This window comes from Balaenoptera borealis (genome assembly GCF_965194805.1).
Source record: "Balaenoptera borealis genome assembly, chromosome: 2".
NCBI classification, from domain to species: Eukaryota; Metazoa; Chordata; class Mammalia; order Artiodactyla; family Balaenopteridae; genus Balaenoptera; species Balaenoptera borealis.
Window position 1 is genome coordinate 130,041,852 of NC_138867.1, and position 60,948 is coordinate 130,102,799.

General features: G+C 40.6%; 1 long non-coding RNA gene across 1 annotated transcript; it reads left to right on the plus strand.

Moving 5' to 3' along the window:
* The first annotated feature begins 34,570 nt into the window (after nucleotides 1-34,570).
* Nucleotides 34,571-55,628, plus strand: LOC309622899. The gene is made up of 2 exons (XR_014241203.1): nucleotides 34,571-37,579; nucleotides 37,615-55,628. It is a non-coding gene; the product is annotated as an uncharacterized lncRNA (long non-coding RNA).
* Nucleotides 55,629-60,948: the final 5,320 nt, after the last annotated feature.

Consider the following 60,948-nt stretch of genomic DNA (forward strand, 5'->3'; position numbering starts at 1 on the left):
AACCTAGATTTGGAATATTCTCTCACGGAATTTGCTTAGGAGACTTCTGAACCATATCCTTCATTCCTCAAGGCTCCCAAGGGTGTTATGGTTACAGGGGACTGTGGTAAGTAGAAAGCAGGTGTCATTTTGCCCCGATGCAGAACATTATTAGCAAACTGAGCTAGAGTACCCAGCCGGAGTCTGAGATCTAAAGGGAACTTTTACTTCCTCCTCTTCCAGACCTGACTCTTGAGATCACTCTATCTGCATGGGTCAGGAGAATGAGGTGATAGACCTCGTCCTGAGCACTTACAATAGTACTTGGCATGAAGAAGGCAGACAATCAGTACATAACGGTTGATTGAGTGAGGAACTAAAAATAGGAAAGAAGAGAGAGACAGAGATCAAGAGACCTGGGCTGAAGACAGATCAAGTCTGTCCTCTTGTCAGACTGATGAGAACCACTCATTCTTTTCTCTTAGACCGTCTCTAATTCCAGACTTTCCTTTGTAAGTGACTGATTTTCAGCATATTACACACAAGGCATGTTCCTTCCACCCGCAGTGGTTGCAGTGGGACTGCTTACTCTCGGCTTCTTCTGGAAACCAGGCTTAAGAACTGTGCTGATGATTTTACTAAATGACACCACCTACTTGCAAATCCTGTTAGCTTGTCATGTACAGCTAAAGCTTCTATGTCCTTTAAGATGAGAGGGTAATTGGGCAGAAGCCACAGAAAGACAGAATTCCATTCAAATATAAAGAAGTGATTTTTAAGATAAAGTAGGTGGTCCTTGGGGTAGTGAGTTCCCCCTTACAGGAAGTATTTAATCAGAGGCTGGATGACTACTTGGTGAGAATGTTATATGGGAGATTCAAGCACTGAAAGGGAGTTAAACTGAACTCTAATGTCTTTTCTAAATGTGGGAGTCTATGTTTCTTAGTTTCTTACATACTGTTCTCATGATAAGTATATAAGGGGATATCATTCAAACTCATGGCTTAGACTTCTTCCTTAAGTTTGATACAAGGATGGGAAGAATGAAGAAACCTTTCATGGCCAGCAAGCCATCTAATATGGTCAAAAATGGGGTAAGGGAATTTTAGACCATCAATTTCAGCTCACAGTCCCAGTTGATGTATACTTTTTCTTATTGATGTCAACTTTCCAGTGGAAACCCTCTCTTTGTCTTAATGACCCCTTCATTGATGACCTATCATCAGTAAGATGGACTTTCTTCACGTTAGACTGAAAGGTTCACAGTAGCAGATTCCATGTCTGTTTGATATATGGGTGCATGTTCCTAGCACGGGGCTTGGCATGTGGTAGATAGATAATGAGTTGACTGAATCAACATATTGGTTGATTGAATACTAAATTTCTCCATTTAAGTCACAGTGTACTGAATATATGAATTCAAGGACAGATATCCTCAGACCAATACCAGAGATAAGAGAAATACATCTCACTGCATTTTAGTCCTTGACTAGAACATCAGCTTCATTTTAAGACTGCTTGAGGGCTAAGTTTTTTTTTTAACATCTTTATTGGAGTATAATTGCTTTACAATGGTGTGTTAGTTTCTGCTGTATAACAAAGTGAATCAGCTATACATATACATATATCCCCCTATCTCCTCCCTCTTGCGTCTCCCTCCCACCCTCCCTATTCCACCCTTCTAGGTGGTGGCAAAGCACAAAACTGATCTCCCTGTGCTATGCGGCTGCTTCCCACTAGCTATTTTACATTTGGTAGTGTATATATGTCCATGCCACTCTCGCACTTCGTCCCAGCTTACCCTTCCCCCTCCCCATGTCCTCAAGTCCATTCTCTACGTCTGTGTCTTTATTTCTGTCCTGCCCCTATGTTCTTCATAAACACGTTTTTTTTTTAGATTCCATATATATGTGTTAGCATATGGTATTTGTTTTTCTCTTTCTGACTTACTTCACTCTGTATGACAGACTCTAGGTCCATCCACCTCACTACAAATAACTCAGTTTCGTTTCTTTTTATGGCTGAGTAATATTCCGTTGTATACATGTGTCACATCTGCTTTATCCATTCATCTCTCTGATGGACACTTAGGTTGCTTCCATGTCCTGGCTATTGTAAATAGAGCTGCAATGAATATTGTGGTACATGACTCTTTTTCAATTATGGTTTTCTCAGGGTATATGCCCAGTATTGGGATTGTTGGGTCATATGGTAGTTCTATTTTTAGTTTTTTAAGGAACCTCTGTACTATTCTCCAGAGTGGCTGTATCAATTTACATTCCCACCAACAGTGCAAGAGGGTTCCCTTTTCTCCACACCCTCTCCAGCATTTATTTTTGTAGATTTTTTGATGATGGCCATTCTGACTGGTGTGAGGTGATACCTCACTGTAGTTTTGATTTGCATTTATCTAATGAATAGTGATGTTGAGCATCCTTTCATGTGTTTGTTGGCAATCTGTATATCTTCTTTGGAGAAATGTCTATTTAGGTCTTCTGCCTATTTCTGGATTGGGTTGTTTGTTTTTTTGATATTGAGCTGCATGAGCTGCTTGTATATTTTGGAGATTAATCCTTTGTCAGTTGCTTCATTTGCAAATATTTTCTCTCATTCTGAGGGTTGTCTTTTCGTCTTGTTTATGGTGTCCTTTGCTGTGCAAAAGCTTTTAAGTTTCATTAGGTCCCATTTGTTTATTTTTCTTTTTATTTCTATTTCTCTAGGAGGTGGGTCAAAAAGGATCTTGCTGTGATTTATGTCACAGAGTGTTCTGCCTATGTTTTCCTCTAAGAGTTTGATAGTGTCCAGTCTTACATTTAGGTCTCTAATCCATTTTGAGTTTATTTCTGTGTATGGTGTTAGGGAGTTCTCAAATTTCATTCTTTTACATGTAGCTGTCCAGTTTTCCCAGCACCAATTATAGAAGAGGCTGTCTTTTCTCCATTGTATATTCTTGCCTCCTTTATCAAAAATAAGGTGACCATATGTGTGTGGGTTTATCTCTGGGCTTTCTATCCTGTTCCATTGATCTATATTTCTGTTTTTGTGCCAGTACCATACTGTCTTGATTACTGTAGCTTTGTAGTATAGTCTGAAGTCTGGGAGCCTGATTCCTCCAGCTCCGTTTTTCTTTCTCAAGCTTGCTTTGGCTATTCAGGGTCTTTTGTGTTTCCATACAAATTGTGAAATTTTTTGATCCACTTCTGTGAAAAATGCCATTAGTAGTTTGATAGGGATTGCATTGAATCTGTAGATTGCTTTGGGTAGTATAGTCATTTTCACAATGTTGATTCTTCCAATCCAACAGCATGGTATATCTCTCCATCTATTTGTATCATCTTTAATTTCTTTCATCAGTGTCTTATAGTTTTCTGCATACAGGTCTTTTGTCTCCTTTGGAAGGTTTTTTCCTAGGTATTTTATTCTTTTTGTTGCAATGGTAAATGGGAGTGTTTCCTTAATTTCCCCTTCAGATTTTTCATCATTAGTGTATAGGAATGCAAGAGATTTCTGTGCATTAATTTTGTATCCTGCTACTTTACCAAATTCATTGATTAGCTCTTGTAGTTTTCTGGTAACTTCTTTAGGATTCTCTAAGTATAGCATCATGTCATCTACAAACAGTGACAGCTTTACTTCTTCTTTTCCGATTTGGATTCTTTTTATTTCTTTTTCTCTTCTGATTGCTGTGGCTAAAACTTCCAAAACTATTTTGAATAATAGTGGTGAGAGTGGACAACCTTTTCTTGTTCCTGATCTTAGAGGAAATGGTTTCAGTTTTTCACCATTGAGGACAATGTTGGCTGTGGGTTTGTCATATATGGCCTTTATTATGTTGAGGTAAGTTCCCTCTATGCCTACTTTCTGGAGGCTTTTTATCATAAATGAGTGTTGAATTTTGTTGGAAGCTTTTTCTGCATCTATTGAGATGATCATATGGTTTTTTCTCCTTCAATTTGTTAATATGGTTTATAACATTGATTGATTTGCATATATTGAAGAATCCTTGCATTCCTGGGATAAACCCCACTTGATCATGGTGTATGATCCTTTTAATGTGCTGTTGGATTCTGTTTGCTAGTATTTTGTTGAGGATTTTTGCATCTATGTTCATCAATGATATTGGCCTATAGTTTTCTTTCTTTGTGACATCTTTGTCTGGTTTTGGTATCAGGGTGATGGTGGCCTTGTTGAATGAGTTTTGGAGTGTTCCAACTTCTGCTATATTTTGGAAGAGTTTGAGATGGATAGGTGTTAGCTCTTCTCTAAATGTTTGATAGAATTTGCCTGTGAAGACATCTGGTCCTGGCTTTTGTTTGTTGGAAGATTTTTAATCACAGTCTCAATTTCCGTGCTTGTGATTGGTCTGTTTATATTTACTATTTCTTCCTGGTTCAGTCTCGGAAGATTGTGCTTTTCTAGTAATTTGTCCATTTCTTCCAGGTTGTCCATTATATTGGCATATAGTTGCTTGTAGTAATCTTTCATGATCCTTTGTATTTCTGCAGTGTCAGTTGTTACTTATTCTTTTTCATTTCTAATTCTATTGATTTGAGTCTTCTCCCTTTTTTTCTTGATGAGTCTGGCTAATGGTTTATCAATTTTATTTATCTACTCAAAGAACCAGCTTTTAGTTTTATTGATCTTTGCTATTGTTTCCTTCATTTCTTTTTCATTTATTTCTGATCTGATCTTTATGATTTCTTTCCTTCTGCTAACTTTGGGGTTTCTTTGTTCTTCTTTCTCTAACTGCTTTAGGTGTAAGGTTAGCTTGTTTATTTGAGATGTTTCTTGTTTTTTTAGGTAGGAATGCATTGCTATAAACTTCCCTCTTAGAACTTCTTTTGGTGCATCCCATAGGTTTTGGGCCATTGTGTTTTCATTGCCATTTGTTTCTAGGTATTTTTTTATTTCCTCTTTGATTTCTTCAGTGACCTCTTGGTTATTTAATAGCGTATTGTTTAGCCTCCATGTGTTTGTATTTTTTACAGTTTTTTTCCTGTGATTGATATCTAGTCTCATAGTGTTGTGGTCAGAAAAGATATTTGGTAAGATTTCAGTTTTCTTAAATTTACCAAGGCTTGATTTGTGACCCATGATATGGTCTCTCCTGGAGAATGTTCCATGAGCACTTGAGAAAAAAGTGTATTCTGTTGTTTTTGGATGGAATTTTCTATAGATATCCATTAAGTCCAACTTGTTTAATGTGTCATTTAAAGCTTGTGTTTCCTTATTTATTTTCATTTTGGATAATCTGTCCATTGGTGAAAGTGGGGTGTTAAAATCCCCTACTGTTATTGTGCTACTGTTGATTTCCCGTTTTATGGCTGTTAACATTTGCCTTATGTGTTGAGGTGCTCCTATGTGGGGTGCATAAATATTTACAATTGTTTTATCTTCTTCTTGGATTAATCCCTTGATCGTTATGTAGTGTCCTTCTTTGTTTCTTGTAATAGTCTTTATTTGAAACTCTATTTTTTCTGAGATGAGTATTACTACTCTAGCTTCCTTTTGACTTCCATTTGCATGGAATATCTTTTTCCATCCCCTTACTTTCAATCTGTAAGTGTCCCTAGGTCTGATGTGAGTCTCTTGTAGACAGCATAAATGGGTCTTGCTTTTGTATCCATTCAGCCACTCTATGTCTTTTGGTTGGAGCATTTAATCCATTCACGTTTAAGGTAATTATCGATATGTATGTTCCTATTACCATTTTCTTAATTGCTTTGGGTTTGTTATTGTAGGTCTTTTCCTTGTCTTGTGTTTCCTGTCTAGAGAAGTTCCTTTAGCACTTGTTGTAAAGCTGGTTTGGTGTTGCTGAATTCTCTTAACTTTTGCCTGTCTGTAAAATTTTAATTTCTCCGTTGAATCTGAATGAGATCCTTGCTGGGTAGAGTAATCTTGTTGTAGGTTTTTCCGTTTCATCACTTTAAATATGTCTTGCCACTCCCTTCTGGCTTGCATAGTTTCTGCTGAAAGATCAACTGTTTACCTTTTGGGGTTTCACTTGTATATTATTTGTTGCTTTTCCCTTGCTGCTTTTAGTAGTTTTTCTTTGTATTTAATTTTTGATAGTTTGATTAATATGTGTCTTGACGTGTTTCTCCTTGGATTTATCCTGTATTGGGCTCTTTGTGCTTCCTGCACTTGATTGACTATTTACTTTCCCATGTTAGGGAAGTTTTGAACTATAATCTCTTCAGATTTTTTCTCAGACCCTTTTTTCTTCTTTTCTTCTGGGACCCCTATAATTCGAAGGTTGGTGCATTTAATGTTGTCCCAGAGGTCTCTGAGACTGTCCTCAATTCTTTTCATTCTTTTTTCTGCTCTGTGGTAGTTTTTTTCCACTGTTTTATCTTCCAGGTCACTTCTCTGTTCTTCTGCTTCACTTATTCTGCAATTGATTCCTTCTAGAGAATTTTAAATTTCATTTATTGTGTTGTTCATCATTATTTTTTTGCTGTTTAGTTCTTCTAGGTCCTTGTTAAACATTTCTTGTATTTTCTCCATTCTATTTCCAAGATTTTGGATCACCTTTACTGTCATTACTCTGATTTCTTTTTCAGGTAAACTGTGCATTTCCTTTTCATTTGTTTGGTCTGTTGGGTTTTTACCCTGCTCCTTCATCTGCTGCATATTTCTCTGTTTTCCCATTTTGTTTATCTTACTGTGTTTGGGGTCTCCTTTTCACAGGCTGCTGGTTTATATTTCCCATTATTTTTGGTGTCTGCTCCCAGTGGGTGAGTTTGGCTCAGTGGCTTTTGTAGGCTTCCTGGTGGAGGGTACTGATGCCTGTGTTCTGGTGGATGAGACTGGATTTTGTCCTACTGGTGGGCAAGCCCGCCTCTAGTGGTGTGTTTTGGAGTGTTTGTGAACTTAGTATAACTTTAAGCAGCCTCTCTGCTAATGGGTGGGGTTGTGTTCCCGTCTTGCTAGTTGTTTGTCATGGGGCATCCAGCACTGGAGCTTGCTGGCCGTTGGGTGGAGCTGGGTCTTAGTGTTGAGACGAAGATCTCTGGGAGAGCTCTCGACGATTGATATTACATGGGGCTGGGAGGTTTCTGGTGGTCCAATGTCCTGGACTCAACCGTCCCACCTCAGAGGCTTAAGCCTGATACCTGGCTGGAGCACCAAGACCCTGCCAGCCACACAGCTCAGAAGAAAATGAAGAAAGTAAAAACAAACAAACAAACAAAACCCACAAAAACAAACAAACAAAAAACCAAAAAAACGAACAGACAGAATCCTAGGACAAAGGGTAAAAGCAAACCTATACAGGCAAAATCACACCAAGAAGCATACACATACACGCTCACCCAAGAGAAAAAGGAGAGAGAAAATATATATATATAAAAGGAAGAAAGCAACCAAACAATAAACAAATCCACCAATGATAATAAGCACTAAATACTAAACTTTGATAAACATAGTTTATGTTTCTGGTTATGTTTTCTGTTTTCTGATAAACATAGAACCAGAAGCAAATTAGGTACAGAAAGTGAACCTCAAGTCTACAGTTGCTCCGAACATCCACTGCCTCAATTTTGGGAACATTCATTGTCTATTCATGTATTCTTCAGATGCAGGGTTTATCAAGTTGATGGTGGGGATTTAATCCGCTGCTCCTGAGGTTGCACGGAGAAATTTCCCTTTCTCTTCTTTGTTCGCACAGCTCCTGGGGCTCAGATTTCATTTTGGCCCCACTTCTGTGTGTAGGTGGCCCTCAGGAGTCTGTTCCCTGCCCAGAGAGGAGGGGGTTAAAGCAGCAGCTGATTAGGAGTCTCTTGCTCATTCAGGCCAGGGAGAAGGAGGGGTGCAGTAGTCATGATTGGAATTTGGGGCGAGCCTGAGGCGCAGAGGCCAATGTGACGTTGCAACAGCCTGAGACGCTCCATGTGTTCTCCCGGGGAAGTTGTCCCTGGATCAGGGGACCCTGGCAGTGGCGGGCTGCACTGGCTCCTGGGGGGGGGTGTGGATAGTGACCTGTGCTCACACACAGGGTTATTGGTGGCAGCGGTAGCAGCCTTAGTGGTTCATGCCCATCTCTGGGGTCCGAGCTGATAGCTGCAGCTCACACCTGTCTCTGGAGCTCACTTAGGTGGTGCTCTGCCTTCTGTGGGCACACTGGGAAGGAATCCCCTCTCCTTGCACACCCCGAAACAAAGGTCTCTTGCCTCTCTGGCAGGTCCAGACTTTTTCCCTGACTCCCTCCTGGCTAGTTGTGGCACACTAGCCCCTCTCAGGCTTCTTCACGCAGCCAGCTGCAGTTCTCTCCCTCCTGTCTGACCTCCGAAGCCTGAGCCTCAGCTCCCATTCCCCACCCGCCCTGGTGGGTGAGCAGACAAGCCTCTCAGGCTGGTGAGTGCTGGTCCGCCCTGATCCTCTGTGTGGGAATCTCCCTGCTTTGCCCTCTGCACCCCTGTTGCTTTGCTCTCCTTTGTGGCTCTGAAGCTTCCCCCCTTCCACCCCGTGTCCCTGCCAGTGAAGGGGCTTCCTAGTGTGTGGAAACTTTTCCTCCTTCACAACTCCCTCCCCGAGGTGCAGCTCCCATCCCTATTCTTTTGTCTCTGTTTTTTCTTTTTTTCTTTTGCCCTACCCAGGTACATGGGGGGTTTCTTGCCTTTTGGGAAGTCTGAGGTCTTCTGCCAGCGTTCAGTAGGTGCTCTGTAGAAGTTGTTCCACATGTAGATGTATTTTTGATGTATTTATGGGGAGGAAGGTGATCTCTACATCTCACTCCTCTGCCATCTTGAAGGTCTCTCCAGATTCACTTTCTGGAGATTTATCTTGTTCCTTTGTTTGAAACATCTTTGCCTGATTATTCATTTTCTTTAACTCTCTGTGTTGGTGTATGTACATTAGACAATGTGGGCACCTCTCACATTCTTCACTGTCTGTTTACAGGAGAAGAGCCCCACCAATCAGCCCAGCTAGAGGTTCTCGGAATCTCTAGAAACTCTTTCCCTCCCCAGGAAGAAGCAGATAGCTGTGGTCTTTATGGGCTCAGTTGGGGGTAGGGGGGACTATGGCATCTACTAGCCCAATCCTCTGCCTCTTTTCTCCCTTAGAAGACTAAACTGTGTTAGACCCATCAGAGCTCCAGGACTGATAAGACATTTGCTAGTTCTTGGGCAGTCTTGAAGGAGTTGGGGTGCTGATGTATAGATCAACTCTTTCCCTCCCCAGGAGGAAGATGAGAGCTGGGATTTTTCATCCACTCTGTGCTGAGTGGGGGTGAGGTGAAAGAAGGGAATAAATGGCATCTACCAGCCCAAACTGCATCCTTTGTTCTCCCCCAGGCAGCTAAACTGTGCCTGTCAGAGCTCTAAAACTGCTAAGCCACACGCCAGTCCTCTGGGGAAGCTTCCTTGCAAAATTTGGAGTGCTGGACACATAAACCAATCACTTCCCTCTCCTGGGTAAAGCTGGGAGCTCAGGGGTCTCTTCCTGATTGTATGTCACTGTGCTGGGAGCAGGGTCTTCAGCAAGAGAAAGTTCTGAATTTTTTCTCCTGGGCTTGGTGAGTCTGGCTTCACATTCTCCCAGGGTGCAGAAGCCTTTCAATTAGTTTCTGATTTCTCACAAAGGGATTTATCCATGAATTGTTGCTGAATTGGTATGTTTGTGGTAATAGGGGGAGGAGGGCTTCCCACTCCACCATTTTATTGATGTCACTCTCTACCTGCCTGTTCTTCTTGCTACCTCGGGCTCCTACTCCCCTAACTAGTTGCGATCCTTCTCCTCTAAGTTTATACTCCACTCACATACACACTATGATCACAGCGCACAATACACTGTAGTTTCTGACTTACTTATTGGTATCCCCAATCAGACTGTGAACTTATTAGAAACAGAGACAATGCTTACTTAATTTCTTCTTCCATGCCTGATGTTCAACCACAAAGAAGCCACTAAATAAATGCTTATTTAATGAGCAGTAAGGGGACTTCCCCGGCAGTCCAGTGATTAAGATATCACCTTCCAATGCAGGGGCTGTGGGTTTGATCCCTGGTCGGGGAGCTAGTATCCCACATGCCTCATGGCCAAAAAACAAAACATAAAACAGAAGCAGTATTGTAACAAATTCAATAAAGACTTTAAAAATGGTCCACATCAAAAAAAAACTTTAAAAAAATGAGCAGTAAGTCTTAAATATAATTTTCAAAAGCAGAATGGTGAATTATTTGTTTTAACTAATGGCAAAGAGGGGAGTTTTAGACTTAGAATCAGATACCTAGGGTCCCATTCCAGCCTACCACCAAACAGTGATATATGGTTGTGTAACTCACTTAGCTTCATTTAATCTCACTTTCCTCATCTCTAAAGTTGGAGATAATACAGAGTACCTTCTGAGGAAGATCACATAAAATAAATAATATGAAAGGGGCTATATAAGTGTAAGGAATTGTCATTAATTTTTCATCATTTGAAGGTTAGAATGTTATCTAAATATTCTGTATAGGGTAAAGGAGTTGTGAACACTGTTCACATTCTCTTCAAATTTTCTACACCTTGGTATTGTTCAAAGCCACCTCTATGACTTTTGTGTTCTAGAATTAAAGAATAGACAGGCTAAGTATCTTGGCAGAAAAATAGCCTCTGACATGCTGTTATTCTCCAGAAACCACAGTGGAGGAAAAGGTTCATTCATTCTATTAATCTTTATTGAGAAACTATATAGAATCAGACACTGATCTGGGTACATGAGGGATATGGAGAATGAATGGACATGAACTGTACGTTCAAAAAATTTCAGTCTTGGAAGGAGCTGATACACATCACTTTCTACTTTTCATTGTCAGTATTTATGCCTAAATCATAAAAGAGATATAGATCAAAGGCTAGAGAAGGGATCCTGGGAAGACTCCAGAGAGGAGATGACATTGGCCTTAAGATATGGACGTGATGTGGAAATACAGGGTGGGCAATGGGAATGAACCCCGACAAATTGCATCAACTCCACTTGTGCAATTTCAGGAGTAGGTCAAATTGACTTAAATGAAGGTAGTCAGAGAGGCGTATGGAAAACAAATAGGAATAGTAAATTGGATCTTTAAGGCTTAGACATGGGTAAAATAGATACAGTAGAGGGTATGGTCTTGTAGTTCTTAGTTGTTGGAATTTTCCTGTTTAGGAGAATGAGACTGGGAAACACCTGAGAGGGGAGCCTGATATTTGTGCTCCCAACTTTTGCTAGTGTCGTTCTGAACCCTTTTTATTTGACCTAACATTGTTTCATACTACCCATGGTTGAACTGCTGGATGAATTTAATAATACTTACCTTACTTCTCAGGGGTGTCATGGAGTATAAATGAATACATCCTAGGCAATGCATTAATTGGGTGTTTCAGGTAAAATGTGCTCAGTAAGTGAAAATGCTAATGCTGTTATGAGTTTCCCCTCTTCTCGGTCATCCTGGGAAGCAGATATGATGTTTACATAGCAATGCAAAACCATCTTCTTCAGCGCTCTACCCTTATGGGAGGATAAAAATATGCACAGTAATAGCAATCAAGCTTAGTTTGAAGCATTGAGATAGAGAGCCTGCCCACTGGATGGTTCCCTGGGGCAGGTCACTTGTAAACCCTCTTTTAATCTTCATCAACAGAGGAAAGAGTTCTTTAAAAGATCAGTATTAAAAGGTAGTAAAGTGTCTGTTCTTGCAGATTGACAACATCATGGACAAGCCTGTAGCACTGATTTTGTTTGTTTCTTGGTAGTTTACAGTTAACCACAGGAGACACAGCATCTTTTTATTTGACACTTATGTGGTCCTGCTAAAGTCTACCTACCTGGTTATTTTCCTGTGGAAGCTCTCCAGTCAAATACAGAGATATGAAACATTCATTTCCACCGGGAAAGACTGTTAGAATATAATTCTCCATGTGTTTCTTGCATTTCTGCCTGTCTTTTAAGTGAGAGACATCCACAGCTTTGTTCAGGACTACCTTTTCAAGGATGTTTGTATAACAAACAGCCTTGGAAAACAGAGATAGCATCTCCTTTGAGGGCAGAGAAAAGATTTCTTTCCTGACCAGGAAAATGAAGATAACATCTCACTCTGGGTCAAAGATTGGGCAGGTTTGCTAATACCCCCTTATGAAATTTGGAGGTTTCTTAAGTTTTGGGTTCCTCAGCTATATCATAAACACATTGTGTTGGCTGCATTCACCGGGGTCCATCTCTGTATTGCCCCATAGACTTGAGGGGTAAGGGAAACTGAGGCAAACATGAAGCTCATGCTGTCTACTGCACTTTGAGTAACAAAGTCTTTTGTCTCTGACCCAAGAGTCTCCTGTCTTCTGCCAGCATCTATGAAGTTGTGGCAGCCTCAATTATTATTTTACACGATCTCATACTCCTCCCAGTTCTTGATGACATATTTCTTATCCAAATAAAGAATTTAAAATGCTCTCACATCTATTTTCTTTCTTTTCTTTTTTTCTTATAACCACAGGAGCTATGTGCTGCCTTAAATCAGTGCCTTGTTACAGCACCTGGGAGAGGGAATGCAGTACCTCCTTACTACTTTCTTGCCTCTGGTCTCTCTCCACTCTTCATTCATATTCTCCACGGTTGCCAGATGAGAGTCCCTAAAGCACAGCTTTGATCACACCACTCCCTCACTCCACAGTAGCTAATGGCTCCCCATTGCCAGAATGAATTATAAACCCCTTAGACAAAATAAATGCTATCTAAAGTCAGGCTTCAGTGTCTGTCTCTGATCCTCAAGTTTCACTCTTCCTCCTCTTTTAGTGCTCCATCCTCTAACCAAGCCAACCACCCATGGCAATCCCAGTCTGCCATTTTCTGCTTCATATCTTTGTTCATATTTCTTTTGTCTGAAATACTCATTTTACTCTTCAGGCCTGCCCTCACAATTCTCTCTCTTTTTCATCCATGCTTAAATGCTAACTTCCTCAAAATGCCCTCTCATTTTCTACCCTGACCAAAACTATAATTTTCTCATGACACTTTTCTCAGTAGATTCTGTGTCGCAATCACCAGTATTTGTCTTATCTTGAGTTGAGGGCAAGATCCCATTGTCCTCTTCTTTGCATAACTTTGTCTTGTTTATTAGTGTCTTTTAAATAGACACTCAAAAAAGGTTCGTTGAATTATATCGAGTTCATAGATGACTCCATATATGGAGTCCAGACAGGTGAGGAGGTTTGTTTAAGGCCACATGGCAAGTAAGGGAGAAAATGCTTGGACCAGGATCTCTGTCTTCTGATTTTAAGCCCAGGGTGTTATGCTAGGAATGTTTCATTTCGTGGGAAGCCTGATTTTGGCATTCTATGCCTTAAGGAGTTGACAATTATGTATTCGAGGGAGAGATGGTAGATCAGACACTAAAATCTAATCAAGAATTTTGCTTCATAGCAAAACTATCATTTAGTTTTGATTATTTATTTTGGTTCTACTTATAAATTAACAAACGAAAACCAATGGTGGGGACATTAGGTATGGACAAGTGTTACAGGAGGAGTGGCTTTCCAAAGATCCCTGCAACCCAGCTCCAGAGGTGGCTGCTTCAGCCCAGCCCATCGCTGGTAGCCAGACTCTTGGAAAAGTCACACCCTTGACTCTGCCTTACCTGCCTATTGGGGAGCGGGATAAGGCAGCTGAAAAAAACTGCCCCGGGGCAAATCTGCTGGCATCCCAGGCCCTTTAGGAGCAGGGGAAGGAGGTTGATTTCATCATGTTGTTCTGCAGGAAGAGAGACGTATGGTCTTTCCTTGGACTGTGTCTTCCCTGGGAGATGAAGACTGCCTGACTTGTGGTCAGTCCTTCACTGTTGGGTGTCCCCAGTGGAGAGATGAACAGATAATTCTTCCAAGGTGTAACGTTCCTGACCATCAGCATCTTTTACAGTTGATTAAACAGCGAGCTGGTTCTCTGATGCTAACAGTCACTGGATGTTTGCCATAAGCCCATCCACAGACTGTTAGAATGGCAAGAAACCTTGGGGCTTGTCTAGCCCAACCTCCATCTTTACTAATAAAGAAACTGAGCCCCAGAGAGGTCTCTTGACTCTCGTATCTTCTCCATTCCCATCCCAAGGCCATAGTCTTCAAGGTAATCTTGAAAAGAGAAGGTGATATTGATTTGGGCCATCATGGATAGAGAAACACTACAAAAATACTCCAGGAATCCAGAGGGTGTGTGCTGTGGCTGGGCATGCCTCTTGCTAAGAGAAATGGACTGCATTCCCAGAAGAGAAAAGACAAAGACACAGATCTTAAAACAGAGGTAATTCATAGAACCTGTAACCCAGATAGGAGAGCATTTTCTAAAGAACAAATTACGGAGCATTTCTTGCTCTCTGCACAAAAAGCTGTAAAGGGGTGACAGGGTGAACATGAAGAACTGACTTTGCAGACTTATAAAAATTTCAGCACTACTCTGTGCTGTTTTAGCTTTACTAGGGAGAGTCGGGGAGATTTTGTCTGTGACCTGAATCACAATGGGAGCAGTGGAATGTCTGTCATTAAAATTTGAAGGTAGATAAACAATAAATATTTCCAGGGATAATTACTTAGAGCTGGGCAAAGTGTTGGAAGTTCCAGCTCCTGTTGGATCAGCACCATAGATCCGGAGGTATTTATCTAAAGCTTATCCCAATCATCTGAGCAGCAGAGGTAGGTGCGATTTGGCAGGCCCTCTTCACACGATTCTGTTTGAGAGGTTTAATAATAACAGCTTTAAAAAAACCTTTCCTAAGGAGACATTTATTATTTCTACAATGTCACCACTGGCAGAATCACTCTTCCCTACTCCCTTTGGCTGGCCCCTTCTACCCCATCAGTCCTCATTTACAAATGACTACAAAGTCAGCAAAGCCTGGTTTGCAAGATGAAGGTTTTTCCTGGAATTTGTTTTTTGGAAGATTCTGTATCCACTGGAAATTTTCAGCAACTGAACCAGGGTCATGCCTGTTTGTTCTTGAGTGTTTGAAATTGGAGTTGTGTTTATTAAATGCTCTTATATTCTTACCATATAGAAAAATATAGGAAAAAGAAAGATCTCTACCAACCAAGAGACTCTGAGTTCACACCCCACCTCTGCCATCATCATCTGGGGGTTTCACCTTGAGCAAGTCACTTTAAAACCCGAGTCTGAGCTTTGTCATCTACAAAATAAGAGGACAGATCAGATGATCATTAAGATATTTTCCGGTACTAAAATATACGCAGCCACTGCCAGAGCTGGAATGGATGTTAGTTGTTTTGCAGTTTACTTTGCAGATAGGGCAATGGATTGATTGGGACAGTCACCCTCCCTCTTTGGATATCAAGCTTATCAAAGTGAGAAGAAATCTACACAGGAGGTGGTTATATTACCACTCAGAACAATAAATTGTGCACTTTGTAGATGTGTGGTCCAGAAGCAAAATAGCATTTTAGGGTCAGACATTTCTGGAAGGCTCCATGAAAGAGAAATGAGACTTGCTAGGAGAAAGGGAAGGATGGTGGGGCTGGACAGCATCAGCAAAGGCACAGAGATGGGGATGTGGCAGGCTTGTGTGAGCCAGATGTACATCAAGGCAGTGTGTCCCAAAGAACAGGCTGTGTGTCCCTGCTGGTACTTCAACCATGGTTTTAAGTGGCACATCAACTGGGTCCTCAGTAATGTAGAAATGTGTTGTGAGAGTTGCTTTCTTTTCAATTCTCCTTTAATCCATCTGATCATGTCAGGGAGAAAGACTCATGTTTGTGCTAATATATTTTTAAGACCCTCAATAATTCCTTCCTACCTTTTTTTAAATTAAAGAAGAATCAAGCCTTAGGCTCAGAAACATCATCAAGCACCAGTGTCTCTTAAATTTAATAACTTTGTCTTGTTCTTCTTGTATTTATTTTGAAGTTTCTATTGATGGCAAACAATATAGTTTTTCCATTCATCTAGTGATGTTAAGCTTCCTTTTAAAATGATTTTAAATGGAAATGTTGTCGTTTTGAACTAAAATACTAAGTGAATAACAATGCAGGTGGTATAAGGGTCTAGCAAAATCCAGAATGTGACATGGGAGTGATGTCATTTGGGAAACCTCCGAGGTGCTTGTGAAAGAGCCTGGGCTCCTGGAACAAGTCAGGCCTGGGTTCTAACCCTGCCTCTGCTGTTTACTAGCTGTGTCACCTTGAGCCTGATCTTGAGGGTTACATGGAGGAAGAAGAATGAAGAAGGACGATGATGGCTCTCCAGGAAAGCATTTGCTGGGTTATCATGATGTGAACACAGCCTTCTTCATGCCTGTCCTTGCCATAAGCTCTGCCCCTTTGGAGACAGATTCTTTCCCATAGCCCATGGCCCACCCACCTTCAGGTCTGGGCTGTTTTTATTCCCATTTCCTTTAGTGCTGTTAGTCTTCAGTGAGCCCCCTGCATTCTATGGAGGGAAAGCTGTCTTAGCACGGGGGAAGGAACTTTGGACCTGAACCCGAGAGACCAAGCTTTGAACACGGGCTCTACCACTTACTGACTACTGACGTTTTGGAAAAAGCTATTTAGCCTCCCTAACTTTTAACGTTAATATTAATAAAATGGAGATGATTATATCACTACCCAGGATTACTGTGAGAATGGGTATCAGTGCACAGGACATTCCTGGCACACAGTGGGTCTTCAATAAATGGCTGTCACCTCTCCTCAGGCATATATCATGTAGAACCTATCAACATATCTCGTTGGAGTATTTGTCTATTTCATTAATACTATGATACCACAAGAGGTGCAAACTTCTCTATAGGCAGCTAAATGTCTCAGGAACAAACTGCAGACTGTTAAAAATGCTCAGCACGACTGGCCAAAAGGGCATTTCAACAAATAGTTCTGCAACCTAGTCTAGCAGATCCTTGATATTGTCATGATCTTGACTCTACAAATATCCTCTTCTGACTCCTGACCTATAGTAGAAAGAAAAAAACCTATAGAGACATCTAAATCTAAAGCTTTGTATTATGTGCTATACGTAGCAATCTCACTTTCTAGATAGATTGCATAGTCTCAGGTCTTTTTCAGTTACAAGTGATAGAAATGGAATGCAGTAAGATTAACGGAGACAGGGAACTTTTCAACCCATGTAAATTAAAAAGAGGAGATGACTGATTCATGTAACTGGAAAATCTGGGGATTTTTGGCTTCAGGCATGGCTAGATCCAGGTGCTCAATGATATTATGAGGACTGATGAGTAATGCTAAAGTGATCTTACCCTTGATCATCTAAGCGGAGTAAAAAAATGCTGCAGTATACATATGAGATATTAGAGCGTTGGCAACTCTTCTGTGATTGCCCACTGGGTGTCATCATCATTCCTAATGGATGGCATTGGCTGGACCCTCACCATGTCAAGAGCTAATGAAATGGACATGGTTAGAGATGTTAGATGGTTTATACTGTGAAGGAAAAGCTTAAAATCTAAAATCTCACAGAAATATCAAAATACCAAGGTGCATGCCCATGTTTATAAGAACCATAAAATGCTATGATATTAGGGCTCAAAATGCCAAAGGGAACCAAGATTTCTCCTTGATTTTATAGGAGATAAAATTGAGGCTCAGAGAAGCTAAGTGACTTTCCCAAAATTATACAGAAATTCAAAGATGTATCTGGACACTCAGATTTCCTGGGTCGCAGTTGAATATACTTTTTCTTCTATATTTTGCTACACTTCTGGGTGATTTAGCCTCCAGCTTGCTGAATCTGGCTGTCCCTCTCGTTTAAACTAAATGTATCTGCTAAGGACTTAGGCTCCTCTGAAAACTTCCAGCCTGGCCCCAAGTGGACACAAGCCAAGGCAAGACGTGAGGAGTCAGCTAAGTGGGGCTGTGCTGACAGGACAGGCCCAGGCACAGGGGGAGCTGTAGGGTGCAAGGCGCTCTCCAAGGTTCTGAGACTTCTGTCTTCTCCAAGCTAGAGGCTGTGTGAACTGGTTTGCTGAGATGGTCCTGGCTTATGCACATTGTGCTCGCTTAAAGTATTATTCTTCTTGCTTATACTCTCAAAAGTGTCCCCCATTAAATGGTAACCCTATAACAAGCCCATTTACTATGACTCTTGAACATCTGGACCCTGGCTCTGCTTTGCAAAACTCATAGTAGTCCAGACTCCCAGAGGTTTGCCTCTGTATCCTTTTTGACTCCCAGCATCAGGCTTTGGAAGTTGATCTTTCAGGGAGAACTTGTACATTCTTTTCAATTATAACTGAGGAAACTAAGGCTCAGAGACATTAAGTAACTTGCTCAAGATCATCGTTGATAAGGGATAGGCCTTCAATCATTCATTCAGTAATCTTTCTACTTGATCCTGCTGCCTGTGTTTGTACCTTGGACCTTGCTGACTTCTTCTGTCTAATCTTGGGCCTGCCTCATATTTTGCTGTTTTCCAGGTAGTGCCTGGAGAGGACCACCTGACTATGTGTCCATTGTTACTCTCGGTCAGCACTGTAATTCCTACATTTCTGGATCTCTGGCTACCTGATAACACATGGCTGCTATTTTGGAAGCAATGCCAGGAGACTCAGATATTCCAGTGGGTAATGCAGGGGCAAGGACATGCATTCAATTTACAGTGGAGTCACACCATGGGCGTGGTTAAGCTTAAAAGTCAACATGGAAGTAGAAAATTCTGTGTAATAAAAATTACCCTAGAAAATACTTTAAATTGTCTATAAAGTTCAAAATAATTCCATCTCTTCCTGTGTCTGACACAGCCAGCTTGTCCTTGAGCATTGGAACAGATGCCTATTTCTTTGGCTGAGCCTCAAGCAAAATGGTTGCCTTGTGTTTAGAAACCAATTAATACCAAAATAATACTGTGTCTTTAAGCAAAACAACCACAATCATCTTGCTAAATGCCCATGCTCAGAGAAGGATGCAGGGAGAGATGCTGCTTTGGGGACCAGCAGGTTAATGTCTCTCATCTCATGCTCACGCAGGGGCACGTTCTTGCTAAGCGGAATGGCAAGGACACCTCTCAAGTATTTCAGTTCTCTTTCTTTCTCTGCTGAATACATGCCAAGGAATTAATGTATATTAATTATGCATGTTACATAAATCTACTGTACAGGATAGGTAATATGAAAAATCAGAGCCATCCAGGAGCCCATAACACTTTTGATGTTTGAGGTTAAAGCCTGAGAAGATACCCACTACCCTCAAGGATCCTTCCTTAGCTCTGTGTGTACCGTACTGCTCTCTGCACTCTTTCTTTTCCTGTCTGTTTAGCTTATCTTTCTGTAGTGGACAGCAAACTCCTTGTGCTTGGAATTGTGTCCAAAGTACCTCTCTTCTCTCCATACATGTGTCATAATGCTGAACCCACAGTGCACATTCAATACATCCTTATACTATGATAGCCTTGTTGAAGGAATTGTGGTAAAGTGGATGGACAGTGGGCTTTAGATTCAGGAAGCCCTGGTTCCAGATGCCAGCCTCTCCACTCTTCTAGCTGTATGATCAACTCTCTAAGGTTTTATTTGTTCAGGTGAATAGATTAGATAACCATACCTAGTTTTAAAGTTCTGTGAGCACTTAGACATGCCGTGTCAGGATGCTTGGCATATGGTGGGGTTAAATAATTGGTGGACGCTCAGATTATTATTGCTAATTTTATTGGAAGAGCATGGTCTCTCCTGGTTTTCTCTTAGACAGTTTCTTAAGCATCTGAACTAGAACCCTGAGACTTTGTGATTCTGGTCGTCATTTTGTCACTTATTACTGTTAGTAACTAAAGCCTTAGGTCCCTCAGCGAACTCATTTGACTTCTTGGGGCCTCTGTTTCATCCCTTATCAACAAATGCTGATAATTATTCCTCTTTCTCCCTGCCCGGGTTTTTGTTAGATGTTTCACACATGAGAAAACACACATGCAAAAGTGTCTTACGAATGGGAAGATGTGGGTCCACGGAAAGGTCTGGGTTTGAGGTCCAGCACCCTGACCAGCCTGCTGAGAGACCTCCAGCAACTGAGCCTCTTTCCTCACCCCCACCCACCCCTGCAGGTTATTTTGAAACACAAAAGAGACGATGAATGTGAAAGTAGGTTATAACCTCTAAAATAGTATATTCATGTAAGGAACAATTATGTCATTATTAATAAAAACATTAAATGCTCTCAAATACCAGGGACATTAGCAACATCGTCCCTCAAAGGAAATATGACATCATGAAACTCACGGAACTGTTCAAAGATCCATTTGGGCTAATTTTGTCCTGGGAGGAGAGGGGGCTTTAGGAAGATCTCACTTTGGCTCCATTGAGTCTCTCTGGGTTAGGAGTGATGTTTTCATTTTTGTTTGGTTTTGTTTTCTGAGGAGTTGGCAGCAGGTCTAATTAATGCCATCAAAAGCCTGACATTTAATTAACTAAATCACATGTTGAGCCTAATGATAACATATTTTAGCACCCGGTGGGCGGTGATGGTCTCTTGGGCCATTTCTAAGGAGGCCTGTGATTTGATAAAGAGAAACCCTTCTCAGCTAAATCAGAGATCCCTGAGAGTAGGCAGAGAAGGCACAGCACTGGGCACATTCTCTTATCTCCTTGACCGGCTTGGAGAGACCCAGGAACAAAGAGGAGAAATGGCAGAGAGGAATGGGGCTGCTGAACGGCCTCTTTGTCTTTTAAAAGAGTTGGTTGGAAATCCAGAGGCATAGAGGAACAAACGTAAGTTTCTCAGTTGCCTATCCCATGGCCTGGTTATTCCAGTTCCCACTGACAAACGGAGCAGGGAAAACAAAGCAAGACAGACAAGGTCCTCGCAGGGGAGGATTGCCAAGTTAACAGTCCCTCCAAGCAGCCAAGTATGTGGACGTGGATGCCCTCTGCTGGACACCGGAGAATCTACAGTGTTGCCTACATGGGCGCTCACCCAGGGGCGAGGAGCCTTTCTGTCTGGAGTAGAACCTTTAGAGTAGAATTCTCAGGGTCTAATCAGTCACAGTAGAGCCCACCAAGCTGTCCCAAAGAAATAGATTTTTAGGTCATTCTATGTCTTTGTTTATGCACCTCTCTCTGATTGCTACCCTATTTCCATTATGTTCACCGAGACATTCATATCCCTTTAAACTCCACCATGCAGTCCTTTTTCTCTTTTGGCTCCTTTGAAATACATTTGGGTGAAATGACTTGTATGTGGCATCCCAAACTGCATCAAGCTGGGTCATCTGATTTAAACGCTAATTTTAGAGAAGAAGCAAAAAGAGGCTTGGAGAGGTGACCTGTCCAAAGTGACCCAGTGCATCAGTGACAAGACTGCCTGACTTCCATCTCATCCCCTTTTCCTTGATATGCTGTCTCCTACTCTGGACCTCAAGGTGTAGGGGGTGTTGGAGATTTCCACTTGCACAGAACCTCAGAGGAGGATAGCGTATCCTAGAGGTGAGGTCGTAGGCTCCTGAGACAGAGGTCCTGGGTTTGAATCCTTGCTTTACCTTGTGTTAGCTGTGTGACATCGGGTGGGGTACTTGACCTCTTTGTGCCTCAGTGTTTTCATCTAACAGAGTGGTTGTAAGGGTTGAATAATATAAAGCAGGCAAAGCACTCAGTACAGTGATTGGCACATAGCAGGTACTCAATAAATGATATTTATCATTACTTTTGCTAAGACTGCATGGTAGTATTGGTTGGAAGAGATTATCAGTGGTTTTATAAGAGAACTACTATTCCAGGTACCAAGGAATTGCCTAAATTGTTTTTTTACAAGCACCATGAAAACCTGCCTTCCTCCAAATGGAGGGACATTCTTGGCAGAGTTTTGGGAAAATATCTGTGTGACTGAGGTTCCTTGAAGGAACGGTGTTGTTGAGGATGAGACTGGAAAAGCTGGTTGATACTAAAATGTTGGTGGCCTTCAGTACCGGGAGCTTGGCTTTCTCCTGCAGTGGTGGGGAGACGTGGCTGATTCTGGAGTAGGGCAGTTCTCCATTTCTCTTGAATGACTTGTTTTTCCTGCTCCTCTGATGTGAGGGCTGTCACGAGCCCGAATGATGGCCTCCCCCATCACGTGTGCACGTGCACACGCCCAGGAACACACCTGCCACTGTGGGGTATTCAGTATTTCAATTAACTGGAGGTTGTCGTCAAGGAGGCTGGTGTCTCTGGCAGCCATGTCAGAATGAAGAACGAGCCGGGATGTCACGGTCGGCCGGTAGGGGGGCTTGTCAGTTCTAGATTGAAGGGCTGTTCCCTTGTATGGAAATCTCTAATGTGGGTGCAAAGATGCTGAGGATGCTGGCAGAGGGGAAGGAAAGGGGGCAAGATGCTGCTTGTAGACAGAGAGAGGAGAGAGCCCCCTTCCTGCAACTACTTTAGGACTCGTCCCCAGGAAAGGGGCAGACGGGCATTTTAGCAAAGTTTGCTTCTACCTTCTCACTTCACCTCCTGTTGCTGATTTCAGATGACTAGAGTCCACGCCTCTCTCCTTCGCTTGCTTAGGACTTTATTTACTGTATTTTGCCAATTCTTCTTTGCTGGGGTGAGCAGAGATGTGGCGGAGAGAAAGGAAACAGGGAGGATTCTGATGGATGGTTGCAAATGAAAGCTCCGGGGAATTTGGTCTTTGGTTGATGCAGTTCCTGTCACCTCCATCAGGGACTCAGTGGTATGTGTCCCTGGTGACCCTCTTGGTTAGAGGTGGCAAACTGGCAGTCCTGCAGGCTACTCGGTGGTGGTTTTGGCTTCCACCGGAGTGGATTTTTTTCAATATTGGAATGAGATGGCAAGATTTTAAAACTGAATTTTTTGATATAAAAATAGGGATTCTGGCTTCTCTTGAAAACCAGGCCATTTGGTGACACTGGTCTGCATTTACCCTTGGCAGCAACCTGTAAGTGATAGATAGACTCTGCCCTGCTCTAAATAGGGCAAGAATTCTTGAGTTCCCCACTGTCCCCACCTGGTCCCTTGACCCATTAACTTGACTGGCCTGGCCCTGTCAACATGAGTTTGTGAGCCCCGATTTGGGCTGACCTCCTTCGTTTTAAAAGTGAAAGCACTGAGGTTCAGAGAGGGACTGTGATTTACCCAAGGTCACACAGCCTGCCCTGTGAGCAGAGTAGGCTCCCTTTGCATGATATGATTTGAGGGGCGGTAGAAAAGATTGACTTTTTCCCCAACTCTCCTGTGAAAAATTGACCTCCCATCCTTGCCATCTGCTCCATAAAAGCCTGCAGTGGGTCCAGGAAAGAAATATTCGGCCATATTACATATCTGGCCTCCTTTTCGTCATACGCCATATCTTTCGCTGCTGCTACTTGCTTACACAGTCAGCCTCATTGTGCCTCTCAAGCTCAGGTAGACTGAACGGTATCACCTCTGGGAGCTGAGTAGTGGAGCCAGAGGCCTGGAATATTCAGCTGTAGCCCAAGCCAGAGTCTCCTCATCTGGCGAGGGAGGTCATAACCTCAGGAGCTTGTTGTGAAAATGAAAACAAAGTGTAGGATGTGCCCTGCATTGTAGTGGTCACACTAGCAAAAAATGGTAACTCAACATTAGCACTTATTATTCTAGACAGACTCAGAGCTGCAGGTGCCCCCAAGAGATCATATTGTCCAGCTGGCTCATTTTTACACTTAGAACCATAACATGTGCTCATGGTAAAATGAAAGGGTCAAGAAGAATGTAAACTACCATGTAAAAGGCTTTCTGTCTCTCATCACCTCCGTCTCAGTCTCATTTCCCCAGAGGCAAGCACTGTTAAGTTTCCTGTGTACCCTTCCAGAAATTTTATTTGCATATACATCATAAATAACTTGCCTTCTATATTTTGACACAAATGTAATCAGATGACTCATGCTGTTCTGATATCTGCATTTTTATTTAACAATATGTAGTAGATCTCTTTTCATGTGAGTGCATATGGATCTCTCTCTCTCTTTTTTTTTTTTTTTTTCTTTTCATTTTCAACGGCTGCTTTTTCACAGGGCAATTATACAATAGCTCATGGGTCAAGAAACATTCTGTAAAGAGCCAATATTTTAGGCTTTGTGGGTCATAGGGTCTCTGTACCATCTCCTCCTCCTCCTGATTCTTTTAACAATGCTTTAAAAACATAAGACCATTCTTAGCTCACAAGCCATACAAAAACAGGCTGTGGCCAGATTTGGTCCATGGCTGTAGTTCATTTACGCAGTCCCTTGGGTGGCCAGTTAGGTTGTTACTATCAACAAGGCTGCAATGGATATCTTTGTGTTGCATCTTTCTGTGTTTTTTGAGTTTATGTGGAGGATAAATTCATAACCATGAAATCTCTGGGATGTACTTTTGAGTCATGACAGATAATGTCCCAGCCTCCTCATTTTAAAGATAGTTCAAGAAATCCAGTGAAGAGTCCAGAGTCCCCCAGCTTGTCAATGGCAGAAGATGGACTTGAAATTACTTTCCCAGCACTTAACCAGGGTGCTTTCCACCATAGTGCTGGCTCCATCCCTGGCTGAGGACTCACATGGAACTTGTTTGGGACATGGAGTTGGAAAGACCCAAGTTCCCTCAAGCCACAGAGCAAGGTTACAGCAACTAGGAGCCTGAGCGCTCTCAGATCCCTTCTCCTTTCTGCCTCTTATTTCTGCTTTTTATAGGCATACTCATTCCTGCTTTAGATCCACTGTTTTCCATGATCAGGGGCTGTGATCACAGCTGTGCCGTGATGACCGCCAGCAGCTCCAAAGTCAGTTTGTAGCATTTCCATGGCCAAAAGGAAAGAGGCATGTATCACAAAGAGGGCTTTGGGCTGCAAGTAACAGAAAACTCAGGCCCCAAATAATTCAATTAAAAAGAGAATTTATTATATCACATAATTGGAAGTCTAGTCAACATACAGTCAGTGGTGTAGTGAGTGCTCATGTACCCTGCGTCTTTCCATTTCCTGCTTTTATTCTCTGTGTTGGCTTCATCTTTTAAAAAAAAATTGAAATATAGTTGCTCTACAATGTTATACAAGTTACAGGTGTATAGTATAGTGGTTCACAATTTTTAAAGGTTTTATTCCATTTCTAGTTATTATAAAATATTGGCTATATTCCCTGTGTTGTACACTATATCCTTGTAGCTTATTTTATGCCTAATAGTTTGTATCTCTTACTCCCCTACCCCTATTTTACCCCTCTCCCCTTCCCTCTCCCCAGTGGTAACCACTAGTTTGTTCTCTATATCTGTGAGTCTGCTTCTTTTTTGTTATAGTCACTAGTGTGTTGTATTTTTTAGATTCCATATATAAGTGATATCATATAGTATTTGTCTTTCTCTGTCTGACTTAGTTCACTTAGCATAATGTCCTCCAAGTCAATCCATGTTGTTGCAGATGGCAAAATTTCATTTTTTAATGGTTAATATTACATTGTGTGTGTGTGTGTGTGTATATATATATATATATATATATATATATACACACCACATCTTCTTTATTCACTCATCTGTTTTATGGACACTTAGATTGCTTCCATATCTTGGCAGTTGTAAACAATGCTGCTATGAACATTGGGATGCATGTATCTTTTTGAATTAGTGTTTTTGTTTTTTCAGATATATACCGAGGAGTAGAATTGCTGGGTCATATGGTAGTTCTATTTTTAGGTTTTTGAGAAACCTCCATACTATTTTCCACAGCAGTTACACCAATTTATATTCCCACCAACAGTGTATGAGGGTTCAGTGTTGGCTTCATCTTTAAACCATTGGTAGGGTGGTTGGATGAGTTCCCAGTGTCACATACAGACCCAACCACAATCTGTGACTTCCTAGACATATACTTAACTCACTTCCTCTCATTGGCCAGAATTGGGTCACATGGCACATGTTAACTCAATTACTGATAAGAGGGATGAGATTACCATCACTGGCTTAGAAAAATTATCTGCGGTTGAATGGATTGGGGACATTTACCACCCTATCTATTATACTTATTTCTCAAATTAGGTCTAGAAAATTGCAGAGAAGGATTTGGGTTGGCTTGTCTTGGATCATATGTCTACCTCTTGATCCAATCCCTGTGGTCAATAAGATGGGGCTTTAGAGTTGCCAAGCTTGGATGAGGCAGCTACTCCTTAACCAGTTGCTATGGTATAAGAATGGTGCACGTTTTGAGAATGGATGGAGGATAAGGAGAATCTGCTTCCTTAAAATAAAGGCACTCTGTTGTGTCCACCACACCCTTCAGGAGATCCCAGGTCTTAGGAGGCAGCCTAAGGAGAGGAGGAGCACTGGAACTTGAGTCAGACTTCTTGGATGAACATTGGGACTGTGCAGACCACTGGGCTTGATTTACTGTTTCTGTGCTTGAGTCTGTCTAGTGGGGGGTCATCGTGCCTAGGCAGTCTGTTCACAGGTGCCTTGCAAGGATCAATGAGAACATGGTGAAAAGAAAGCAAGGGAGCCTTCAGACATTATAATTTAAGTGAGGGATTCTGGTTGATCCCACGGTGTCTCTGGGCAGCAGGAGCAAGGGCTTTTTCTCTCCTGGTTCTGTATACTTATAAACCAATGCTGTGGGACAGGAGTAGACTTGGAGGAAGGGGGCTGGAGGGAAAGAGGGATGGCAGAGGCGCTGATGCAGAGATAGAGCTTCAGAGGGAGGCTTCCCTGAGTCTCTGTTGCCCCCTGCTCCCCTCTCCAGAGGCCCTGCAGAGCTGCTCCTGCCATATTTCTTTTTTTTTTTTTCTCCTTCTGACATTTCTTTACTTGGGTACCTGAGTGACTAGACTGCCAGTTCCTAATAGATTTCTTTCTTGTCCTTCCTTTTTAATGATTGCTTTGTTAGAATTGAAAAGATTTATTCAACCAAACTTTGCTTTTGACCTTCTGGCTTTCTGCTAATAATTTTTTTTTTAAGCTTAAAAGGTTCCTTCTCTTTTGCATCTTTGGAATACATTTGGAACATAACTGCAGATTTCAAACAGTTCTACTGTGCATTCATCCTATTCATTCATTCAGCAAATATTTATGATGATCTGTGCCAGGTTTTAGGCATAGAAGAGGGAGAAAACAGACATGGTTCCTACCATGTAAAGCTTATGTCCTAATGATACAGTGAGCAGAAGGCCACTGCTATTCCTCTTCTCCCTGAAAAGGTACTCATTGCCTTGCCTGGAGACATGGGCATGCCTTTTGGAGCCAGTCTCCAAGAAAGGGCAGGTGAGAAAATATTAAGGACTAAGAAAACAACTTAGAGAAATGTGGTTCCTTTCCCACAAAGGTTTCAAGTGAAATGGCAGCCATCTTATATCTACCACCTGCTAGCTATGTTACCCTGAGTAAGACACTTACCCTCCCTTAGACTCAGTTCAGCCATCTACAAAATGGAGACAACAGAACTTTCTCATAAGGTCACCTTGAAGATTAAATTAGATCATCCAAGGGAGGCTACACATTGCATAGGTAAAGGCCATAGGCTCTGGGGTTAAACTGACTCATTCACATCCTGGCTCTGTCTCTCTCTAGCAATGTGACCCTGAGCAATTTAGTTTAACCTCCCTGTGCCTCAGTTTCCTGATCTGCAAAATGGGAATAGCAATTATTTCTACCTCATAGGATTGTTGTAAGGACTGAGTAAATCATGTCAAGTCTTTGGTCCACACCCAGCATGTAGCAGTGCTTAACAGCACTTATTATACCTACCTAAAAGTCTTTTTCCCCCAAATAATACTACTTTATAACTTGTAAGGCATTCTAATGGCATCTATTTATTTTGCTTTTTAGAAAAGGAGCATCAGTAGAAGGTCATCACTCTTAGCTGAGCCTTTTCAAGCCCTGCCTCAGGACACAGATATGCTGTCACTCTGTGCTCATCATTCACTGGTCATGTTATAATCGAGCCTGCAGTTCTCACATTGAGTGTGATCAGTGCAGGGAGAGACACATGATCAATGCTAGGCAGAGCAAGATGTGGGAAATGGCTCTCAAAGAACTTGCTTGGAGAAAAAACACATGCACATATAACTAAAAACAACAACAAAAGCCACCTTGGTGTGGCCAGGTGGCGGGTAACAAAGGGCTCTTGAGAAGGGAAAGAAATCCATGATGTCATGTCATCCTTAGCAGTATTAACTGGTGGAGTGACTTTGGGCAAATTGCTAGACCTTTCTGTGCCTCTGCTCTCTCATGTGTTGAGAGAGAGAGAGAGAATGAATCGTATTTTATTAGAGAGCCCAAATTGGTTTCCACAGAAGGGCTTTGTTTGGCTGATAGAGGTTTTACAGTTTCGACTTAGTTATCAAGACTTAAAACTTCAGAAACTTTATAGGAAACTAGATATCGGAGCAGCTGGCACTAGGTAGATGGAGTTGAGTAGCCACTTCCCACCTTTAGGTGGGGAATGTGTTTTCCAGGGCCCTTCACTCCCAATAGACTGTTTCCACCCACCCACTTGTCTCATTAAGGTTTGCTGCCTGGATCTTGTCAACATAGGAGCTTGTGACACGTTGAACAGGTGATCTCCTTAGCATCTTTTTATTTTCTCATGAGATTACTAAGTAGGGCAAAGGTTACTGTATCTTTTTACCCGGAGAGGAAATAGTGAGTGTCAGAGAGATTGCCATTTGAACAAGCAAGGAGATGGAGAGCATTGGTGGGATTTGAAAATAGGTCTCACCTCCTCATTTATGACTTTCCTCTCCACTGTTTGATTCCTTCTCTTGGACCCATGCCATTCTATTCACTCTTCTGATGATGATGATAATGATGATGTTAATAATAATAATAGCTATTGTTCAGTGAGTATTTAGTGTGTCTTAGTTACCTTCTATCACTTAATTATTTTGAGCTGTTGGTATCAATATCCCCATATTTGTAGAAGAGGAGATAGAGGTTCAAAGAAGCCAGTAATTTGTCTGTGGCAACACATTTATGAAGAGTGGAGCCAATATTTGAACTCAGGCCTATCTGACACTAAATCCCCAGTTTTGAACCTTAAGAGTCACACACACTTGCAAAGAGAGGGCCAACCACTTGTCCCATTAAATAACAGTGGTATGTGAATTTTAGAAGGATTCATTTTTCACCCCAAATGGATGCTCGTTTCCCATGCTTTTAGCGTGAGATCCTCTGAATACACAAATCATCAAATGTGATGCTGTTAGCAATATACTCACCAAAGAGGAGCGAGAACCCTCCAGGGAGTTCAGGGGGTATCATTGTTATGAGAAAGGAGGCTCCAGCTGTCACGCTGGATGTGGCAGTGTAGTAACATCACTCCCAGTATCAGGGAGAGGTGAAGGCATAGCCTGGCTGAGCTTCATTCCCAGAGTCCTGAGGCTGTGCTCCTGGCACAGTTGGACTCAGCGATCTCCTGTGAGATCACCTGGCCTGGTTTGTCATAACATCGCACATTTATAGGATCTTAGGTTGGAAGACACTATAGAGGTCACCTGGACCATTTTTCTGCTGGGATCTTTGTTATAAACCCCCATCAAGCACCTTCTACGCTATACTGAAAGATGTCTGGTGATGGCAAACTCAGAGCTCTATAAAGCAGTCCTTTCCACATTGGTTAAAAGTTCCTTTATTATAGTAGGTTCAAGCCTGCATACCCGTTTGACCCACTCTTTATTGTTTTGTCCACTGATGCACTGTCTCCTCTCTGCTGGATACATCAACCCTTTAAGTTGTACTGTGGTAAATTTGTTCCTAACAGGTGGTCACTCCTGGTTTATAAATATCCACATTTGCCTAAACTGTCCTACATAGAATAGAAGTGTTCCCAGATTCCTTACCACCTGTGCTGGTTGTTTTCTGTTTGCCCCTCCTCTCTGTATCCATTTCCAGTGTTTTCTGGCTTGCTCCCTGCCTCGGGAGATTGACACTTTCTGGGCTGCTTCACCTGGGCTCCTTTTGCTGACTTGCACCACATTGGGTTAGAAGTAGAACTGAGTGATTAGAAGGCATGAGGAGAGAGAGGACTGGGTACTTTCCCTGCTTCCACAAGGCTCTCTGGTTGGGACTGCGTCGCTCCATCTCTGTAGTGCCTGCTGGTGGTCTCTCCTACGTGGATCTGGGTCTTTCTGCAATCTGACAACACTGCTCCCTACCCTTGCCCTTTCAGCCTTACAGAATCAATGAGTGTCCCCTGTTGCTAGTCTGCAGGTGCCTCAGCATCCCTCGTTTGTCGTTTAACTCTACCTGTGCTTTTAGCAGTAGCCCCTTCATCGACATCTCCTTTGTGGGGAATTCTGTCTCCTCCTCTGACCCTGAACTGATGCACTGTCTTGTTGCCCACTGTTAAATTTGCTCATGTGCACTGTGTATTTTTGTTGTTGTTGTTGTTGATTTCTCAAATGATCAGGCCCAGTACAATTGCCAAGGTTGCATGTGCTATTAGCCACTGGCACACACTGTCACACACTGTCAGCCCACCCTGTGGTTACTTAAAATTGTTAGGACTTTTTGGTGGGATCAGGTGTCAAGCCCATCTTTGGAGGCAGGTTATCTGGGTTCAAATCTTGATGCTATTTTATTTTTATTTATTTATTTTTATAGTTGATTCACAATGTTGTATTAACTTCAGGTGTATAGCAAAGTGATTCAGTTACACACATATCTATTCTTTTTATATATATTTTTTCAGACTCAAATAATGTGTACCTTCCTCTCTGTTCCACAATATTTTCTTCTGTCAAATGGGATGATAGTAGTATTCATCTCAAAAAAATTGTTTGAGGATTAAGTGATTTATTACACATTAATCACTTAGAACAGGGCCTGATACATGGTAAGCTTTGAATAAATGTTACTTTCATCACCACAATCACCATTTTTTACATATATAATGGAACATTTTTTTGAATTTTTGAATTTTATTTTTTATACACAGGTTCTTATTAGTTAACCATTTTATACATATTAGTGTATATATGTCAATCCCAATTTCCCAGTTTGTCACACCATCAACACCCCCTGCCACTTTGCCACCTTGATGTCCATACGTTTGTTCTCTACATCTGTGTGTCTATTTCTGCCCTGCAAACCGGTTCATCTGTACCATTTTTCTAGGTTCCACATATATGCATTAATATACGATATTTGTTTTTCTCTTTCTGACTTACTTCACTCTGTATGACAGTCTCTAGATCCATCCACGTCTCTACAAATGACCCAATTTCATTCCTTTTTATGGCTGAGTAATATTCCATTGTATATATGTACCACATCTTCTTTATCCATTCATCTGTCAGTGGGCATTTAGGTTGCTTCCATGACCTGGCTACTGTAAATAGTACTGCAATGAACATTGGGGTGCATGTGTCTTTTTGAATGATGGTTTTCTCTGGGTATATGCCCAGTAGTGGGATTGCTGGGTCATACAGTAATTCTATGTTTAGTTTTCTAAGGAACCTCCATACTGTTTTCCATAGAGAGAACAGGGGTCTTTTGTGTCTCCATACAAATTTTAGGATTTTTTGTTCTAGTTATGTAAAATATGCAATTGGTAATTTGATAGGGATTGCATTGAATCTGTAGATTGCTTTGGGTAGTATAGTCATTTTCACAATATTGATTCTTCCAATCCAAGAACATGGTATATCTCTCCATCTGTTTATATCATCTTTAATTTCTTTCGTCAGTGTCATAGTTTTCTGCATACAGGTCTTTTGTCTCCCTAGGTAGGTTTATTCCTAAGTATTTTATTCTTTTTGTTGCAGTGGTAAATGGGAGTGTTTCCTTAATTCCTCTTTCAGATTTTTCATCATTAGTGTATAGGAATGCAAGAGATTTCTGTGCATTAATTTTGTATCCTGCTACTTTACCAAATTCATTGATTAGCTCTAGTAGTTTTCTGGTGTCATCTTTAGGATTCTCTATGTATAGTATCATGTCATCTGCAAACAGTGACAATTTTACTTCTTCTTTTCCAATTTGTATTCCTTTTATTTCTTTTTCTTCTCTGATTGCCATGGCTAGGACTTCCAAAACTATGTTGAATAATAGTAGCGAGAGTGGACATCCTTGTCTTGTTCCTGATCTTAGAGGAAATGCTTTCAGTTTTTAACCATTGAGAATGATGTTGGCTGTGGGTTTGTCATATATGGCCTTTATAATGTTGAGGCAGGTTCCCTCTATGCCCACTTTCTGAAGAGTTTTTATCATAAATGGGTGTTGAATTTTGTCGAAAGCTTTTTCTGCATCTATTGAGATGATCATATGGTTTTTATTCTTCAATTTGTTAATACGGTATATCACATTGATTGATTTGCATGGATTGAAGAATCCTTGCATCCCTGGGATAAATCCGACTTGGTCATGGTGTATGATCCTTTTAATATGTTGTTGGATTCTGTTTGCTAGTGTTTTGTTGAGGATTTTTGCATCTATGTTCATCAGTGATATTGGTCTGTGATTTTCTTTTTTTGTGGTATCTTTGTCTGGTTTTGGTATCAGGGTGATGGTGGCCTCATAGAATGAGTTTGGGAGTGTTCCTTCCTCTGCAATTTTTTGGAAGAGTTTGAGAAGGATGGGTGTTAGCTCTTCTCTAAACGTTTGATAGAATTCACCTGTGGAGCCATCTGGTCCTGGACTTTTGTTTGTTGGAAGATTTTTAATCACAGTTTCAATTCATTACTTGTGATTGGTCTGTTCATATTTTCTATATATTCCTGGTTCACTCTTGGAAGGTTATACCTTTCTAAGAATTTGTCCATTTCTTCCAGGTTGTCCATTTTATTGGCATAGAGTTGCTTGTAGTAATCTCTCATGATCCTTTGTATTTCTGCAGTGTTAGTTGTTACTTCTCCTTTTTCGTTTCTAATTCTGTTCACTTGAGTCTTCTCCCTTTTTTTCTTGAGGAGTCTGGCTAATGGTTTATCAATTTTGTTTATCTTCTCAAAGAAGCAGCTTTTAGTTTTATTGAACTTTGCTATTTTTTTCTTTGCTTCTATTTCATTTATTTCTGCTCTGATCTTTATGATTTCTTTCCTTCTACTAACTTTGGGTTTTGTTTGTTCTTCTTTCTCTAGTTCCTTTAGGTGTAAGGTTAGATTGTTTATTGAGATTTTTCTTGATTCTTGAGGTAGGCTTGTATTGCTATAAACATCCCTCTTAGAACTGCTTTTGCTGCATCCCATAGGTTTTGGATCGTCGTGTTTTCATTGTAATTTGTCTCTAGGTATTTTTTGTTTTCCTCTTTGATTTCTTCAGTGATCTCTTGGTTATTTAGTAACATATTGTTTAGCCTGCATGTGTTTGTGTTTGTTACATTTTTTCCCCTGTAATTGATTTCTAATCTCATAACGTTGTGGTCAGAAAAGATGCTTGATATGATTTCAATTTTCTTAAATTTACTGAGGCTTGATTTGTGACCTAAGATGTGATCTATCCTGGAGAATGTTCTGTGTCCACTTGAGAAGAAAGTGTAATCTGCTGTTTTTGGATGCAATGCCCTATAAATATCAGTGAAATCTATCTGCTCTATTGTGTCATTAAAAGCTTGTGTTTCCTTATTAATTTTCAGTTTGGATGATCTGTCCATTGGTGTAAGTGAGGTGTTAAAGTCCCCCACTATTATTGTGTTACTGTCGATTTTCTCTTTTATAGCGGTTAGCAGTTACCTTATGTATTGAGGTGCTCCTATGTTGGGAGCATATATATTTATAATTGTTATATCTTCTTCTTGGATTGATCCCTTGATCATTATGTAGTGTCCTTCCTTGTCTCCTGTAACATTCTTTATTTTAAAGTCTATTTTATCTAATATGAGTATTGCTACTCCAGCTTTCTTTTGATTTCCATTTGCATGGAATATCTTTTTCCATCCCTTCACTTTCAGTCTGTATGTGTCCCTAGGTCTGAAGTGGGTCTCTTGTAGACAGCATATGTATGGGTCTTGTTTTTGTATCTATTTAGCCTGTCTGTGTCTTTTGGCTGGAGCATTTAATCCATTCACATTTAAGGTAATTATCGATCTGTATGTTCCTATCACCAGTTTCTCAATTGTTTTGGGTTTGTTCTTGTAGGTCCTTTTCTTCTCTTGTGTTTCCCATTTAGAGAAGTTCCTTTAGTGTTTGTTGTAGAGCTGGTTTTGTGGTGCTGAATTCTCTTAGCTTTTGCTTGTCTGTAAAGCTTTTGACTTCTCCGTCAAATCTGAATGAGATCCTTGATGGGTAGAGTAATCTTGGTTGTAGGTTGTTCCCTTTCATCACTTTAAATATATCATGCCACTCCCTTCTGGCTTTTAGAGTTTCTGCTGAGAAATCAGCTGTTAACCTTATGGGTGTTCCCTTGTATGTTATTTGTCATTTTTCTCTTCTTGCTTTCAATAATTTTTTTTTGTCTTTAATTTTTGTCCATTTGATTACTATGTATCTTGGTGTGTTTCTCCTTGGGTTTATCCTGCCTGGGACTCTCTGTGCTTCCTGGACTTGGATGGCTATTTCCTTTCCCATGTTAGGGAAGTTTTTGACTATAATCTCTTAAAATATTTTCTTGGGTCCTTTCTCTCTCTCTTCTCCTTCTGGGACCCCTATAATGAGAATGTTGTTGTGTTTAATGTTATCCCAGAAGTCTCTTAGGCTGTCTTCATTTCTTTTCATTCGTTTTTCTTTATTCTGTTCTGTGGCAGTGAATTCCACCATTCTGTCTTCCAAGTCACTTATCCGTTCTTCTGCCTCAGTTATCCTGCTATTGATTCATTCTAGTGTAGTTTTCATTTCAGTTATTGTATTGGTCATCTCTGTTTGTTTGTTCTTTAATTTTTCTAGGTCTTTGTTAATCATTTCTTGCATCTTCTCAATCTTTGCCTCCATTCTTATTCCAAGGTCCTGGATCATCTTCACTATCATTATTCTGAATTCTTTTTCTGGAAGGTTGCCTATCTCCACTTCATTTAGTTGTTTTTCTGGGGTTTTTTCTTGTTCCTTCATCTGGTATATAGCCCTCTGCCTTTTCACCTTGTCTATCTTTCTGTAAATGTGGTTTTTGTTCCACAGGCTGCAGGATTGTAGTTCTTCTTGCTTCTGTTGTCTGCCCTCTGGTGGATGAGGCTATCTAAGAGGCCTGTGCAAGTTTCCTGATGGGAGGGACTGGTGGTGGGTAGAGCTGGCTGTTGCTCTAGTGGGCAGAGCTCAGTAAAACTTTAATCTGCTTGTCTGCTGATGGGTGGGGCTGGGTTCCCTCCCTGTTGGTTGTTTGGCATGAGGCGACCCAACACCGGAACCTACCCCAGCTCTTTGATGGGGCTAATGGCAGACTCTGGGAGAGCTATCACCAAGGAATACTTCCCAGAACTTCTGCTGCCAGAGTCCTTGTCCTCATGGTGAGACACAGCCACCCCCCGCGTCTGAAGGAGACCCTCCAACACTAGCAGGTAGGTCTGGTTCAGTCTCCCATGGGGTCACTGCTCCTTCCCCTGGGTCCCGATGTGCACACTACTTTGTGTGTGCCCTCCAAGAGTGGAGTCTCTCTTTCCCCCAGTTCTGTCAAAGGCCTGCAATCAAATCCCGCTAGCCTTCAAAGTCTGATTCTCTAGAAATTCCTCCTCCCATTGCCAGACCCCCAGGTTGGGAAGCCTGATGTGGGGCTCAGTACCTTCATTCCAGTGGGTGTACTTCTGTGGTATACGTGTTCTCCAGTATGTGCGTCACCCACCCAGCAGTTATGGGATTTGATTTTATTGTGATTGTGCCCCTCCTACCATCTCATTGTGGTTTCTCCTTTGTCTTTGGATGTGGGCTATCTTTTTTGGTGAGTTCCAGTGTCTTTCTGCCAGTGATTGTTCAGCAGTTATTTGTGATTCTGTTGCTCTCACAAGAGGGAGTGAGCCCACGTCCTTCTACTCCTCCATCTCAAACCAATCTCTTATAATTGAACATTTTTTAAAACCTTCCTTTACCAGTACTTAATTCTGAATGCCATTGGTATTGTATTGTTGATACTGTTCCCTAAAACTTTGTTACTCAAAGTGTGGGCTAGAGGGGTGAGATAGGGAGGGTGGGAGGGAAGCTCAAGAGGGAGGAGATATGTGGATATATGTATGCATATGGCTGATTCACTTTGTTGTACACCAGAAACTAACACAGCATTGTGAAGCAATTACACTCCAATAAAGATGTATTAAAAAAAAAAAAAGTGTGGGCTACAGACGAGCAGCGTAAACATCACTTGATGGGTGGTTAGAAATTAGAAATCTCAGACCCCACCCTAGATCTACTGAATCAGAATCTGCTTGTTAGCAAGGTCGCAGGTGATTATTGTGTTCATTAAATTTGAGAAGCTCTGTTCTAGCCCATCTATTGATTCTGGATCAATGTTCTCATCTGGGATGGAGAATGTCTCCCACCTCTGACAGGAAAGATACTCCATTCTCCACTCTTAAGATCACCATATACACTGGTGCTGTAGACCAACCAAGCCAGGCAATGCTTCCAGGAGTCAAATGTACTGGGAGGAGATTTGAAGTCAAGTTTTCACTGCTTGAATTTGGAGTCGGATTGAGCAGCTTTTGAATTTTACTCTACCACTTAATAAATGTATGTGTGTGTGTGTATGTGTGTGCACATAAATGCCTACATGACAAACTACTTACCTTGAAGGTTTGTTCTGAAGATGAAGTGAGGTGACCCTGTGAAGCATGGGTCACAGGCTGGCTTGCTTTCTCCTTTCCATGAGTCATATGATTCATGTCCGAAAGGTAATCCATTCGTTGAAGGAAAAACTCTCTTTGACCTAACAGGAAAACTTGCTTCAAACAGATTGGGAAGATTGGGTTCTCTTGAAAGCTGCAGCAAATGCCTCACATCAGTGACATCAGTGCCACTACTCATTTTTCTGGCCATGTGTTTCTGAATATAAATTGTATTTGACTGTAAATGGAAGCATAGTGTAACTAAGAAGTAAAGAAAAGATTACTGGTGTATAATTTTGAATTAAACACCATCAGCATACACTGTATACATACAAGTATTTGTATTGTGGCTGAAGTCCAAAAGAGGATAATGTTGAGGTTCCTGATTAATTTTGACACTAATTAAAATGCACCAATAATAGAGAAAGTGAGATGGCTTTTTCTGATCAATAGCTGAAAAATGTTAAACTTGGGCTCACCCCAAGGCAGCTCAGAGGATGTTATAAAGCTGGCCTTTCTTTTCTCTAAAGCAGTGTAGTGGTTCAGAGCATGGCTCTGAAGTCAAGCTGCCTGGGGTCAAATGCCATCTTCTGCCACTTAGCACTGTGACTCTGGACAAGTTACCCACATTTCTTATAGGCCTCAGTTTCCTTAATTGTAAAATGTGGAAGATAATAATAATTTTATCTTGGGAACCTCTGATTCACAGCCAGTGAGAAGTACAGGTAACAACCTGAACTTGAGATTGCCATCTTGAGTTGGAGGGAGTTGTTGGAACCTCCCGTTTGTAGCCAGTAGGTCAGAAGTACAGGTAAGAACCTGGGCTTGCGGCTGGAGTCTGAAGGCAGTGGGCAGTCTTGTAGGACTGAACTGTTAACCTGTGGAATCTGATTCTATCTCTGGGTAGATAGTGTCAGAATTGGATTGTATTCTCAGACACTCTGCTGCTGGTGGTGGGGGAAACACCCCCAAAACACACATTGGAATTGGGTGCTCAGAAAAGAGGAAGACTGTCTTCAAGGTAAACTGGTACAACTGTCATTTGAAGCTTTAAGAAAGAGTATAAAAAAAAAAAAAAAGAAAAAAAAAAGAAAGAGTATAAGCATCGTTTAAAAATCTTTCAGTTCATAAACTTTAAAATTATGCAATATTTGACCAACATGGGAGGAGTGAAAATTGACATTATATTGCATTCTGTGCATAAAGTGGGATTTTATCGTTTTATCACAGTATTTCAAATTTGTCTAAAATTTGGCTGTCCTCTACTGAACTTGTGGGGTTGTAAGAAGTAAGTGACATTGTGCAAATGAAATACTTTGCATGGTGTCTTGCCCATAATCTTAGCAACTACTTATTGACTGTTAAGTGCCAGGCCCTAAATGCGTCAGATCTATCATCTCCTTTATTTTTCACCACTACCTAATGAGATGGGTGTATTATTTATTACTGTGTAACAAATTACCCCCAAACTTAGATTTTATTCTCTCTTACAGTTTCTGAAGTTCAGGAAATCAGGAGGGCTTTGCTGGGTGGTCCTGACTGAGGGTCTCTCACAGGGTTGTGGGTAAGCTGTTGACTGGGGCTATAGTCATCATCTTTAGACTCAATTGGGGCTCAGGAATCTACTTCCAAGATGCTCGGGTGGTTTTTGGCAGGTCTCAGTCTTCACTGGCTGTTGACAGGAGGCTGTAGTTTCTCACCAAATGGACCTTTCTGTATGGCTGCTCACAAAATGGCAGTTGGCTTCTTCCAGATCAAAAACTCTGAGAGAGAGGAGGTGAGAGGGAACGTCCAAAATGGAGTCCATGGTCTTTTATACCCAAGTCTCTGAAGTGAATCCCACCACGTCTGCTGTATGTTAGTGGTCACAGAGACCAACGCTGGTACAATGTGTAAGGTGACTCTACAAGGGTGTGAATGCTAGGAGTCAGGTTGTCTTAGTCTGTTTGGGCTGCTATAATTAAAAACACTGTAAGCCTGGTGCTTAAAACAACAGACATTTATTTCTTATAGTTCTAGAGGCTGGGAATTCCAAGATCAAGGTACCAGCAGATTCAGTGTCTGGTAAGGGCCCACTTCCTGGTTCAGAGACAGCTGTCTTATACAGATGGCCAAGAAACACCAGAAAAGATGCTCAACATCACTAATTATTAGAGAAATGAAAATCAAAACTACAATGAAGTATCACCTCACACCAATCAGAATGTCCATCATCAAAAATCTACAAACAGTAAATGCTGGAGAGGGTGTGGAGAAAAGGGAACCCTCCTACACTGAAGGTGGGAATATAAATTGATACAACCACTATGGAAAACAGTATAGAGGTTCCTTAAAAAACTAAAAATAGAACTACCATATGACTCAGCAATCCCACTACTGGGCATGTACCCTGAGAAAACCACATTCAAATAGAGACATGTACCACAATGTTCATTGCAGCCCTGTTTACAATAGCCAGGACATGGAAGCAACCTAAGTGTCCATCGACAGGTGAATGGATAAAGAAGATGTTGCACTTATATGCAATGGAATATTACTCAGCCATAAAAAGAAATGAAACTGAGTTATTTGTAGTGAGATGGATGGACCTAGAGTCTGTCATACAGAGTGAAGTAAGTCAGAAAGAGAAAAACAAATACCATATGCTAACACATAAATATGGAATCTACAAAAAAAAAAAAAAAGGTTCTGATGAACCTAGGGGCAGGACAACAATGAAGACGCAGATGTAGAGGATGGACTTGAGGACAGGGGAGGGGGAAGGGTAAGCTGGGACAAAGTGGGAGAGTATCATTGACATATGTACACTGCCAAATGTAAAATAAATAGCTAGTGGGAAGCAGCTGCATAGCACAGGGAGATCAGCTTGGTGCTTTGTGAGCACCTAGATGGGTGGGATAAGGAGGGTGGGGGGGAGATGCAAGAGAGAGGGGATATGGGGATATATATACATATATGTAGCTGATTCCCTTTGTTGTTTACCGGAAACTAGCACAACGCTCTAAGCAATTATACTCCAGTAAAGATGTTAAAAAAAAAAAAAAAGCTGTCTTCTCGCTGTGTCCCTCACATGGCAGAAGGGCAGTGGAGCTCTCTGGGGTCTCTTTTATAAGGACATCAATCTGATTTATGAGGGCTCCACCCTCATGACATCATCAATTGTTGAAGGCTTATATCCTAATAGTGTCACATTAGGGATTAAGCCTCAACATACAAATTGTAGGTAGACACAAGCATTCAGTCCATAGCACAGCTATTAGGGAGCCTACTTGGTGGATGGTTTCCATTAGTGGATACTGTTATTATCCCCCTTTCACAGTGAGAAAACTGAGGCATAGAAGGCTTTTGCAAGTAATCCAAGGTAGCATATTAATATGTTAAGAAAAAAACCCAAGTTTCAAATTTAGGCAGTTCAGTGGTAGCTCCCGCATTTTAACCATGGCACTATTCTGTCTACAGGGTAAGTAACATATCAACATGAGCCATAATTGCCATTTCACTTCCAAGAAGCAGTCTGCAAACACATGACTCTAGGCTTGGACTGCACTTGCCATTACTCCTTCTGTTTAAAGACAAGAGCTCTGTAGTGAGCTTCTTTCTTCCCTCAGCCTGGTGGTCTTCGGATATACAGTATACAGAGAAGCAGAAAATGTGACTCTTCTCTGTATAAAGCATATGGCCTTGCTGGGGTGATAATACCAGCAGAAATGTTTGACCTCTGAACTTCTATAGCACTTGTTGCCTTTACAATTATTATTATTGTTAATGACACTTCATGTATACTCCTGTCCTGTCATTTACTTTTCCCACCTGTGCTTTTGCCTCCAAATTAGGTTGGAACTTCTCTTGGCTTGATCTCTGCCCTATATTTCATTGAATCCCACCTAGTGTCAGGTAGAGTTAGTTTTCACATAATGGAAATCCTCAACCAGTGTTTACTAGTGAAGATTATGTAAGGTTATTGGAGAACCCCAGGCAATGTGAGATGAAATGGCAAAGCACATAGCAGAGACTATGACTTCCCTTTCATGTCAAAAAAAGGTAGACTTTAGATTTTCTTCTTGAAATACATTCCTTTATTTGATGTACCATCTCTGAGCTGTCTCTGAAGTATGCCCTTCTTTTATCTACAACATAATACACTCTTCTCTGAAAAAATCCCAGTCCCTGACCTACCCATACCTCTCATTCCCACAATAGCCTGGGTACTCTTGAGTGTCTGTTCCATCCACATAAAGGTCTTTGAAAGGGGTCTCTCCATATTTTTCCAAAGAAGAACCTTCTAGTTTTGAAATCTGAAGTGTCATTGAAGATCCTTTATCCATTGCCTTCCCTCGAGGTACATGAGTGTCCACATCAAGGAACAAAGGATGTTGATTCTATTTGCATGTTTCACCACGGATTTAAAGATTTTATCCTTTCTTTCTCTCCCTCATTTCAAAGTGAAATCACCCTCAGGGTCTTCTTTCTCTGATTTGCCTTTGCTTCAGCATAATGTTCCAAAAGCTGACCATTGCTTGCAGAGTCTTGGAAACCAATGCAAGTCTTATTTCTTTTCTTTCCAGTCTTTTATTTTCCCTTAGCTTAGCAAAATTGCACCATTTCAAAGGCCACTTTCACGTTTTTTCCCTCTAATGCTTTCAGAGGGTCACCACTTGCTATCAAATCACTCTCCAAAGTTGGTTTTTTGGTTTTGTTTTATTTTGTTGTGTTTGTATCTGTGTCTTCCCTCCGGAAGCAGATACTCCTGCAACGCAAAATGAACAAGGACCCCAGTGATAGTTCCTTGGTGTGGCTTCTCTTTTCCCTCATCTGTCAAATCTTAATGTCTTGTCCTGACATTTCAAGTGGAATAGTGGTTTCCTTGAGTATTTCAGTCCCACTGTCTCAGTTCAGAGAATGTGACACATCAGAGGTGGGAGGGAGGTGATTGCAGCCCACAGCTCTGTGCTGCTCAGCCTGGTGAGGGTGAGATTATTAGTACTACTCAAGGGACCTAGACCTTAGTCTTTCCAAAATGCTCACTTTCAAAAAGCTGGTGGTGTAATAGGATGGGAATTCTATTGAGACTCCATAGTCCTGTGCTCTGTTCTGGTTCAGCAAGCTGTGACCCTCTCTAGCTTCATTTGCCACATCCATAAAATGGGCAGATCCATTGGTAGCGTGAACAAAATCAAGGCATGGTGTTAGGAGCTGCAGTCTGCTTTCTGATGTCCTCTCCATCCTCATGCTCCTGGACTTCTCTGCTCATACTCTCTGTTCCATTCAGAATGTCAGGTCCTCAAGATGTCCGTGTCGTTCTTCCTGTCTCCAGGCCTTTGTACTCTTTCTTACTAACCCTTCAGGTTTTCTAAGCTCAGATATTACTTGGCCCTGAAAGCCTTTCCTTACTCCTAGGTCTGGATTAAGGATCCATGGGTACTCCACTGTACTCTATATTTGGGTATTTCCTTTGCATCATTTACACTTTTTGTAATCAGTTTTTTCTTGTCTGTCTCCCTTATTACACTGAAGGTTCTTGGAGTGGAGATCTCAGCTCTAACAACAATAATAATAATTATAACTAATATTGATATTTATATATTACTTATCCTTTGTTATGTTTTTGAGCATTTCATATCTATGACCTCAACTAGAACTCAACCCTTTGAAGTAGGAACTACTTTTACTTCATTTTACAGGTCAAAGATTGAGGCTCAGTGAAGTTATATTGCTTGTTATGGGTCACTCAGCTGGAAAGAGATGGACTGAGAATTCACACCCAATGGTCTGGCACCAGAGTCTCTGCAATACAGCTTAGATATAATATGGTAAGATGCTGAATGAATGAATGTTTCAGTCAGCCTCAGGGGTGAAATAGCAATGAATTCTGTGCCAGAAATATATGATTTAATTGGTATGTGAGACATGAACACACGTAATCTCAGTGTCATGAAAGGGTCTGCCTATCCTTAGAGTTTGCAGCCCAGCCTAGTGTCTCCTGTTCTGGTGTCTTGTCAGGGGTGATCCCCCGCCACCAACTACTGTCCTGGCTGTGTTTTCCATGACCATATTCTGTTCTTCTCTGGGTGCTCAAAAGAGTGGGCTGTCTGAGCCCAGCCCATCAGGAAACAGGAATGGTCAAGCAAGGGCAGAGGAGAAACTCACCTGTCCTGAGCATCCACTGGGCAAGTCTCTTTGTGTGTACTCTCTTTTACTCTTTCCAGTGGCCCTTAGGAGCAGTTGATATTATGTCGATTTTAGAGACAAGGAGCTTGAAGCTTATAAAAGAAAACTAACTTGTCTAAGATCTCACAGCTAGTGAAGGGAAGGTCTGACCTCAGATTTATGGTCCTCTAATTGCGAAGTAGATTTCTATGGGTGGGGGTGGGATGGGTAGAGATGTAATGGCAAGAAAAGACTACTACAACCTAATTCTCCCTTCCATCCCCACTCTTGCCATCCACACACTACCTGAAATTCTCACCATTAATTACTGGTTTGGATTTGGGGATGTCTTTTTTTTTAAGTTACTATTCCTTGCATATGAAGCTAAAAATCCAGCAGTTTGTCAACAGAATTGGATTATAATGGGTAGTGACTTGGAGCAGATATGTAGATGTGAGAAAGACCTGTTTGGGTCTTTAGGGAAACCCTTGCACAAATGAGGACAGGCATTCCATCCGACTGTCTTCCAAACCTGTTTCAATGGTTTGGCTAATTCTCTGAGATGAGAAGTCATACCCACTACTCTCTCCCAGCCTTTCCTCTCCTCCATCCCTGCTCTGTAACTCTCCTTCTCCACCCCACCCCCAAACTTCCTCTGTGGATATCTAGTAGCCTGAATCTGACAAGGAAACCTAACTGTTATGGAGTTGGATATTGCTTAAGGTTCAGATCTGTGGTCTGTTTTTTGACATAATGTAGCCCCAAAGCAATTAGGTTCAATAGTAAAAGTCCTGACTCTCAGGCTTCTGGGCCCCTCTCCCAGCCACGTGATAGGGAAAGGATAGGCAGGTGGAAAGGGAAGAAAAAGACTGTTTCTTCCCTGCTTCCTGCTTGTTTTAATTACTACTGTAAAGTTACAAATGGAAAAAGTGATTCCCAGCTACCCAGCTATGAATTGATTTTCTGCCTCTCCAGCAAGCACACATCCCCTAAGCCTTGGATGAGACCGGTGGGCAAGGGGAATGCTTGGCTGGGACCAGCTGTGTGTGTCCATCATAATCCCCTTTGGTCCCCAACATAATCTGGAAGTGGCAGCTCGAAGCTAGTAGTCTTGGCAGCTCTTGAAGTCGGAAGTGGGGAGAGAACAAAAGAAGAGACTCAGGGCTTCCCTGGTGGCGCAGTGGTTGGGAATCTGCCTGCTAATGCAGGGGACATGGGTTCGGGCCCTGGTCTGGGAGGATCCCACATGCCGTGGAGCGGCTAGGCCCGTGAGCCACAGCTACTGAGCCTGCGCATCTGGAGCCTGTGCTCTGCAACAAGAGAGGCCACGATAGTGAGAGGCCCGCGCACCGCGATGAAGAGTGGCCCCCGCTTGCCACAACTAGAGAAAGCCCTCACACAGAAGCGAAGACCCAACACAGCCAAAAATAAATAAATTAATTAATTTAAAAAAAAAAAGAAGAGACTCAGTAGTAGCAACAGTGAAAAATTAAAAAAGGAAATGTAGAAAAATAATCCTTAGAATGAATTTTTTAAAGCCTATAATCTAGGGACTCTTAATTTGCAGCCCATGGGTGGGCCTCAAGGATTCTACGAGCCTCTTGAAATCATATGCAAAACTTGGTGTATATGGGCATTTTTCTGAGGAGGGGATCTGTGGTTTTCATCAGAGTCTCAAAATGCTTCATGATCCCACAAAGTTAAAGTCCAGCAGTGTAATCGACTTACCATTCTTTATAGGTGAAGAAACTAAGGCTAAGGAGGACTTTATAAGATGTCCAAGGTCATACTCTAACTTAATGGTGGATCAGAATTTGGACTAATATCTCCAAACACTTGATCTTCTACATTTCCCACTCCACCACTCATCCCCTTTGTCCTGGGTTTATGTTTAGAACTTGAGTGGTATGTTTGGTGGACGTTTGAGGACATAGCTAGTTCCAAAAATATAGTACATTTTTTTTCATTGGTCTGTGATGTCTGACCATGTCTCCTCTCCACCACCCACCCCTTTGAGGGTCTTACTCTCCATTGGAACCCTTTTCTATTATTTCACTTTCCAACACATGATATCTATGAAGACCCCATCATATCACTTGATCTACCTGAAGATATGGTCCTTCTAAGATTGTGTCTGCAGCAGCACATAAATTGGCTATCAATAGTGGGGTAAAATCAGAGCAACCCTTTTCATCTGGAGTAATCTTCCCTTTTGCTTCTATCTTTGGGTAAGCCCAATATCTTCATCAACTTTGGTTTCTTTGATTATTTTTTTCCTTGATTATTTTTTATTTACTTTTTGTTGAGATACAACTTACACATATTAAAATGTATAAATTGTAAGTGTAGAGCTTGATGGATTTTTACATATGTATACATCTGTGTGACCACCATCCAGATCAAGGTATAGCACATTTATAGCAGCCCAGAAGCTTCCCTCATGCCCCTTTCCAATTAATATAAACCTCTCTTCTGGGGAGATCAGCTCTGTGCTTTGTGACCACCTAGAGGGGTGGGAGGGAGACGCAAGAGGGAGGAGATATGGGGATATATGTATATGTATAGCTGATTCACTTTGTTATAAAGCAGAAACTAACACACCATTGTAAAGCAATTATACTCCAATAAAGATGTTAAAAAAATAACAAACAAAACCTCTCTGCTCTAGGTAACCACTATTCTGATCTCTATTATGATAAATTTGTTTTGTCAGTTCTTTAACAACATATAAGTACAACAGAATCATATAGTATGTACTCTTTTATATCTAGCCTCTTTTGCTCAACATAATTATCCATGTTGTAAAGTGTGGCAGCAGGCCATTCTTTCCCACTGCTGTGTAGTATTCTGTCGGGTCCATCTACCGTGTTTTATTTATCCATTTTTGTGCCACAGATTGTTTCCAGCTTTGGGCAGTTATGAAAAAGTTGCTATGGACATTCTTGTACAGTCTTCTGATGGACATAAGCACTCAGTTTCCCTGAGGAATGGAATTGCTGGTTCATTGTATATATGTATGCTTGGATTTAGCAAATACTGACAGTTTTCTAAAGTGGTTGTACCAAACGCCCCCAGTTTTAAGCCAGCCAACCTTAGCACCTACCTCAGACTTGAACAACTTGCCAGTGTCATTATCTGAATTCATCCTTGCCATAGTTTCTGCATTAACCCCTGCCCTAATCCCCAGTTCTCTCACCTTGGCTTTACCGAGTTATAAAAAGCTAGATATAGAACCACAGCAATCGTGTGGTTCAACCTCAATGTTTCAGAGGTAGAGAAAGTGAGGTCTGAGTGTAGCTGGGTGAGGAAGCTGTCCAGTGACACCAAACAAGTTCCCAGCTGACCTGGGATGAGAATACACAGACAGTTCTTACTCATTTTGTTGATCTGCCAAGCTTAGGAAAGCACCTGATATGTATCTGAAAGTACTAAAAGAATATTTTCAAAAAAAGAAAAATGAAATGGAAGGATTATTAGAGATCATTGAGTTCACTACTTGTCAGATTGTGAGAATGTGTAAGTCTGGTTTACAAAAAAGATTTTAGGTGGGACCCTGTTGAATAAAAAGTGAATCCGCTGTGAGGAAGGAATTTGCTCCTCAATCCTCCTTTAATCATTGCATTAGCTCAGGGGGAGAATGTCTCAATCTCCTGCTATATGTCACCTCATTAATAAGTGCCAGTCTCTTTTCCAAAAAAAGAGAGAGCAAGAGGCTCTAGCTAGATTTTCATGAGGTTTTGTTTTTTTTTGCATTTTTCTTTAACTTTCATGGTGGTTAACTTTTATTTGAAGGAGGAAATAGACATTTTCTCTTCATGGCAGTGGTAGAAAGATTCCTTCTTTTCAAATATATTTTAGCATAAACAAAAAACAAGTGGGTTGACTGAAGAGAAAGGTTAAACAAATAATACTAAATGGGGTATATGGATGTAACAAAAAATCATGTAAGGCTAATCAACATTCATCTATTTCACACTTGCTATTGACTAGATGGGGAAACAGAGTCCAGGGAGAAGAGACTTGAATGGTCCTTGGAATTGGCGGCAAGTGTCCTCAGTATAGCACTCTCTATGTACAAATCTGTTCGTAGTACGTGTTACTTTGGGAAGGAGAGACAGAGCTGTAGCCCGAGGTGCCCCATTTACAATAAAAGAGACTTGAGGGATTATCTGGGGGCATTTTAGAAGCGCTTCCACTGAATAAACTTGCCTTTCATAGAAGCCTCTGTAGCACCTTCTCTTATCTGTGCCAATATACACGTTGCCAAATGCCTCCTTTAAGGTGCAGCTCTGCTTCTGCCTTGCCCCAGCTCACACAGCTTCCATGGCTCCCAACTGACTTCCTTAGCCTGGCATTCAGAGTCCTCACAGCCAATTTCCCTTTTCAGTTTCATCTCTCATCAGTTTCATCTTCCCTATACTGTCCTACATTCCAGCCTTGCTGAACCACACAACTTCCCTAAGGATGTTTCCTGTTTTCCTTCCCCTGTGCATTCTTTTTTAGTGTTTTTTATATCTGGAATGCCCTTCCTTCATCTCTGACCATCCACGTCCTACTGACTCATTCTTTCAAGAATCCTTTTATGATTCCTCCAACTGGATGTGAATTCTTCTCCTTTTACTGTAAGCAAGATCCATTCTTTGCTGAACAGCCTACCTAAATATAGTTGACAAAGTCCTGTTCAAATGAACTATCTCATTTTGTCATAACAAACCTATGGTCTGGGTATTATTATTAGGATTATCATTTTATAGCTGAGGATATTGAAGCACAGAGAGGTTAAATAATGTGCCCAAAGTCACACTGCTGACAGCAGCAGAGCCAGGGTTTGGACACAGGTCTTTTGGAGTCCAGAGCTCACACTCTTAACCAGGATTCCATCCTGACCACCCTTGCTGCCTGCAGCATTCCTTTTTTCTCCCTCTCTTTTGTATGATTTTTTTAAATTGAAGTATAGTTGATTTACAGTGTAGATAGGTTCATTTGTGCCATAGTTTAGAGTCCACATATAAGTGATATCATATAGTATTGTCTTTCTTTTTCTGACTTCACTTAGTATGATAATCTCTAGTTGCATCCATGTTGCTGCAAATGTAGCATTCTGCTTAGAGTTGGTTAAACGAATTATAGAGAGCTCTCTGCTCAACTCTTCCTGAGATGCGGCAGTCATCAGGTTAAGTCTTGAGACGAAGATAGAGATAGTAAATGCCTTTTTATTGCTGTCAGTGATTTGGGAAGCAGGGTCTGGCAAAGATGTCTGCCTTGCACCAGCCTGGGTTGTCCACGGAAACACTGTTTTGGCAGCTGTACAATCCTGGTAAGAAACCCACGGGAACAGGGGAGGCACCAGGGTGCATTCTTTCTGTTCTGATGTAGGGAGAGCTCCTGGCCCATAGGAGGAATGGTTCCATCTTCAAGGAGAATGAGAGCTTGGCTCCCGTCCCTGAGCTGCCACAGCAGCAGCCTTGCACAGGCTGCTCTTGCCCAGGGACACCATAAATCGCTGGGCCATGGACTTGACAGCCAGCCGCGATGTGATCAGAAAGCCAACAGGAGCCAATGCCAAGCCTTTGGTGGCTGCTTCCTGCGTGTTCCTCTCATCCATCATGCCAGGAGGAGTAGTCACTGGGCCAGTCACCTTCTTTCCAAATGGGGACTCAGGGGTCAGAAAATCAAGTCCCAGGTGGGGAGAGGGCATTAACCCTTTCAAAGCAGTAATCCTTTATTTTTCACATGCATTATCTTAATTCCCATTCATTCATTCATTTATTGAACAAGTAGCTATGACACAACTTTCAGGATCCAGGCATCTTTTTCTGACATCTTCTAAAGAAGAGGGGGAAGAAATGTTCTCATTTTACAGGTCAGGGGACTGGGAGGGGAAGCTATGGAAAGCAGTGCATCAGGCAAAGCTTTAAATTTTAGTTCTCAGACACCTGTTACCATTGGAGAGAAGTTAGGAAAATAATTTCCCCTCTCTGAATGAGAATTTACTTACTGCTTTTCATGAATTATCTATCTTTAAACTTCATTGTTAAAAAAAAGGTATACTTGCATATGATTGGAATTTAAACTTTCTAAAAGGTATAAGACCAAGCAAAACTCTTCCTCACCTCTCCTCTGGGGCTCTGATTCATCTCTTCAAAGATGACAACACTTTTTATGGAAAACAGTTTGTGTGTGTGTGTGTATGAAACAAATGGAAATATACTATGCTGAACCTTGCCTTTTTAACTAAACAGTATGTCTTGGAAATCTTTCCATGTCAGCAAGATAGATCTAACTCATTCTTTCTAAAGGATGCTTATTATTACATTGTAGGGATATACAACAGTTAAAGATTTGACCCCTTTGCTATTGATAGATACTTAAGTAGTTTATTTTTTGTTCTTTTATTGTTGCTTTATAAACAATGCTGCAATGAATTTCATTATGCATATATCTTGGCATACATTTTGGTAAATTCCTAGCAAAGAAACTGCTGAGTCAAAAGGTAAGTGAATGTTAATTATTGATAGCTATTGCTGTATTGTCTTCCAAAATTTGCCTTGATTAACATTCCAACCAACAGGGATGTGAGTGCCTATTTCCTAACAACTTTCCCTTTATAGGTCATTATTTTTGGCCAACCCTATAAAACCTATTTTAAAATAGGTAGGTAGAATCCTAATGCCTCTAAATTCCCCCTCCACTTGAAATTTTTGTTGTTGTTACCTTCTATTATATATGCCTATTTATGTTTGGTTTGTTTTCTTTATTCTATATGATGCTAGTGAAAACATAATTGTCCATCTGTATAATAATAAAGGTTTATTTATTTTAAAAACTTATCTAACAGTGTAAGAAAAAAAGACAAGTCCCCAAGTGTCAACTTCTCAGCTGAGGCTGCAGTAGCCAAAATGTGAGGGCAGAAGGGAGAGAGCAGTGCCAGTGTGGCAGGGGTAACAGTTTAGAATGAGTTCCTGGGGCACTAAATTATTCCACAAGGGTCTGACACATGGGTCTTAGTCTTCTGACTGTAAGCTTCTAGAAGCAGTGTTCAAGTCTCCTTCCATGGCACTTGTCCCTACAGAACTCAGTCCGAAATGACTGAGGCCCAGATGCTGCAGGACTCCTTGGGCAGACATGGCTTATTGGCAGGGTGCTATAAACAAAAACTCTCTAACGTTGGAAAGTGTTCAAAGATCTGATACTTCCTTCTGTCTATGCCACTAACCCCATGGGTGATCCTGGGCAAGTCTCTTCACTCCTATGGGTCTCAGATAGATTATCTGTAAAGCAGAGTTAGGGATCAGACTACATCAGTTCTCATTATCAAAGTGCTGTTTGTGACCTGCTAATGGACCAGAATATGATTTTTCTGTTTACTTTTAGTTTTAATATAGTTTTTATTTTTTAATCAAAGTTTCAAGTCAAGTATTTCTGTCAAGGTTATTATGAAAAACACACTACCCTACTTAATAATTGTAAATACTTTTAACTTTAAAAAACATTTTTTTTTCACACTCATACTATGTCATAATATTGACATTCAGTCCAGTAATCCTCCACTGTAACAGCTCCTTTACTTTGCAGTGAAAATGATTTGTATATTTTTTGCCTCTGAGTCCTTGTGGGATTTTTTTTTTAATTCAAACAGAAAGTCACAAATATTATAATCATCCTCATCAGTTCACTCAGTACCATGTAATTAATTTTTGTTTTTCATCTTGATCTTTTGTTAGCACTTTTATGAATTCATCAGTTGTCCATTAGAGTTCTGAAAATGCTTATTCATTCAGTTCAGCAGTATAGTCAGTTACCAGAAACCTGTACTTGTCAGAGTCTTTTCCATGAATTCCTTGAAGATGAAACCCTTTTATAGGAACATTTTTGCAAAAGCATCAGAGTACACCCAGAACTGTCTGTAATGACAAAAGACTTTAAAATGACCACGGTTAAAGATTTGATGAAAGTTCATAATAATGCAATTGACAAGGAAATTTAGTTACTTCTGAGATACACATTTTAAAGTAATAACTAGAATTATGACTTATAACATTATACCAGAACATATAAGATTTTTAGAAATTTCATGTAATGTCTGAAAATTTATATTAACATATTTCCATACAAATAACCCAAAGAAAGTTTAGTATTAGTTGTTTTTTTGTTTGTTTGTTTGTTTTTTATACAGCAGGTTCCTATTAGTCATCAATTTTATACATATCAGTGTATACATGTCAGTCCCAATCCCCCAATTCAGCACACCACCATCCCCACACCACCGCAGTTTTTTTATCTCTAAGGAATATCATATAGGGCCTCTTTGTGATTTTTCAGTTTAGACATATCTCTTTCTATCCCACCATGGAAGATAAAAAGTTACCTTTCACCAAGAAGCACCTTCCCCATACACACAAGTACGTTTTCCATTCTTCCACCCTTTCATGTACTTAGTGCATTGTTAGTTGCATGAATATTCCATGTTTATATTCCATAAGCACTCTTCACTGCTGAGCTATGTTATAACAATTACTTTTTCTTTCCTCTCTAACTTTCTGTCTTCTGTAGGGCTAATGATTGTCTCTTTTTGATTTGTTTAGTTTTTTTTTTTATTTGACAGGGCTCGTTTTATTTTATTTTTTTAAACATCTTTATTGGAGTATAATTGCTTTACAAAGTTGTGTTAGTTTCTGCTGTATAACTAAGTGAATCAGCTATATGTATATATATATATATCCCCATATCTCCTCCTTCTTGCATCTCCCTCCCACCCTTCCTTTCCCACCCATCTAGGTGGTCACAAAGCACGGAGCTGATCTCCCTGTACTATGCAGCTGCTTCCCACTAGCTATCTACTTTAAATTTGGTAGTGAATGTATGTCCATGCCACTCTCTCACTTCATCTCAACTTACCCTTCTCCCTCCCTGTGTCCTCAAGTCCATTATCTACATCTGCATCTTTATCCCTGTCCTGCCCCTAGGTTCATCAGACCATTTTTTTTTTTTTTTTTAGATTCCATATATATATGTTAGCATATGGTATTTGTTTTTCTCTTCCTGACTTACTTCACTCTGTATGACAGACTCTAGGTCCATCCACCTCATTAGAGATAACTCAATTTCGTTTCTTTTTATGGGTGAGTAATATTCCATTGTATATATGTGCCATATCTTCTTTATCCATTCATCTGTCGATGAACACTTAGGTTGTTCCATGTCCTGGCTATTGTAAATAGGGCTGCAGTGAACATTGTGGTACATGACTCTTTTTGAATTATGGTTTTCTCAGGGTTTATACCAGTAGTGGGATTGCTGGGTCATATGGTAGTTCTATGTTTAGTTTTGTAAGGAACCTCTGTATTGTTCTCCATAGTGGCTGTATCAATTTACATTCCCATCAACAGTGCAAGAGGGTTCCCTTTTCTCCACAACCTCTCCAGCATTTATTGTTTGTAGATTTTTTTGATTATGGCCATTCTGACTGGTGTGTGGTGATACCTCATTGTGATTTTGATTTGCATTTCTCTAATGATTTGTGATGTTGAGCATCCTTTCATGTGTTTGTTGACAATCTGTATATCTTCTTTGGAGAAATGACTATTTAGGTCTTCTGCCCATTTTTGGATTGGGTTTTTTGTTTTTTGATATTGAGCTGCATGAGCTGCTTGTATATTTTGCAGATTAATCCTTTGTCAGTTGCTTCATTTGCAAATATTTTCTCCCATTCTGAGGGTTGTCTTTTTTCTTGTTTATGGTTTCCTTTGCTCTGCCAAAGATTTTAAGTTTCATTAGATCCCATTTGTTTATTTTGTTTTTATTGCCATTTCTCTAGGAGTTGGGTCAAAAAGGATCTTGCTGTACTTTATGTCATAGTGGGTTCTGCCTATGTTTTCCTCTAAGAGTTTTATAGTGTCTGGCCTTACATTTAGGTCTTTAATCCATTCTGAGTTTATTTTTGTGTATGGTGTTAGGAAGTGTTCAAATTTCATTCTTTTACATGTAGCTGTCCAGTTTTCCCAGCACCACTAATTGAAGAGGCTGTCTTTTCTCCATTGTATATTCTTGCTTCCTTTATCAAAGATAAGGTGAAAGTATATGCGTGGGTTTATCTCTGGGCTTTCAATGTTGTTCCATTGATGTATATTTCAGTTTTTGTGCCATTACCATACTGTCTTGATTACTGTAACTTTGTAGTAGAGTCTGAAGTCAGGGAGCTTGATTCGTCTAATTTCGTTTTTCTTCCTCAAGCTTGTTTTGGCTATTCGGGGTCTTTTGTGTTTCCATACAAATTGTGAAATTTTTTGTTCTAGTTCTGTGAAGAATGCCATTGGTAGTTTGATAGGGATTGCGTTGAATCTGTAGATTGCTTTGGGTAGTATAGTCATTTTCACAGTGTTGATTCTTCCAATCCAACAGCATGGTATATCTCTCCATCTGTTTCTATCATCCTTAATTTCTTTCATCAGTGTCTTATAGTTTTCTGCATACAGGTTTTTGTCTCCTTAGGTAGGTTTATTCCTAGGTATTTTATTCTTTTTGTTGCAATGGTAAATGGGAATGTTTCCTTAATTTCTCTTTCAGATTTATCATCATTAGTGTATAGGAATGCAAGAGACTTCTGTGCATTAATTTTGTATCCTGCTACTTTACCAAATTCATTGATTAGGTGTAGTAGCTTTCTAGTAGCATCTTTAGAATTCTCTATGTATAGTATCATGTCATCTGCCCACAGTGACAGTTTTACTTCTTGTTTTCCGATTTGGATTCCTTTTATTTCTTTTTCTTCTCTAATTATTGTGACTAAAACTTCCAAAACTTTGTTGAATAACAGTGGTGAGAGTGGACAACCTTATCTTGTTACTGATCTTAGCAGAAATGGTTTCAGTTTTTCACCATTGAGAACGTTGTTGGCTGTGAGTTTGTCATATATGCCCTTTATTATGTGGAGGTAAGTTCCCCCTGTGCCTACTTTCTGGAGGGTTTTTATCATAAATCAGTGTTGAATTTTGTCAAAAGATTTTTCTGCATCTATTGAGATTATTATATGGTCTTTATCTTTCACTTTTTTAATATGGCTTATCACATTGATTGGTTTGCATTTATAGAAGAATCCTTGCATTCCTGGGTTAAACCCCACCTGATCATGGTGTATGATCCTTTTAATGTGCTGTTGGATTCTGTTTGCTAATATTTTGTTGAGGACTTTTGCATCTATGTTCATTGGTGATATTGGCCTGTAGTTTTCTTTTTTTGTGACATCTTTGTCTGATTTTGGTATCAGGGTGATGGTGGCCTCGTAGAATGAGTTTGGGAGTGTTGCTCCCTCTGCTATATTTTGGAAGAGTTTGAGAAGGATAGGTGTTAGCTCTTCTCTAAATATTTGATAGAATTCGCCTGTGAAACCATCTGGTCCTGGGCTTTTGTTTTTTGGAAGAATATAAATCACAGTATCAATTTCAGTGCTTGTGAAAGTTCTGCTTATATATTCTATTTCTTCCTGGTTCAGTCACGGAAGGTTGTGCTTTTCTAGTAATTCATCCATTTCTTCCAGGTTCTCCAATTTATTGGCATATAATTTCTTGTAGTAATCTCTCATGAACCTTTGTATTTCTGCAGTGTCAGTTGTTACTTCTCCTTTTTCATTTCTAATTCTGTTCCTTTTGAGTCTTCTCCCTTTTTTTCTTGATGAGTCTGGCTAATGGTTTATCAATTTTGTTTATCTTCTCAAAGAAGCAGCTTTTAGTTTTATTGATCTTTGCTCTTGTTTCCTTCATTTCTCTTTCATTTATTTCTGATCTGATCTTTATTATTTCTTTCCTTCTGCTAAATTTGAGGGGTTTTTTTTTGTTCTTCTTTCTCTAATTGCTTTAGGTGTAAGTTTAGGTTGTTTATTTGAGATGATTGTTGTTTCTTGAGGTAGGATTGTATTGCTATAAACTTCCCTCTTAGAACAGCTTTTGCTGCATCTGATAGGTTTTGGGTCGTCATGTTTTCATTGTCATTTGTTTCTGGGTATTTTTTGAGTTCCTCTTTGATTTCTTCAGTGATCATGTTTACTATCATTACTCTGAATTATTTTTCAGATAGACTGCCTATTTCCTCTTCATTTGTTTGGTCTGGTGTGTTTTTACCTTGCTCCTTCAACTGCTGCATATTTCTCTGTCTTCTCATGTTGTTTAACTTACTGTGCTTGGGGTCTCCTTTTAGCAGCCTGTGGGTTCGTAGTTCTTTTTTTGTGTGTGTGTCTGCCCCCAGTGGTGAGGTTGGTTCATTGGCTTGTTTAGGCTTCCTGGTGGAGGGGACTGGTGCCTGTGTTCTGGTGGATGAGTCTGGATCTTGTCTTTCTGGAGGGCAGGACTGCATCCGGTGGTGTGTTTTGGGGTGTCTGTGACATTATGATTTTAGGCAACCTCTCTGCTAATGGGGGGGTTTGTGTTCCTGTCTTGCTAGTTGTTTGCCATAGGGTGTCCAGCACTGTAGCTTGCTGGTCGTTGAGTGGAGCTGGGTCTTCGCGTTTAGATGGAGACCTCTGGGAGAGCTTTCACCGTTTGATATTACATGGGGCCAGGAGATCTCTGGTGGACCAATGTCCTGAACTCGGCTGTCCCACCCCAGAGTCTCATGGTTGACACCCGGCTGGAACACCAAGACCCTCTCAGCCACACAGCTCAGAAGCAAAGGGAGAAGAAAAAGAAAGAAAGTAAAAATAAAATAAAATAAAGTTATTAAAATAAAAAAAAATATTAAAAATAAAAGGAAAAAAAAGGAATAAAAAAAAGAAAGAAAGAAGAGAGCAACCAAACAGAAAAACAAATCTGCCAATGATAACAAGTGCTAAAAACTATACTAAAAAACCCCCCAAAAAACAAAAGACCAGACAGACAGAACCCTAGGACAAATGGCAAAGACAAAGGTATACAGACAAACTCACACAAAGAAGAATACATATGCACTCACAAAAAGAGAGAAAGGAAAAATATATATATATATATATATAAAAAAGGACGAGAGCAACCAACTCAATAAACAAATCTACCAATGATAATAAGTCCTTGATACTAAACTAAGATAAACATAAAACAGAAACAAATTAGATGCAGAAAGCAAACCCCAAGTCTACAGTTTCTCCCAAAGTCCACCGCCTCAATTTTGGGATGATTCGTTGTCTATTCAGGTATTCCACAGATGCAGGGTACATCAAGTTGACTGTGGAGATTTAATCCGCTGCTCCTGAGGCTGCTGGGAGAGATTTCCCTTTCTCTTCTTTGTTCACACAGCTCCTGGGGTTCAGCTTTGGATTTGGCCTGCCTCTGCATGTAGGTCACCTGAGGGTGTCTGTTCCCTTCCCAGACAGGACGGGATCAAAGTAGCAGCTGATTTGGGGGCTCTGGCTCCCTCACGCCAGGGAGAGTGAAAGGTATGGAATGCGGGGCGAGCCTGCGGTGGCAGAGGCCGGAGTGACATTGCAACAGCCTGAGGCACGCCGTGCGTTCTCCCGGGGAAGTTGTCCCTGGATCACGAGACGCTGGCAGTGGCGGGCTGCACAGGCTCCCGGGAGGGGAGGTGTGGATAGTGACCTGTGCTTGCACACAGGCTTCTTGGTGGCTGCAGCAACAGTGTTAGCATTTCATGCCTGTCTCTGTTGTCTGCGCTGATAGCCGTGGCTCGTGCCTGTCTCTGGAGCTCATTTAGGCAGTGCTCTGAATCCCCTCTCCTCGCGCACCCTGAAACAATGATCTCTTGCCTCTTAGGCAGTTCCAGAGCTTTTCCCGGACTCCCTCCCAGCTAGCTGTGGTGCACTAGCTCCCTTCAGGCTGTCTTCACGCAGCCAACCCCAGTCCTCTCCCTGGGATCTGACCTCTGAGCAGACAAGCCTCTTGGGCTGGTGAGTGCTGGTCGGCATTGATCCTCTGTGCAGGAATCTCTCCATTTTTCCCTCTGCAGCCCTGTTGCTGCACTCTCCTTCATCGCTCCGAAACTTCCCCTCAGCCCACCTCCTGTCTCCACCAGTGCAGGGGCTTCCTAGCGTGTGGAAACTTTTCCTCCTTCACAGCTCCCTCCCAGAGGTGCAGGTGCTGTCCCTATTCTTTTGTCTCTGTTTTTCCTTTTATCTTTTGCCCTACGCAGGTACGTTGGTATTTTCTTGCCTTTTGGGAAGTCTGAGGTCTTCTGCCAGCATTCAGTAGGTGTTCTGTAGGGGTTTTTCCACATGTCGATGTAGTTTTGATGTATTTGTGGGGAGGAAGGTGATCTCCACGTCTTACTCCTCTACCATCTTGAAGGTCCCCCTCTCTGGATTTATAGAGGAGGCAGGGCAAAGAGATGGGGATTAGCAATAGATATATGCTAGCCAACAAATGTGTCTGCTGCAGTCAGGCAAATAGTAGTGGTGGAGCCAGGATTGGAACATAGGTTTGTTTGCCTCCAACGTCTGTGCTCTTATTGACCAAGCATTAGCTAATCTGACTTTTACTCCTGATCTCCATAAGAAATGACCAACTTGGGAATGTCTTGTTCTGTTCTGAGTCCATGTTCTGTTCTGTGTCACGGTTTTTTCTTCAAAATGAAGGAATAGGTTAAGAGCAGTTTGCATTTTCTGCTGGCTATAGGATCGTATGATTTTATGTCTCAGTCTTGCTGATGGCCACTTTTAAAAGTCTTATTCAAAGCCAAGTCAAAATCAAAGTCACCATCTCGGTGGAGTAATATGTTTCCCAGGATCCAAATGCATAAAGTGGAATTGATTTTTTGGAGTTTGTTTTCATAGATGGTGTTTATACGTGTCCCTTTGAGATATCTGATTCGGTTTTAGATGGTGAATGAAGATTTCTTTTGTCTTTTGCGATCTGTAAAGCCGAATTGTTATTGAGGTTACTGTTTAAACACGTCTTCCTCCATCCTTTCCTTTTTTGGTATCCTGACCAGCCTAGTCTATGGAGTCTATATTTCAGGGTTTGTTTTCATTTACTATTGCATCTTGCTATCAATAATTCCTCTCCTAACATTGAGAACCAGGGGACATGAGTGCCAGTCCCAAATCTTTAATCAGCTGTGGGACCCTGAGGAAGCCCCTCTACTTCTCTGTGTCTCTGTTTCCTCATTTATAAAGGACCTGATCATTTATATCTTAGGATACTCCCAACTCTCCTATTTACATATCTGCAAGGACAAAGCAAGTTCTGATTAATAAGCAGAACATATTAGCATTATTTCTTTCATCTGTACAGTGGCTATAAAGATCAAAAGAAGAAATAGAAAATGTTAAATAGATATGTGAAATATTAATAATTACTAGTTGTATAATCATTGTTAAAATGCCAGGTCAGACTTACTATTATTTTTTTGAATATAGTGTATTAGGGTGGATTTAGGAAATGCAAGGCGGTGTATTGGTAACCTTAACAAAATATGACACTCTGTGATATGGAAAGAGCATTGGATGTAGAAGCAGACCAGTCTGGGTTTCCACTGTAACTCTGTCATGTGATAGCTTTGTGATCTGAATCATGTTATTTATATGCATGTTCCCAGAGTTCCTTTTCCACAAAATTAGGATTAAGGATATTTAAATCACAAGGCGCTGGTGAGGATAAAATAAGCAAATTTATGGAAAGTACTCATCTGGTGCATCTAGAACCAAACAAAATATTTGTCAATTTTCTGAGCATAAATTTTCAACTCTGGTGGTAGAGCCACATTTAACTGGACTGGGCATGAAGCCCCATGTATCCTTACTATACTGTCCATCTGAAGCTTTGTTGTTTCATATCGAGTGGAATGAGTGAAGTTTTAGCAGTCAGGACTCCTCATTCTATTCTATTCTCTTTAGCTTATGAGATCTGGGACATGGGGAACTTCACTTAATTTTTCAAGTCTTCAGTTAGCACATGTGCAAAATGTTAACAACTATTTCAGAGCCCTCTAATAATTTCAACAGACTTGGTAATCTCCAGAACATTATGAAAATATAAGATATCACTTCTGTTATTAGTTCACCTAAATATCTTTAAACTGGTCCCCTCTTTACCTGTTCAAAATCTTTCTGAACTTCAAGGTCAAAGTCATCTCACCTATTGTAGGGAACGTTTCTTCTACCCCAACTCTGCAAAATCTCCCCCATCATAATTTCTCCTAAGCCTTCACTGGTTAGAATACTCAGTTGGAATTTAGCATAGCTGCCATATAATGTTAATTATTTCTCCCTGTTTGATAAACATTTCTCTCTGACTTGATACTGGTAATGCTTTCTACACACTATTCCAAATCTTTCATAGCCTCTATCTGTGCATCTATCTTAGGGGACAGTTAAAAAAATGTGTGTTGGTTGATTGGTTCTCTATGTTATTATTCCATTGTTCAGGCTTACCAATTTTCATTCAGGAACAACTTATTTTTATTTAAAATTAATTAATTATTTTTTGAGGGGTATGGATATTATATACCCATGGATCAAAATTCAAAAGGTAACATGCAAAAATGGGTCTCCCCTCCCATTCCAGCTCCCTGGTTTTCCTCCCCCCCGGTTTCCCTCCCCAGAGGCAATCGCTGTTACCAGTCCTTCCACTGTCCTACCCAAAGCTGGTCTGCTCCTTTCCCCTACAATGGCAGGTTTCTCTTATGTACCTTGTGTTTTTAGCTACTCTATCATGGATAAATTAAACCAGATAAATATCTAATATCTTCCTTATCAGTATAAATAGAGCAGTCTCTCTCTCTTTTTTTGTATTTTGTAGTTTGTTTAAACAATTACTTTTTTATTGAAAATGTTGAGAGAATTGTAGATTCTCATGCAGTTGTAAGAAATGACATAGATCTTGTGTACTATTTATACAATTTCTCTTAATGTCAGCATTTTGCAAAACTGTTAGTACAGTATCGCAGCTAAAATGTTGGTGTTGATACAATCTACTGATCTTATTTAGATTTCTCCAGTTTTACTTATATTTATATATAAGAGAGAATGTTGGAGTATTTAGTTCTATGCAATTTCATCACATGTGTAGTTTGGTGTATCCACTGCCAGTCAAGACACTGAACATTTCCATCACCCTTATAGTCACACCCACCTTCCTCCCACCTCTTCCTGGTCCCTAACTCCTGTCATTCACTAAGCTGTGAATAAATTTTTGTCATTCAAAAAACGTTATATGAATGTTATATGAATCATGCAATGTGTTACCTTTCAGACTGGCTTTTTCTTACTGAACATAATTCCCTGGAGATTCGTCCAAGTTCTGAGTATCCACAGTTTGTTCCTTTTTGTTATTGAGTATAAATTTATGTATCACAGTTCGTTTCATCATTCATCTGCTCAAGGACAGCCAGGCTGTTTTCAGATTTTTATTATCATGAATAAAGCTGCTGTGAGTATTTATGTAAGTTTTTGTGTAAACAGTAAATTTTCAATTTTCTTGATAAATGCCCAAGTGTGTGATTGCTGGTTTGTATGGTAATTGCATGTTTAGTTTTAAAAGAAACTGCCAAATTTTTCCATAGTGGCTATACCACTTTACATTCCCACCAGCAATGTGTGAGTTTTCCAGTTTTTCTGCATCCATACCAGTGTGTGGTGATGTCACAATTTTTATTTTAACAATTCTGTTTGGTGTGTAATGATAGCTCATTATGATTTTAATTTGCTTTCCCCTGATGGTTAATGACATTGGACATCTTTTCTTGTGCCTTTATCATCTGTATGTCCTCTTTGTTGAAATGTCTGTTTATGTCTTTTGTCAATTTTCTAATTGGGTTGTTTTATTTTTTTAATGTTGAGGTTGGAGAGTTAAAAAAATATATTTTATTTACCAGTTCTTTGTTGTATATGGGGCTTGCAAATATTTTCTTCTTTTTGTAGCTTGTCTTTTGATTCTCTTTCCATGGAGTTTTACAAAGCAAGCATTTTTAATTTTGATGAGATCTAATTTATTAGTATTTTCCTTTATAGATTGTGCTTTTGGAGTCAAGTCTGAGAACTCTGTCTAGCTCTAGATCCTGAAGATTTTCTGCTATGTTTTCTTTTAAAGTTTTATAGTTTTACATTGAAGTCCAAAACCCATTTTAAGTTAATTTTTGTATAAGATGTGAGGTTGAGGTTTATTTATTTTTTTTGCCTATTGGTGTTCAATTACTCTAGCACCACTTGTTGAAGAGGTTGTCCTTCTTCTAGTGAATTGCTTTTGCATCTTTATCAAAAATCAATAGCACATGTTTGCATGAGTCTATTTGTGTGTTTTCTATTCTGTTCCATGGATCTGTGTCTATCCTTCCACCAGTACCTCACTGTCTTGATTATTGTAA